This window comes from Electrophorus electricus, unplaced genomic scaffold (genome assembly GCF_041902795.1).
Source record: "Electrophorus electricus isolate QZ-2024a unplaced genomic scaffold, ASM4190279v1 Scaffold36, whole genome shotgun sequence".
Taxonomy (NCBI): domain Eukaryota; kingdom Metazoa; phylum Chordata; class Actinopteri; order Gymnotiformes; family Gymnotidae; genus Electrophorus; species Electrophorus electricus.
In genome coordinates this window covers 1153686-1225774 of record NW_027658649.1, presented here as the reverse complement: position 1 = coordinate 1225774, position 72089 = coordinate 1153686, and the positions used below count along the sequence as shown (strand labels likewise).

General features: G+C 40.2%; 1 non-coding gene and 3 pseudogenes across 1 annotated transcript; all 4 read right to left on the bottom strand.

Annotated features, from left to right (window-relative positions):
- Positions 1-24917: 24917 nt before the first annotated feature.
- Positions 24918-29685, bottom strand: LOC145655824 (voltage-dependent L-type calcium channel subunit alpha-1D-like; annotated as a pseudogene).
- Positions 29686-30269: 584 nt separating this feature from the next.
- LOC145655823 (voltage-dependent L-type calcium channel subunit alpha-1D-like) lies at positions 30270-34407 on the bottom strand (annotated as a pseudogene).
- Positions 34408-38123: 3716 nt separating this feature from the next.
- On the bottom strand, positions 38124-38761 carry LOC145655821 (polyadenylate-binding protein 1A pseudogene; annotated as a pseudogene).
- A 12932-nt stretch (positions 38762-51693) lies between these two features.
- Positions 51694-51767, bottom strand: trnai-aau (transfer RNA isoleucine (anticodon AAU)). Its single transcript has one exon. It is a non-coding gene; the product is annotated as a tRNA-Ile (tRNA).
- Positions 51768-72089: the final 20322 nt, after the last annotated feature.

Below are 72089 nucleotides of genomic sequence, written 5' to 3'. Positions count from 1 at the left end.
AGTTTCTTAGTCTACTGAGTTCTTACTGAGTATAACGCCAACTTTGATGCATTTGTTTTCTTTTTTCTTGCAGTGTTAGGAGGTCATAACTGCTGATCAGAACTTTGGACAAGAGGGCTTATCCTCATGGCTGACTGACTTTCATGTACAACAAACAATCTTTTCTTATTTATTTTTTTCCAGTTGTAACAAACCGTTCTGCTGTTTTTTAACTTCTGTCAAATTTTTAATGGTTGTATAGGACAATTACGATGGAAATTGAGGTGTACAAGCACCACCTTGAACAGACCTACGAGTTGTGCGTGCCTGTCAGACCGCTGAGCAGTATGACATCCAGCACCAGAACCGACAGCTGCGGGCCCTGCTTTTCAACCACCAGCTCAGATGCAGCCAAGATGCGGACAAAGCATTCATTAAGGTGAGTAATTATTGTCAATGGTTGTCTTAGAATGGTGCTAAAGTGCTTAAGATACTTTTTGGCGATTCCATAGCCAAGAATTCTCAAGGTCACAACTAGCTGCATTCCTGTTGGGTGTGAATGACAGTTGCTCCTTCCCGGTTGATACAAAGTCACGATAGAAAAAAAGGCATACACAGAACTGCAGTGAACACTGTCCTTCAAGTGCATACAGTGTTTGAGCCTGCAATCCAGTTCATTACCCTGTCCAACAGCCTCCCAGGTTCCCCTCCACATCTTCCTTGTCAGAGATGAAAATTGATATAAAAAAAATGGGGAACAGTTGAAATGACTGAGCCAATACACTGCACATTTCACCTTGAATACTTTTGGTTACTTTTTTGTTCCTGGCTACCTTGCTTTTTTAAGCATTGATTATATCAAACACTGATTTATCTAAGATGAGCAAAGACCTGTTCTCTCTTGCTGCATTTTGTTGGGTTTTTTGTTTTTTTTTCCAAATGAAGCTGTTGTTTTCATTTTTGGTGGGTTTCATACTATCCACACCAGCTTCCAGGTTTCTGTCCTTTTACATACCAAGCAATCAGCTTCCTTTCTCTTTGCTACAGAGCACCTCTTTTCTGTCCACACCTGCTTGGCTGGTAGCTCTCAGAAGCCTTACCTTCCTCACCTGTGCTTTTCTGGTTGCGATGGCCATATGTGGGTCTGGATGTGACTCTGGAGACACATCCTCTCTCCACAACAGCCCGCACACTCTCAGCGGGGGAATCATCCCATCCAAAGAAGCCCACCAAAGTGACACTGAAGCCAAAGCAAAGAGCATCACCAAAACTATGCAAATGTGGAATGACCTGGTGGGTCTTCTGCCAGAGAGAGGCAATAGAGAATATCAAGCTGATCTGGTAGTCTGGAAGCAACCACCAGATGGCTGTTGCTTCTGTTGGCCTTTTGACTTCCATCAACATCTACTCAGGCAGTAAAAAGAAATGGTGTACTGGGAGGTAGTAAATCTTGCTAATCAGTACTTGTTTTTGGCCTGTGAAAATACAAACAAACAATACACATATTCAAACACTTCTGAACTACAATTGCTTATCAGGATTTACACAGGCTTATGTTCTTAATAGCTCTTTGCTTACAACTTCATCAAAGCGGTTTTGTTCTACAGTATGTGCAAAGTCTACTTTCCCACACAGTTCACATCAGTCTTGGTTCGTCCTGCTGGTTCTTCATGTCTGTGAATGTGAAAAATCAAACTTTTTTGCTTGGCTTCAAGCAGTGATCTTTTGATTGCATCATTCATGATTCATTTAGGATTACAACCAAGTGGTTCAATATCCAGCCAGAGGTGTACTCAAGTGAGGTAATAAAATGAAATTATTAATGTAATAATATGATGGCAGGAATTGTAAAAGACCAAATTAGGCTTTTGAAGTAAGCAGGAAGTGAGAATGACCAAATATGGCCTCTGTGGCAAGTCCCGCATTGAGGCCAGGATACCACCTAAAGATACAATTTTAATAAAAAATGGTTTTGTAACTTGATGAAAATGTATAAAGATTGAACCCACCTGAGACTGTTAGACATTCTGTGGACAATACCTCGTCTGTATGCAACATTGAGCTCAGAATAAAGATGGCACCAGCTATTCTCTTCAATTAATTACTGCATCTATATCTTTATTTTCTATTTAAAGTGTACTTGAGAAAATGAATGGAATGTGGCAAAAATCTAGGAACCACACAAGAATGTCTGGAGATAAAAATTCAAGGCTGCATAGCCATACCTTAATGTGAGAGATCTTCCATTTCAGAGTCTGCTGTGTGAGAGTCCTGTGCCTTTTTTCTCTAGCTTGGAATAGGACTGTTGCTTCTGCTTCTTAAGGTTTTCAATCAACAAGGACGGTGGCTCCACCTGCAATGAACCATGAGCTTGTTATATTGAATTGCACAAGACAGTAAATTAACTCTTGTATTCATTCTGTATGAAGTGCGCCTCACTTGAGATGTCAGCCAAAGTTTAGCAGTAAATATGGTTATCTGCAGTTAAGTGTGTTGCTATTGATAGACGTCTTCAGCTAAAAATAAGTCTTCCTTGACCCTACTACACCAAGCCCAGATACAACACAGACATGCATGTGCTGTAGTTGGCTTCAAAACATTCAATGAACTTGTCAGCAACATGGTCCAGATTCCTGCAGCATGTGACATGCGTCTGCACGCATCCTGCCCCCACAGTCTCTGCCTGGCTCCCCCCACCCTCCTCCACCCCCAGTTTGCTCTCTCATCCTGCCCACCAGCAGCTAACGTCCGCCGCCGCAGCGCAGCACCTCCCACTGTATGCTGCATGCTCCTCTGTGTGCCTGTGGTAAAACCTCGCCAAGTTTAGTGTTCTAGCCACTGCACTCCCCTCCCCAACTCACACATCAATCTCAGAGGCAGATGGATTCCTGTCTCCCAGCCGCATCCCAACTTTTTGACCTGTACACATACTTGGATAAATGTTCTCTGTGAATACAAAACAGCAACATTTGTCTAGTGTACCGGAGACCTCTTGGAAGTTTTGTAGACAGATGAGGCCGGGCTGTGCTAGCTGAGAGAGACGATATTTGAGCTTGAATCTGACTAGCACATGCACAGAAGCATAGGGTATTATGAAGGCTCTGCATGATATCGTGACCCAAGGTTGAGCTTACAGTAGGTTGCCATATTGCCTCATATCAAGGGCAGTGTACGTTGGAAGACCATAGCAGAGACGTGTGACCGAACTATGTGCACGAGCGCATAACATGCCGCATTTCTTGTTTTCTCCCATTTTTGAGTGAAGCTAATTGATAGTGCCATCTGCCATCTCCTTTTAGAAAGCCAGTGCAGTGCCTTGGCTGTTGATGTGAGTTGTTTTGTCAAAGGAAAGAATTGAAAATGTGAGCGGTGATCTCCATGTAATACTTAGGCTTTAATGCCCTTTACCACTCATTCAGTGCTTGTCTGTGTTTATGTTTTCAGTGTTACAGTGTGATTTTATTTAGGTGAAATTTGTTTTCAGTCTATCTGCAGTAGTGCACTTAAAGGGCCAGGAAGGTTAGTGGAACACATTTGCTCTGCCTCTGACCTCACAATTCCACTGTAACAACAGTGTTCAATTCCGTCATTTAAAAAAAAACAAAACTTGGTTTGGTTTAAATTTGTTTAAAGATTTGTTTAAATTGTGTGTGCCAGTGTATGTGAGCGTGTTACAGTCTCTCTGACCCTCCACACCCATTAGTGCGTTCTTCCACTAGCTTCTCTCTCGTTCCTGCTTCAATATTCAAGGGAGGATTGAGATCCATTCAGGTAATTTTGCAGTCTTCAAAAAATGCATTGAAAGACATTCCAGTAGCTCAGTGGTGCACCTGCGCTCCACTCTGCTCCACAGTTCGGAGGATGCCAGCACCTATGTTTAGTCTTTTATGTTTAGTCTTTTTTAGTCTGTTTCTCTTTATTTCCTTTGGACTCCAGTGCTTTTTAATAATCTGTTTTGGACATGGTATGGCTGCTCCATTACCCAGGAGCCCATACAAAGGTTCATTTCTGCCTGCCTGCATAACTGCTGGAGGGAGGATTTTATGTCCAGAAAATGTTAAGATGGCAACAGCTTGGTGGGAGACAGTATGTGAGAATCACCTCTTAGGCTCATTTTACTGTTTCTCATGTAGAAGGAATTCCCTCACTATGTTCCCATTCTGAGCATCAAAGCCAACTGGGATGCGGTTTTGTCACATTCTGAATTCTAGCTCATGTCATATTTTGTCAGCATTGGCTTTGATAGACTCAGGTTATCGGTACAAATTTACATTCAAGATTAGTTGTCTTTTACATATATATCCCCTCTCCTGCAATCATGGCTAATTAGCTGCATCCGTCATTGTAATTGTTTAATTTTTCATGCTAGTTCATTCACCCTTGTATTAGTGCCATGCATGTGAAACAGACTCTTGAAAGATTTTTCTTTTTGTATCTTGCATGCCTAGCATAATAGGACATTCAAAATCCCTTGAAAATGTTAAACTTTTTTTTTTATGTATATATCTCCTCAAAATTCCCAGTACAACTGCTGTAGAGTCCACGACTCAACTCTTGACTAAAGTCTTCACTCCGAGCGTCTGAGCCGGCTGCTGCGGCATACGCCACGCTGCTCTGTGACCCTCACTCTCCACTCCTCTCCTCTCCCAGCTTTTCCAGATCCCTCAGATGCAGACAGCCCAGCCTGCCATTCCAAGTAACAGCGCTTCCTTTCGACCCGTGTCCAGCCAGCCCATCATGATGTTCCTGACACCCATGCCCTTCACCTCATCCCAGACCGGCCAGTACTACGTACTCCAGTACTACGTGCCTCAGGTACCCAGAGCAGAGAAAAGCGCCTGTGCAAATATGTACACAGTGTAGCAAATGGGTTGAAAATCTGTCTATAAACAGGTTGGCCAGCAATAAATAAACTGCTCCTAAAATGTGTAGATAAAAATATGTTTTATCTTGGAAGCAGAAATGAGAAGTTCTAGTTTAGTTTTTTTTCAGTGTAAAAACTAAATGTTTTTGTATTTTTTGTTTGTTTACCGCTTTGAATATCTCTTAGGAGTGTCCTATATGAATGGCCATGTCTGGTGCTAGGCCCTTTACCTCTGCTGTTCTGTTTCATTCTCAGTATCACCACAGTGGCCTTCCTTACGTGGGACATCCCCAGCAGTACTCCGTCCAGCCCACAGGACCCAGTACATTCTACCCTGGGCTCTTTCCTGCAGACTGCCCACTAGCATATGGTGAGTTTGGACTTCCCTTTCTCTACCCCCACCTGGGAAACCCACATGCGTGCTCTCACCGATAAAGAGACCTTTCTTCTGGGTATTCCCGCTGGCTGAAACTGGTTTTTCGTTTGCTCTCTAACTGAAACCAGTGCTTTTTTTTGGTCACCACTAGTGGCAGGGCCTTCATACTATCCTGGCCAGACCATATACACCAAATCTCCATCCATAATAGTGCATACAGCTCAGCAGCCTCCACCCACTAAGAGAGTAAAGAAAACAGTGAGTATTCCCCCTGCCTCAGAGGTGAAATTAATTTAATTGTGGATTGACTTAATAGATGCAAATAACTTGCTGTTCGCTAAGATCCGTATCCGAGACCCTAACCAGGATGGCAAGGATATCACAGAGGAGATCATGTCAGGAGTAGCCATTAGCCAGAACACAAGCCCACCAGTGGGACATCCCTGCACTACCCCTACTGCTCCACAGGTAAGCCATTCAGTCCCACAGCCCGAGCCCCTGATCGGCTGCAGGCCGCTGCTTCGCGTGATCCACTCCACAGGTCAAAGTACTCTCTCATCTAGTCCTCCCTCATAATAAGCTCTGAGCTGATTGTTTGGTTGTTTGGCTGGCTTTCATTGTCTTGTCCTATTAAAAGCATCATACAATCAGCAACAAAATCTGATGGTGTAGTTTGATTTCCGGCCATTCTCTCTTCCTTCTTCAGTGATTCGGTCACACCGTTGACCCTCCTCCGTCATATTTGACTGGTTGCAGTAGCTTGTGTGATTGTGGCTGTTCTGATTTAAGAAGGCTTCTCAGATGTGTTTTGATGTTCCGACTTGCCGTGCCTATTCTTTCGTCTGCCTCCATCTTAGTTCTCCCTCACAGCCACTCGAATCCTCCTGATCTTCCCTCGTGTTCCCTCTACACAGACAGCCCACGTAAAGGCCCTGTAAGAAGGATTCAGCCAAACCCTGAGCACCTCAGCTCCTCTGAGGAAAGGCCTCTCTGTAAAGGGAACACTCACTACTGCTCTGTTGCACTTACTTTGTGTCCTCTTTCCCTAAATGTTAACAGTGTTCCTCTTTCCTCTCTTTCTCTATTTCTCCTGCCCATTTATTTAAGCACCCCATGCTTGTCTGCTGTCTCTTGCTGTCTTTGTGTCTTCACCCCCCCCCCCCCCCCACCTCCACACACACACACATTTTGTGCCTTTGCGGCTGGATCTTTTGCCCTCTTGTGCTTTCTCATTTCATCTCTCTCTCTCTTTGCCTCTTTCTCTTCTCACTTCTCTAATTATGCTGTGCTGTGCTGTGCTGTGCTGTGCTCACCCCCCCACCCTCATTGCCATTCCCCTTCTTCTGCATGTGTGTGCAGTATCTCTCTCTCTCTTTCTCTCTCCCTCTCTCTCTCCATCTTTTCCGTCTTTTGCTAGTTTTTATGTCCACACCCTCATTATCCTCGCATTTTCTACCTCAAATCCCAGCAGCTGAACAGCCAGGTAGCAGAGCAGGGGAATGTCAATGTCGGCCTGGCCCTGGAGGCCCACTGTCCGGCGAAGGCTGCAAGTCCAGCAGCCGGAGAGGCGGTTGCCTCAGGCACGCTGACGCCCTCGTTGCCTTCCAGCACTGCTGCTCCTTCAGGCCTCACTCTCCCAGGCCAGGCTGTTATAGAGGCAGTCCAGGCCTGTGGAGCCTCCACTGGGGCAGAGCTGAAAGAGACTGGGAAGGAGCCAGAGGTCTTGCTGGAGGATAAAGTGGAGCCCATTTTACAGTCCAATCTTAGGCAAAGCTTGAGTCAAGGTAAATAACCACATGCATGACATGCTATGTTAGGACACTAAAAAGACACCAGACTGATTTGTTATGATTTACAGCTATTAGTTTATCCAACACCTGGAAGAAGCCAAAAGAGGACACTCCTGTGGGGCAGGCCCAGTGTCCTGACAGAGAGGTGATTCCTCTCTCCAGGTGCTCACTGTACCCCTCTCTGCATGCAGAGCCAGAGCTGAAGGATGGGAAGAGGCAGTATGATAGAGACTTCCTGTTGGCCTTCCAGTTCATGCCTGCGTGCATGCAGAAGCCAGAGGGGCTTCCTCCCATCTCTGATGTGGTACTGGACAAGGTAAGCCTGCTAAAACATTGGCCTTAGGGGACCTTTAAAACCATTCCATGGAGAGGGGCTGATGGACTTCGACTTGACTCTGTTGTTTTCTAGATCAAACAAAACAAGCTGCCCCTGCAGCAGGTGGGCCCTCGCATTATCGCCAGAGACCCAGGCTTCAACCCAGCCTCTGCAGACTTCAGCAGGGCAATTCCTGGAGGCAGGGGTGCACCGGTGGGTCTCTCCGCTCATCCCTTCTCTTCTGTCACAAATGAATGAGCGCCTGGTCATCTTATGTGACCGAGGTCTTTGTGACATTGTTACCGCCCATAATAAAGAGCACCCATTCGTTGCTTCAGCTGCTCAGTGTAGGCCCGAGACGGCTGCCTCCCCGCAAGATCATTACCAACGTGTCCGTGAATGACGAGGTGCAGCTGAAGAAGGCTGAGAATGCCTGGAAACCTGGCAGGAAAAGGGAGAACACCCAGAACCCCGAGACCCAGAAAACTCAGGTCAGCACCTCACTCCGCTGTGCCCTGTTTTCAGATTTCAGAGTCACAGCCTGTTATGGTGGTCTTGAAAGCTACTTAATTTTTTTTGCGATATGCTCTTCAAGAATTGGATATTTAAATTATAGAGTCGTTGTTTAATTGGGTGGGTGTGCGGGGAGTGTGCACGAATGTAGCTATGCAGGGGGACATTGGTTTCTAGTGTAAACAGGGGGTGTGATGATACTGAGGACCAGATCTTGTGTGCTTGTTGTTCCTTGTGTTGATTGTGGTGTTGATTTTGGTGAGAGAGTATTGTAGATATTGTAGTGTATTCTGTGGATGATCTTGTATATATTATAGGTTAACACCCAGTGGTTGTGTTCAAAATATTCTTGCAAATTTGTGTGCAATTCAGCATTTGGAGAGATTGACAGATCTTCATTGCATTGTCTGGTCGGTAGGGTTATTATTGGATCAGATTTGGTTATTATGTATATATTTTTTTTGTTTGTAGGAGTTATATATTGATTAAATCTAAAATTCTTGTAGCTGGTTCTAATGGGTTTTCTTTTAATTTGAATTTGGAGCACATGAGGGGTTTTAGTTGATAAGATTTGATAAACTGTTTGCTGCCAGTGCTACACTTCTCGGAAAGTGTGATTGATGTATGATGCCTTTATCGGTCTATATAGCAAAGTTGAGTGATTTTTGTTCATGAGGAAGTTCCAAATGGCAGAGTAAATATTTGGTGAAAGTGAGGAGTTAGTCATTATGTGGAAGAACTGCTGAATTTAACAAAAGATTGGGATCTTTGTAATGGAAAGCTTAGTCGGTAGTCTGTTTTCCTCTCCAGGAGCTTTTCCAGAAGGTGCGCAGTATCCTGAACAAACTGACACCGCAGATGTTTAACCAGCTGATGAAGCAGGTGATGGACCTCACCATCGACACAGAGGAGCGCCTCAAAGGCGTGGTTGATCTGGTTTTTGAAAAAGCCATCGATGAGCCCAGCTTCTCTATGGTCTATGGCAATATGTGCAGCTGCCTGGCTATGGTGAGTAACATGTTCCCATACATTACTGCTGAAGTTCCATACAAAGGCAAATGCCACACAGAAGTGAACTCCGTTTGAACCACTCTAAACTGACATGGAGCTTTAATCAGCTTCTATTTAGTAACAGAACTCTCAACACTGTCTTATACCCAAGTGTTTCTCCTACATGTCTTTCCTGTGTAGTTAAAAGTGCCCATGGCAGACAAGCCCACCAGCACTGTGGGTTTCCAAAAGCTGCTGCTGAACCGCTGTCAGAAGGAGTTTGAGAAGGACAAGGTCAACGATGATGTTTTGGGGAAGCTGCGGCACCAGCTGGAAGCGGCCACTTCAGTAAGCAGCACTCCTGTCTAGTTTACCCGACTCACCAACCCACAGATCAGGAGAAAAGGGACTGAAATCGGCAGCAGTGCTGGGAGGCGGCCTGGTCGTTATCGGGTCCAAACGCGCTGTTTCTTGCTTTTGTCTTTGTTCTGGTTACTCCTCGCAAGGCCAGCGAGCGGGAGAGGCTGGAGGAGGATCTGGAGGAGGCGAAGGACAAGGCCCACAGGAGGTCCATCGGTAACATCAAGTTCATCGGGGAGCTGTTCAAGCTGCACATGCTGTCAGAGGCCATCATGCACGACTGTGTGGTCAAGCTGTTCATGAACCACAGCGAGGAGAGCCTGGAGCGTCTGTGCCACCTCCTCACAGCCATCGGCAAAGACCTGGACTTGGAGAAGGCCAGGGTAAGCAGGCCGCGGGCCTGGTCTGGGTTGATTTAATATTCTCAGCAGATGCTCAGCACTTGCATCGGTTTATCTTTAATATGTCATGTAAAGGTTTACGGCGCATGTGTAGATGAGTGCTAGTGTGCAGTGCAGCGGCTGTGCGGATTTTGTCCAGATTTGGTCTGTGTTGCGTTTTTCACAACAAGTACTTTACACATCGAAACTGGATGAAGAAGTTTTGGATATTGTATATTGACTGTCAATTTTGTCTCTAGTAGGAATGGCAGTTGTGATGTTGACAGTTCAGTCACCAACTAGTGTGACAGTTATTTGTGTTCAAGTTTCCTGGTCTTTTTTATTGTATTTTTTTTTCTCCATGCACGTTTTTAACCAAAAAACAAGCATGTTGAAATGTTGTTTATAAAAGTTTATAAAAGCCTGCACTCTGACTACAGGGTAGCCAACTAATTAGGATCATCATCTATAGTGCGACTAGCATGCTGTGCTGATATCAGTGTATTATTAGGCCTTGGCAATGATTTTAAAAGTGTCCAAGTTCATGTTGTTTAGTGAAGTTGTTAGTGTGGTTGTTAGCTCTGCTCCTACTGCAGCTGACAAAATGAAAGGCTTTTATTCAGGACTGGTCAGCTGTTAGAAGGTTTTGCTCTCACAGCCTCCTCCACGTTTGCCACCTCCTGCTGCTGCACCCTGGATTCCCCAAAGCCAAGTGCAGCTGATGACAGCACAGCTACACCCACAGTGGCAGTGAACTGCTTTACAGCACTGACCAACGTGCAAGGCAGCAGGGTTTACATAAGAGTCATAAACGTCTTGTGACATGAGTTCAGCTGAGAGCACACCTGATCGAATCGAAAGGTGAAGAATATCTGAAATTTGTCGACGTTTCTCTTACACTCTCTCTCTCTCTCTCTCTCTCTCTCAGCCAAAAATGGATCATTACTTTAAATATATAGAAAAGACAGTGAAGGAGAGGAGGGGTTCCTCACGCATTCGGTTCCTGCTCCAGGACGTCATCGACCTGCGACTGGTTAGAGACTCTGCCTGTGTTTGTGTGTTTGTGTTTGCCATTCCAGCGCATGGTGATGCAAAAGTATGCATCTGCTGATTTTGCTTTTCTAGAATAACTGGGTGTCGCGGCGAGCTGACCACGGGCCCAAGACCATCGAGCAGATTCATAAGGAGGCCAAACTTGAGGAGCAGGAGGAGCAGAGGAAGGTGCACCAGCAGCTGCTGTCCAAGCACAACAAGAGGCAAAGGTGTGGCCCTCAATTCCGTGACAGCCTTTTTCACCTGGCTGTGTGAGGCCGAGGACAAGTCCAAGGACAATCGACAGGAGGATGGACACATTTGCCAATGTGTGCTAAAAGACAATACAAGAATTCAAAAAAATAATAAAACTGTGTGACAAAGAAACAAAAGTTCTGACTCTAATGTATTTTTGCTTTTTCCTTTATGAACTGCAGACAAAATTATATTTAACATTTGCAGATGTTCAAAAGAAAAGACAGAGGTGAATATAGAAATAATATTATTTATTTTTTATTTTATTCTTCCTTGGCTTCTCCTGAATTCAGATAGGCTCTGCCCATTAGATTTCACTTTTTTGTTTGTTTGTTTTTTTATTTTTTTGCTAATTTCAAACCAGTCCTAGGATTTTCACACAATCTGAGTGAAATTGGTGTCAAAATATTTGCAAGAGTCTGAATCTCAATAATTATTTAAACAAAAACCTGACATAAAAAATACAGCTGTCCTCTTCCAGTCTAATATTAGTAGTACAAATTAGTAGTACAAAGGTCAGGCTTTAACTTTAACTTTAACTAGCTGTCACTCCTGAACGACATGTTCAGATTTCATGAAATTTAAAAGACTTATACCAGTATTGACTTTGAGGTAGCTTACCAAATGTAGCAGTTTTGTCAATATGGGGCATTATAATATGCAAATAACTTTCTCAATGACTGCTCTTCTGATCAAGATGAAATTTTGCATACTGCTTCTGTAAGCAAGCTGAAGGATTCCTAAGGATGACTCAAACATTGGCTAATGTTTTTCAGGTAATGGGCTAATCATAGAACTGGCTTCAGTGGACTTCTATAACGTTGATTCTTGTAGAAATAACTTTAAATTTAAATATCCTACTACTTTTTATGTTGCTGATGAACTGTAACACACTAGTCGTAGGACCTTTCTCCAATCTTCCCAAATTTGGTATCATAATGTTGATGAGACTAAAACATGTTGATATTTGTATGGTATATGGCACTTACATACCTATCAATCCTTCCAAGGTGTACTGATTCATTCAAAACAGCTGAAAAAAAATTAAGACTTCTTTGAGTAATTCTTATGAAACTTGACATGAGTATTGATTTATGGACTTTGAGCTAGCATGGGAATTATAGGACATTTTTGCCAACAGAGCCCCTCTGACATATGAAAAGGTATTAAAAAAAAAAAAAATGAGTCAATCCCATTGTGTACCAATTGTGCATGAGAAATGCAGTTTATACAGTGCAATACTTTGTGACTATTTCATAAAAAAAGTTCAATACGTTTCGTAAACCTTTTTTTAGCCTGATTTTTGATACCTAAATTAGTTGGGCAAATGCACCTTTCAAACAAGTCAGTGACCTTTTGATCTGGAGATACCTTTTAAATATAAAAAATGCAGATCTTCTTGTAAATAATGATCAAAAATATGTGTATTTAACTATCAATCCCCAAGAGCAGGATTTTTATTAATAGGCTAAAACTTAGCCATAGAGTGTTAGATTATCACCAAACTTCAATGGTGTATATGAACATACTGTGAATGCAAGTACATTTGGGGTGAACTGACCTTCTGGGGAAACTATATTTCTTAGTCATGTCGAATCAGAAAAATAATATTTATATAAAGCAATTCAGCAGAGAAAATTGAGAGATTGGTTTCAAAATACAACATTCCTGGAAACAAAACCTCAAAACCAACCACAAAGGCTGGTGAACTTTATATGGGATGTCATCAGCAACCAAGTTGTGCAGATGTGATAAAATGATTGGACCCCTTAATTGCCACCTGCAGCTATAATAAATGTAATTCTAATGTATGTCATGAATTCCCTAGATGAAGGAAGTTAGACATTTCAATAGCAACACACCTCCCTTGATGAAATGACTGGGTACAGAAATTAGTTGACCAGAAAGGCCAGAAAAATAGCACAACCACAGCCTTCAAACCTGACAACAAACCTGCTTAATGCTGACAGTTTTTTTTTTTTTCAAATACAAAATACAGACTCACTCTCAATAAATAACCATTTGATGAACTAATGCAGAATATAAATTAAGACAGTGACACAAGCTTTACTTTAGTTACTAAGCATTTAGGTTTGGGTGTTTTTAGTACTTGGTGGGATGGTTACGAGAAAATATTGGCATATTAGATAAGCAGAAAAATACTATGGATGGGTTCAACACATGATGTGCGTACTCGTTTGACTTTGGATCTATTGGATCCCGCCAATAACTGTTGAAAAGAAAAATGACCACCTGAATGCTAAAACATATAATGGAAATAAATGTCTTATGCAATACGAGAATTATGGAAATCGGGTCAGCTTTGGAATAGAGAGGAGCGTTAGGCACATACTAATAATATTAATACATTTTCAGAGACACACAATATCCATCCTGCCAAGGACAGGCAGTGATCAGTGAACCAGGCAGCCAGTAAGAGAAATAAAATCACCAAGAAAGTCAGGCTTTTTGCTGTTTGTTTTCAAAACAATGTCCTTGACAGAACACAAGATATGACTGAATGAGCAAAGTTACATTTACATAGAGCCTTTCAAAGAACATACAATGTTTGAACTAATAACAGACACCTGTTCATTTCAACACAATGGGAGAAATTACTCTGCTCACAGAGCTTAGTAACGCGTTAGATCAAAATTCGCTGCTGCTCTTTAAAACACTGAGCGTTTTTCTTAAAACACATAAAAGGTGCAAGATCACGCGTTGTCGTGTGAGCACCTCAGTCGTAAAAAGGGCTGAGTTGTCATGAATACGTTATGATCAGGAGTAGTCGGCCGTACTGCTGCGACATCCGGTCAAATCAACCGTCCTCTAAGAATCAGCGCAGTACTAGTTTTGGTAATAGCAGCATCTATGGACATAAACGGCGGCGAAACGGATGGTTTCTTTCTCGTCAACTTTATAGTCCATCACACCTGCTCCTATAGATCGGGATAAAATCTCCATACCAAAACCTCTGTGCATTGGCATGATGAAAATTTAGAGCACGCAAATCCTTCACTTCTGAAACAGCAGAAATTATGTAATTTTACGCAGATTTAAAAAAACCCTCAACGTTAAAGACTGCTGTTGACGGAGTTTTAATGTAAATATAGTAGGTTGGGGAAGTGTAACGATGAGCAGTGTGTGGAAAAGAGTGAGATTTATTAGGGGCAAATCCAAAGTCCAGGGTCAAATTATTAACATGGAAAGTCCGAGAATTCATGATAAACTAAAGTAAAGAAAAGTGCACGAAGACAAACCAGGGATGCAGGCTATAACATTGGGGCGAGGATAAACATTCAGGCTTATATTCACATGCACGGAAGCCTCGATTAACAAACAGCAGCTGGACTTACAATAAATAGCAGGGCTTAAAAACATGGTCAAATGAGCATTAAACCAGACACAAGTGCAAATTATGAGGGGTGCAGAAAACGAAACGAAGGAATGGAACCACAACAAGGGAGTAAATGAAAATAAAGACACTAGACAGGGAAACCGTGGAGACATGAACGCTAGGAGGGTGGTCAGTGGTGACAGGAAGCTTGTTTCAGTCATGGATGTCTTTGGCAAAATGAATGCAACTAAAATGCTTTCCTCATGTGTCCTAATAACCAAATAATAACCAAGTTCTTCTTTATTTCTAAATAATATGCCTTTCGGAAATTGTATAACTGCTTGTGTTATATTACTTTCTTTTATTCAGAAACACAGGAGACTCAGGTGAAAAGTGTGATGGAAATTATACACTTATTATTATATCCTAAAACTTGTCTCACCTAATCGTAGTCATCAGTTTATTAGATAAATGCATACCTATTTTTATGTTTGTGTTTCACATGTTCCATTCCTTTTCTCTTCTTTGAAAGAAAAATTCCTTAACTTAATCAAAGACTAGGATTAAAAAAATAAAATAAAATAAAATCATAGACAGGTCAGCTGAGCCCACTCCCTTGTCGTAATGTCCCCATATTGACAGTTAAATACCACATATTAAATACAATAGAGACTGGAGTGTCTTGTTTTTCTCTGAACATTCCACAGTGCATCTAGAATTTTAATAGTTGTTTATTTCTGCTCAGTTTTTCTGCTCTTATTTTAATTTGTTTTTGTCTTAAGGAGAAAAAAAAGGCGACAAACGAGACCTGTGACCCCAGGGGGAAATCGTGGATCAGATGCCTCACACCAAGTCACTGTGTAAACAACACCAGGTTCATGTTTTAGTGTGAGGAATGAGTGCAGGAGTGTTTTGAAAGAGCAAATACAAACACTAACAAGAAGAGAACAAAGAAAACAGGAAGGAGAAGCTCCTTTCCTTTTTGAGTTACTTACTGAGATCATTCTCATAGCAAGTTCATTACACCTTGTGTACTTGTTGTAGTGCAGTTTGCTGTTTCTATATTGGCTGAGAGAAGGAGCAGACCTGTTCCATTTACATTTAAACAACAGAATCTTGTCAGTGGAGGATGTACTTTCTCAAACCTTTTTAACTGGTATCTCGCCTCTGTGTCTCTCTGTGTTCGCAGGACAGGGACCACTGCACGCCTCGCACCAGAACACCTTTCCAGTGATGACTCCCCTTGTGTGGAATTAGTTCACAGCTGTTTAGTCTTATACTTATCCACAACTAGGATTAGTCCATTTACTATTTCTTAGAAGTGGGGATCAAGAACATTGGAAGACGTGAGTAGTTTTTTGGAGAAATACAGATCAATACATAAAAACAGGCAAATGACCTGGTTATACTCAAATACATCCATAAACATATCAAACAAAGTAATGCTTAGGTATGAATTTTCTTGACTTCGTGACCTATTATGAAGCTTAACTTGTTATGAACTGACACGTGATAATGTTCACACATTTAGCTGCAATTCTTTGTTTAACTTCAGAGGGTTAAATGGAGCTCACCCAGATGATGGTGTTGACTGCTTCAAGGATTTTCACTAGAAGTTATATAACTGCAAGTTATATTACCGATGTCTAAGTGTATGCAGCGCAGAATTCTTTATTCGTAATGTAATACATGTCCTATTTCATTCTACAAGATAAACAGGTTGGAAAATATTTGTGTAAAATAGATTATGATTATTTTTGGAACATAAAGCCATGCAAACATTGTAAGTGGACATCAAGGAAAAATATAAAATAAAAGAATAGTATAGCATACAGTTACAGGGTATGCCTGTTTTCATTGATTACTAGGGAAGCTCTTTGTCTCCCTCTTGTGGCCATTGTTGTCTGAGCCAACAACCATATCAGCATAAGTGACATGAAGTTACAGAAATTAATTAAAACTAAAACGTATTTTTATAAACACGATTTGACAGTGTGTTTTACATATTCTGGTTGAATATGACATTTATGTGTACAAGATTATAAAAAACACAATCATACATTTACCTGATACTTATATCCAAAGTGACTTACGAGTGAGTATAACTTGAGCAATTGAGGGTTAAGGGCCTTGCTCAGAGAACCAACAGTGGCAACTTGGCAGCAGTAGGGCTGGAACCAGTAAGCTTCTGACTACAAGTCAAGTATTTTAACCAATGGGCTACCACTGATCACTGCTGCTGCTGCTGACCATAAATGTTAGAATTTACAATGTTGGATACTAAACTATTTAAAAAACATTTTGAAACATTTATTTATTTCATTTCCCCTAACCTTTGACAGCACGGCTAGTCCAGACCTCTGTATATGCATCTTCTTACCCCTTCTCTCTGCACAAAGAAAATAAAAGACATTAAGAAGAGACTAATTGCCCAAAGGATAAAAAAATTAAATGACATTTATAATGATAAAAGGAAAAAGTAAATAGATAACAGTAGATGTGTTAATATAAAATCAAAAGTCATCTAAACAGAACTCAATGCAATAAGTGTGTTTTGAGATGTTTTTGTTTTGTTGTTTGTTTGGGGTTTTTTTCCTTTCAAGTGCTAATGCCATCATGGGTTGCTAGACCTTGAAGACATTTAAAGAATAATAAAATAATCTTCAAATGTTTTTATAGTTATGAAGTTATAAAGCCTATAAAGGCGTTTGACCCTGATTTTGCTGTAAAAAACAGATGTGTTCACACTGCACAACTGCACTGCTTTATGTGATCTCCTGCTCACATCTGGCAGACACGCTTATCTATAGCAACTTACAGTTTCAACTATATTACAGAGCTAGGTCCATATAGCGGTAGGAGTTTGATTCAGTTCAGTTCAGCTCACTCAGGCTTTCATTTCTATTGTCTTGTCTTCAAGTTTTGTTTCATTGTCCCTAATAAGTCCAAATTGTGCTTGTCTACTCATGTCTCACTGTCCTCCTTTGCTTGATGTCACAACTTCATTGATACCTAAAGTGAATGTTGGAAATATCACATGTTCTTTGAGTAGGAATCAAATATCATTGCACTAATACACTGGACTGATAGTGGACTCTGATGAGGTACACCTACCCCTGATGTCGTGATGTTACTGAGCCTCATCCTGTCTCAGATGCCTTGGCTACTCCCATCATCCCCTGATGTCCCCTGTTGTAGCCCACACCACCTCCACCCCAACCAACTACTCTCTGTTGCCCTTAATGGACGTTCTCTTGCGACTTGGGTCTCGGACACATGCACACTATCGGGACAAGACTAGAACCTCCAGAAAGTTGGTCTAAACATTAAATGCTTATTTCATTTTTTAATTTATGTCTCTCTTTAAACAGCCAGAGGAGGATGGGGCCCCCTTTGAGTCTTGGTACCTCTCAAGGTTTCTTCCTCATGCTCTAGGGAGCTTTTCCTTGCCACTGTCACCCTTGGCTTGCTTACTGGGGGCTTGGACTTGGACATTTGAAAGCTGCTTTGTAACAACACCTGTTGTAAATAAAATAAAATAAAATAAAATTTTAAAAAGCACTTTATAAATAAATTTTGAGTATTTGATTTTTATATGTAATCTTAAAATTTATAAGATAACTAAAATTTGTTTTTTAATCATTACATTTTTTCACTTAAAACAAAAATAGAATTTGGAGAGTCCCAATAATCTAGAAAAATCAAATCTCATCATTACAGTGCCAACAACACATCAACATCACCAGACTTCAAAGCACTTGTCTAAGAGGAAGATTTGTATGCCTGTAATTCTGTTGTTGAAGAGCCTATAAAATCAAAATAGACTTTTAAATTTGAAATTTTAAACTCAAATAAATACAGCCTTATTTTACATGCCTAAACACACACACACACACACACACACACACACACACACACACACACACACAGTTACCTCACAGTGTAAATATTGTTGTTGGTGGAGAAAGTATCATAGATCCTCTTTGCTGACACATCAGTGATGTCATTGTGACTGAGGTTGAAATTAGATGGATTATAATTACCACATTGTTCAGGATTCCCAAACACACCTCCCTCTACTAAATCACCGTGTAGTAGTACAAACACCTGTAGATTTATATATCAATGAATTAAATTAATGAACGAATGAATGAATAAACGAATGACTGAATTAGCAAATGAATGAATAAGCAAAGCAATAAATAGTATATTTGTGTCAGTGGACCTGAGTCATTAATGGCCAGATAATTATGCATTTTGACATTTTAAACAAATTATCATTTCTTTCAGTTCTTGTACACATGACTTGTTATCTATCAGGCATGAAACTGTAAATCATAAAGAGTCTGTTATGCCTTATTTCTCTTTTTAATGAGAACATGTGTTTCTACAAGCAGTCTGGATATTCTGTAGACCACAGAGGTCCATCCTGTCAAGTACAGGAAGTGATCAGTGAACCAGGCAGCCAATGAGAGAGGTCGTCATTTCCAAATAAAATCACCAAGAAAATCAAGCTTTTTGCTGTTTGCTTTTGAAAAAAAAAAAAGTCATTGAAGGAACACAGGATATGACTGAATGAGCAAAGTTACATTTATATAGAGCCTTTCAAGGAACATACAATGCTTTACAATGAACACACACAGCTTCTATGTTCAGTCACATGCCAGATTTTGTGTTAAATTGTGAGAAAAAGAGTAAAATGTGTTATATCTATGTTAGTGTTCACTGTGGACTCAACAATCAAGACTCTCTACACATCCCTCCTCCTGCTTGTCCACTCACTCCAGGATGTGGGCTTTGTGCTGGTGTGGGAACAGCAGCTGCAGGCAGTGGTCAGTGAGCTGACAGTGGCTAAGGTCCAGTTCTGACAGCCCTTCAGAATGTTCCAGAAACAGCGCCAGTGACGTTACGGCAAAGTAGACGAGCTTCGACCAGCTCATGGGAGCACTACACATCCCCAACATTAAGCAGCAAAACCCCAGAGACCTTCTGCCTGTACTGGCCAGACCTGATACAAGGATAGGAATTTCAATTTATTCATATTGGATATAAGAATGATTAATGGCTGCTGAGCGAAGCACTTTCATTGAAAATTCATCCACCAATTTAAATTCTTTTTTTTCTTTTTTTTTTTTTTTTGTAACCAGAAACAGGGCACACCAGCCAGGAATACATTCCAGGTCTGTTTTAGAACACTGGCTGTGATTCATTACATTTTGGCAATTGTGAAAAGAAACTGGATGATACTTCTAAAAGTAATTGTGTTTGCAGTTTATTTGCACAGTTACATGAACAACACTGGTAGCATAGTCAACAGGCTTGATGGTTTTCCAGTGCACGACACTGTGATACCAGGGCTGGCCCAAGCCTGTGTGGGGCCCCATGCAGAAATCTGAGCTGCCCCTTCATAACATAGATAAAAAACAAATAGAAATAAATACAAGGCCTTAGCACGCACTCATTTTGCTTATACGCCGGGACAATTGTTCTGCTGTTATCCTACCTATTGAGCAGTCCTACCTAGATTTAATGCACTTATGTACATCACCCTTAGTCCAGGTTTCTGGTGTTTATTTTAGATGCATTTTTAGTTGTATATATTATAATTAGGCTACTGTGGACAATTGTATACCGTATAGCTACAGCACCTGTACTTCACACACATGAAGTAATCGGATCTAGAAAGTTGCCAACCCTATTAAAATATTAGGTTTATAGTATAATATTTGAATCAAACAGACAAAGCATTAATCACAATCATTTGCATGATGATTAAATCTTGAACCAAAAATGTATCAGAGAGCTGTAGTGTTTTTCACAGACACACACCCAATTAAACTGTGCTTGACCATTTCTTGCTCTCTATATCATTCTCTGCAGTTTACTGAGAAAGACCTGACACTGGGTAATGCCATTGTCTATTCGAAGGCCAAAACAACAACAATCTTGGTTATCAAAGATTCACTCCACCCTGACCACAGCCTCTTCTTTTAGAAGCTATGAAAAAACCACCATCGCAGCTTGTGAGCACAAATCTAGCCTCTTAAAAATACTCGCCTGGAATTAAACCTAGTAGAGTTCCACAACGAGGTGCAATTTGTAAAAGGACGTCTTTTTCTCTCAGAGTTAGAAATCTGCAGAAATAAATACATCAGTTAAATTTTTAAATATGTAGGTTAGAAATCCAAGTATAAAGAGCAGATATATTATCTGTGCTAATTAATGAATGTATTTAAAGTATACATTTAGTAGGCCTAAAAATAGAACTTGTATGTAAATCATATCTAAAAATTTTTATTTAGAGTAAATTACATGTGACATATTGAAGATTTTGATTTTTTTGGCCTGCTACCACCACACCGCCTCATCGGGAACTGTTACACTTTATTTTTTATTTATTTTTATTTATAACTTAAAAATAATCACCTGGAATGTAAACTTAGCCGAGGTCCACAACGAGGTGCAATTTGTAAAAGGACGTTTTTTTTCTCTCAGAGTTAGACATCTGGAGAAATAAATATATGAATTTATTACCCCCCATCAGTGGACCTTTAGAGCTTTATTATTAAAAATAAGACAGACAGATGAACAGAGAAACCCAAAATGTATATATAATATTTTTAAGTATTCGCCATCTGCACCATTACAGGAATGATGTGTGTGTGTGTGTGTGTGTGTGTGTGTGTGTGTGTGTGTGTGTGTGTGTGTGTGTGTGTGTGTGTGTGTGTGTGTATGTATGTATGTATGTATCTATGTATATGGTTATGTGTGAGTACATGTATGTTGGATTGTATATGTACACGTATTAGAGTGTGATATTTAGCGTTTATGGATTGGCTCTGTATGGATTTTATCAAAGGTGTCCACTCTAGATTATTGGTTCTGTTATTGATTAATTCTGAGAATTATTCTATTGATATATATACTATCAATAGATTTTTCTATTGGGTGACACTAATATTATTTTTTGTTTTCCAGTTCATGAGTATGTTTTTTTGTTTGTTGTTTTTTTTGCAAGAATATTTTTATTATATCAATATAATAATGTTATACATAGTATCCTGTCATATTGGTTGATGATATGTCTCCTAGGAGACATAAAGATGGTGTTGGATGGATATGGTTATTTAAAGCATGGGATATGTTGGTGATGCACTATATTGGACTGTTTGCACTTGTGTAGCATGTTGTCTGTTGCACTGTTGTTTTTATGTTGCACCATGGCCCTGGAGGAACGTTGTCTCGTTTTTGTTGTGTACTTGTATATATAGCTGAAATGACAATAAAACCACTTGAACTTGAACTCGAACTTGATGACGACTTGCCAAAATTGCTTGATAGGTGTGCTCTGCCACGTGACGTGAATGTAATCGTCAACTGTGATTTGAATAAAGTATGTACAGATTGCTGAGCTTGTGAAACCAATTTTAAACATCCAATGTGTAGTATAATGTACTCTGTATTATTTTGTACTGAATGCATTGTAGGTTAGTGTTGCAGTCATGTGGTAATTATTATTACACATTTTAATCCAAACTGCAGCGTCGGGGGCTAGTAATAAATGTTCCTCCTATTGTCTCGATGGGAGAGTAACTGTGAGATTTGATTTCACTATTATTTTGTATATCTTAGATAATAGGTTTTTTGTATTAAGAATGCTTGTTTATAAATTCTGATATGGATGTAGGTATCGGAATTGATTTTTGAACACATAGGTGATCTTAGCTGATGGTATTGTAGGAACTGGGGGCTTTCTATAGCATATTTTGGGGCTAGTTGTGGGCGTGACATGAAACAAGTCTTAGGATAAATATGTTTAAGGTTTGTAATGCCTTTTTCTATCCAAGATGTAAAGTTTAATATTTTTGTTCATGGTAAAGCCTGGATTGTTCCAAATTGGAGAATGAATAGTTCGTGTGAGTGTGGAGTTTGATATCTTGTGGAATTTCCACCAGACTGTTAGTGTCATGGCCACCTTCAAACTGTTGAAACATGGATATTTTTGAATATGAGTCTGGGCACATTTGAAACACCTGCCGCAAACATTACTGACATTATATCTTGTTTATGTGATTGGCTGTGCAAACAAGCTGGCCTGAGAGGTGTGTAGCGGGATATGACTCAGTGCATCTCTGGTGCAGCTTTTGATGAGTACAGTGTCATGAGTGTGTCTGTCCAGCAGCACAAAAAGGGGATACAGCTTCTTCTACTGGAGGTTTCCGATAAATATGTAGATATGTTAGTATGTAATAGAAAGACAGCTGTCCATCCTCATAGTCTAGGTACATGCCCACATTCCTGGGCAATTGTGTCAGGGGCAGAGGGGTCTCAGGCATGGTGCAGGTGTACGACTTCTGGTTGCTCCTCCAGAGCACCCAGAAACCCTCACAGTGGGTTTCTCAACTTGCTCAGACTCAAATCTCAATATCGGCATCCGAACCGTCTTAGAGAGGAACAAAAAACACAACTCATTTGATTAAATTGTTCCAGTATAAATATGGTTATCAAACATGCTTTTAAAAATACACTTCCATGGAGATGGTGCCCTACAGGGTAGTGTTGGAACAGTGTGTACAGGCTTAGTGTCATGTTGTGGCCCCGCCCCCTCCTCAAACATCTTGGTATGTGTGTGTTCGTCTGTGTTGCCACACCCTCTCGTGCCGTTCACCTGTTCTCTGTTATGTGTAATCGGCTTGGGTGTATATATGTCTCGTGTGTCATAGTACGTGTGTTGGTGTTTGAGATGTGCATAGTATTTGAGCTTTGTTGTATGTTTTGCATGTTTGTAAAAATAAAAGTGCGTTTCATCTTGCCTCGTCCCCGCATCCTGCTTATCCTCGCAACGTCACAAGTAGACCACTTTAGATGTAACTTAGAACCTCCAGTGACCTCTGTATGTGTTTCTTTAGTTGTATGAGCTCCACTGGAGGACTCTGAATAGTTGACAATGGAAGAGGGGTATATCAGATTCACCCCTTCTGCCTCGGTGTGACAGATTAACACACTGCATTAACGTTTAGAAATAAAAACATATGGTAAACACAGTCTAGAAAATATTACCTTGTAACAATTCATTCAGTATATGAACTGTTTTCTGTGTCCTTATGTCTATAAATTAAAAGTAATAAAACATTTAAATGATAAATAAATTACAATGAATGTATAAATGTTCACAAATAAGAAACTACATTGGTCTGCACTTTTCTCCACAGATTCAAGGAACTCATGAAAGTTGGAAGCTATAGAAACACATAATACAGAATTATAGACTGACTGATGTGTGAGCAGAAAGATCACTGTGATGTTCTCATATCTAAAGCACTCAAAGCATTGATGTTATGTAAATGAACTGTGATCTGATTGGTTTAAGGAAATAGATTCACCTACTTTGAAGTTCAAGTTTTTATCAAAAGGTTAGAACTGGTTGACTATACTTTGTCTGTCCTCCAACAGGAAATTTAAACATTTATATCCAAAGTATTACGCGATAGAAATCAATTCAAGACTACCCGTTATTGACCGCTAGAAGGGGGAAGATACGAAGAAATAAATGAGTCCAGCTCCTCCTGCCCGACTTTACGGTGAGACTCTGCTTTTACGTCATTAAAACGCTAAAGATAAAAGGCCGCCATATTTGTAGTTCCACAACGTGAAAAGGCGTCATTTTGTATGCCAAAGAATGAATAAACACCATGCCATGCCTTGAAGACGACGAAATTGCAATCTATTTAGCTAGCCATAAGAATAAGAATAGCTGCTTGATTTATATAATCACAAATATATTGTGTTATGCCTCTTTTCCCAGTTAACACTCTTTTTATTACCTCAAACTTATGCTTATTTTGCATCTCTTCTAGGTATTTTAGCAGTATTCTAGTTCAGTGGTATCTTTGTCTCTAACCTACTGTACTTGCTAGGATACAATAGATGACAAAGTATTTTTGTAAGTCACTCTGGATAAAAGCATCTGCTAAATGCCAAAAATGTAAATGTAAATGTAAATGTAAATGGAGGGTTGTATTAATACAGAATCCTGTTGTTGTGAAGCATAGTGTCATAGCATTTAAATTGATACTGTATGTATATCAACTTGGCAGCTCAGCTCAGCCAATCAGATTTTAAGGCCAGATCTCTCTATGGCTTTTTATACTTCCAGCCAGCTGCTTCAGCAGTGCGCAGTGCTGTTGCACAAAGTCCAGGGAAGCGTCTCCGTTGCAGAGGATGTCTGCTCAGTCAGCTGTAGCAGGCAGTCTTCACGCAGGAGCACTCAGAGGCCTGGATCAGCTTCTTTGAGACCGACATCCCGAACCATGGAAAACTGTCCTATGAATACGGTTATCGATTTCAGCAAGAGTGCTGAACATGTGGAGACTCACTCAACCAGCCAAAGAAAGCACAGTGGACTAGCTAAAAAAGTGCAGAATCTGGTTACTGAAAATGAGCGTGATTCCTGGACAGCTATTTCCCAAACCCAGAGATTCCCGATATGGCAATCAAGAAATTCAGCAATGACTACACCAAGAAGCCTTATGATGACGCCTGTTGAGGAAATCTGTTTGAATCTGGACACCCTATTTGCCACTCCACGAAGTTCCAAGTGTTCATTTTCAACTAGAAACAGCCCTACTTCTTTACTGATGTGTTTTGACCTACCTGGTGTGCCCATTTATGAGCTGGACCACACTTTGACTGTCCGGGACAAAGCTAGAAGTTGCTCGCCTGATCTTAAAATGGACACAAATCCACAAAGCCGCAAGTGTGCATCTGCGCCTTCGGCTGGACGCGGAGCTGCTCTCTTGCCCTCTGCTTTGGACTTTCTGCCACACGATGTTCCTCCTTCTGAGCCAGCCCAATCTCGGACCTTCCTGGATGAAGCTAACAGTACAGTAACAGAACAGTAACAGATGAAGCTCTTACTTGACCTGGATGAACTGAGTGTGAGGACGCCTGAGCCGTTCGACCTGGAAGAGCAGGACAGCTGTCGTGGCAGTGTAGCCTCCTGGCCTGCACATCCGTGGTCTGAAGACAGCCCTTGTGCAATGCTGAAAACCAGCCTTAACCTTGACTGAACATTTCAGTTAGCCTGATATCGCAATAATATCCCAATATCTTATGGTATTTCAATAAAAAGCATGAATAAAAATCACAGCAAGCCGTATAGTTACTGTAGGACATATACATACACAGGGGCAGCTGTTATAAATGGGCTAGTGGGGCTAAATCCTAATCATAATCATCAATACCATATTCTTACCATTCAAACCTTCTTATATGTAGTTAAGAAATGCATTGAAGCAGATTATTTTGGACTTCTGTGGACCCAAGAACAATAGCATCACTTAAAGGTCATAATAAAAATACAAATTGGCTAAGATGGACTGATTTGATCTAGCCACAAGCTGCAGATTCACACAGCCTATCTAGCAAGCACATTCTGACATATTACATACACTGAAATCAGTGAAATACTCCACTAATTAGATCTTCTTGGGCTAATTTTTTTAGGCCCACAATGTCAAGCTCCACCTTCTTGATATCTACATTTCAGTACTGTTTGAAAAGGACTGGCTATAAAAAGCAAATCACTGACTATAAAAATGTAGAAATGTAAGAAAACACATGGAGGGCTCATTAAGAGTGAGTACATTCATAACACGTGGTCAGTGTTTGTAGTCGTTTTTGTTTATCTAAATGTATCCTAGTCTGTTTATGCCTGGGAACAACCGCAAAGCATTAGTTATCTAGCTTTCATTGCTTAAAGCCAGAATGTTTATATTTTTCTTTGGTTGCCTGTTTGTTTTGTTTAGTTGATGATGTTAAAAACATCTCTGCCACATATTTGCCATATAAAAGATAAGAGAAATATATGTTTCAAATATGATGTGAGCATTCTACGACATTAAAAGTCGCATCCGTTTTTCTTTGTTTCAATAGGCCTTTATTCTAACAGTCATATATGCTAGCATAAATAAATAAAATGCTGAATTGCATAGATCATTGAGTTAAGGCTGCTGTCCTTCCTCTGAGTGTTGTGGAGCCTTTTGGAAGTGCCTCATTATTGCTGAAGAAACCCTTATCTCTACAATATAGCACATTTCCAAGCAGGAAATAAAATGTAGGAATATCAAATGTGCAATCATGAGGTTTATAATTTTTGGTTCCTATATAGATGCAAATGATTCTGAAGCCAAGCAGACGAAACGGTGCTTGTCCAGTTTCTCTGTTCACTCTGATTTCCAGACCTAAGAGGTTCAGTGTGAGAAAGGTAGATGTGTTCAACACTGCACTGAAACCTCAATGGTGGACATTTCCATCAGATACTCTTATATCAGCTTGTATTGAAACAAGCTGGTGATATGGAGCTGAAATGATAGCTCTTCATCATGAAAACAGAGGGACTGGGCTTGACAACATGACATGATTTATAGGGGGCGTCAGGGTGGGCATTGACCATATGCCTGTCACATTTGGTCCTTTATATTGATTGGTTGTCCTTCCTGCAGCAGTGGTCTTTGGGCCACCTCCCATCTCAACCCCCTCACAGGCTGATGCTTTTATCCAAAGCAACTTACAATTACAACCGAGTACAACTTGAGAAACTGAGGGTTAAGGGCCTTGCTCAGGGGTCCAACAGCTTGGCAGTGGTGGCACTTGAACCAGCAACCTTCTGATTATAAGTCAATTACCTTAACCCCTGAGCTCGGACAGTTCAAGAGGAAGGTCAGCTAGTTCACTATGTGACATTAAATCACTTCAGTGGTGTATAATTATGCTGGAGTGACTTCTCATCATGTTTATTGGCAGAGACATTGAATTTGACATTTTTGGAGTAGGTATTATAGTTAATGGACTGGAGTAAGTTCCATTACGTAAAATTGTATTTTGAATGAATGAATTGAACAAATGCAGTTTGTCGCATTTTTTACACTGAGGAAGTAATAAACTACTTCTGATTTCACACAAATACTTAGTTTTACCTGGATTATATTTTTTATGGGTGTAAAGCAAACTGTTTTGTATTTGGCATTCAACTCATTCAAACAAGTCTTCTGTTTTGTTTAGCTGTGTAACGTTGAGCGGTAAGGAGGCAGACACGTGCGGAGAAGAGCGAGATTTAATAGGGGCAAATACAAAATCAGTCGTTTAGGCAGTCCAGGGTCAAAGAGCCAACACAGAGAGCGAGGCGATACATGATTAAACAAAACAAACACACAAAGGCACGAAAGCAAACAGGGAAGCAGGCTATAACTAAGGCTAGGGAAAACTCAGAGCTAGGAAACACGGAGCACAAACCAACACAACCATACGAATAAACATGCAAACATTCAATGAACTAAACACATAGACCAATCAGTCAAAATTCAATAATTCAAATGAACAGCAAAATCTAAGGGAACAAGGCAGGGTTTAAATATATTCAACTTCACAAAACTAGAAACGAAGGACAGGTGTAAGCAATCAAACAAGGTGAGGACAAAATCAAACTATGGAACGGAACAGAGCTAAACACAAGACAGGGAAAACACGGAACACCGAAGATGAAAGGGACTGATCGTGACAAGTTGTTTATTTTAAGAGACTTTTCTTATTCTTTTTGTATATTTCCAATTGCTCTTTAATAAAGCAAAGTATTACTTATCTGAAAAATCAGTTAGTTGATGCCATAATCGAGAGAATACTCGATTACTAAAATATCCTATAGCTGCAGGCCTAGTGTGCATATATAAAATATGGCATTGAAATAAATGGAACCAATGCTAAAGTATGGCTCTGAAACAGAGAAGGTCTCTTCTGTGATAAGCTCTGGAAATAAACTGATGCATACCGACATTTGTAATGTAATGTAAACCTGACATTACAAATGTAAACCTGGAATTACCGTTACAGTATCTGAACCATAACTGCTGCTGATGCAACAAAATGGTCCAAAATTAATTATGGAAATAACAGAGCGCCCTTTAACTTCATCACCACAATGGCTGACACATGGCAGTTTCATAGAGGAAGCCTCTTTCTGTCCTCTGCATTCTTATGAATGACACTAATATAGTACACACAAATATTTGCCAAGCAAAAAGACACTTAGAATGATACTATCAGCAAATCAAAGATGGCCCAGAAGCTCCAGGTGACCATGAGTTGATACTGTACCTTGCTGCTGGCAGGAGTCCACAGACAGCAATGAATGCATCTGTGTTTTGTCTGCTGCAGGTAAGTAGGTCAAGAATGGCTCACCTAGTGTGTGTGTGTGTGTGTGTGTGTGTGTGTGTCTGTGTCTGTGTCTGTCTGAGTGCATGAGCGTGTGCAGTACCTTGCAGGCCACACGGTGGGGACAGAGCATCCCAAAGCCCAGAGGAAGCTGGATAGTCCTAAGCAGGGCCACCACGTCCAAGTGCTTTGTGAAACCCTGTGAAGAATGCTGGAGTGAGAAAAGTGGACGATGAAGAGAGACGGCAAAGCGAGACATGGAGGTGGAGCTTACTTATGTAGGTGGGGCTTACTTATGGAGGTGTATCTTACTTATGGAGGTGGGGCTTACTTATGGAGGTGGGCCTTACATGGCTTCGGGATCATACTCTGACCAGATCCTTTTGAACTCATCCAAGTGATGCAATCCCAGAATCGACCAATCATGTGTCAAGTAGTCAAAATTGTCCACGATGACAGCAACAATGAGATTGATAATCTGGGAAAGGTGATAAATGGACACAGCAAATAAAGAGGAATGTAAGCATCTGAATTAAATTCACATGAAAGTAAAAGAATTGTGCATTACCAAGAAAGCACAGAGCATGAAGAAGCTGATGAAATAGATGATGGCAAAGTTGCTGCCGCAGGTGAATTCCTTGCCGGGCTCGTAGTCCGACTCTGGATCACAGCGTTTCCCTGGCAATCTGGCCAACATAATCTCCTGCCAAGCCTCGCCCGTGGCACACCTATGTACGCACACACACACAAACATGAGCACACACGCACACAGGTGGGGATGAGACTCATCCAACCTGAGTGCAGTTTTGTCTACGCTCCCGCGGGCTGTGAGGTCCACAATGACTCCACTGCTGTGCCTCCTGCTGGCTCCTCTGCTCCAATGTCTGCTAGGGAGAAAGACAGTCAGGCAAGCACCATGTCCCTGAGATGCCTGCACAGCAGTGGGTTCATATTCGGTGCTCTTCAAATGACGTGTATTTGTATGTTCACACTCATCAGAATCTGTATTCCCTCCCCCACCCACCTGCATGCCAATCACAGCATAGATGAAGAAGATCATGGCGATGAGCAGCGCTACATAAGGGAGGGCCTTTGGGACAAACAGAAGAAAACAGAAGAAAAAAATCTCATTTGAATTCTCAGCTTTTGTGTGTTCAGGTAGAGAGAAGAAACTGAGGGGTTTTTTGTTGTTGTTGCAGTGACCATTGACCTAAAGAGATTTCACAAAGGTCCAGAGGCGTGTGCGGATGCCCTCCCCCTTGCTGAGCATCTTAACCAGTCTCATCACACGAAACAGACAGAAGAAAGCGATATACACCCGAGAACTGTCTTCAGAGCTCTGTGGAAAAGGAAGTAAGAGAGGCAGAGGCTATATAAAGAATTTCTATGAGTAAGATTATCTGATTGCTGTGCCTAATGTCTAGTAGATCTCCAAGTTTATAAACTTGCAATAATATCACCTTCTGGACAGTCTTAAAAATTCAATTGCAGTGATGATTATGACAAGTATATAGTTGTAAATAATTTTTGCTGATTACTGATTATAAATAATGATTCTAATGAAATAATAATCTAAAATACTAATGAGAATATTTCTGAGAAATCATACGATACTGTATGGCAGGTATGCCACTGCCATAGTTTCCCCACCCTGACATCATGGTTGCCGTGGTGCTAGTGCCATGTGGATTTGTTGTTCTTTTTTGTTTCCACCCTGTAATATGCTTTGTTCTAACTGTTCTTAACACCTGTTTTGAGTTTTCCCCTAAGTAACCTGTCCTGCTGTGGTGCTTGTTCCTCTACTTCTAGTCATGTTTTCTGGTTTTATGTCTCAGTCTCAATGTTACAGCCAATACATTTTCTATACTTCTATATTGATAGTAACAGTATGAAAGCAGACTGGACACTCACAATGAACTCTGTAACCACAATTTCCACCACACTCCCCACCACAATGAGAGCATTGAAGAAATTCCAGGCATCCATGAAATAATGCTGGGGACAAGACAAATGGCCAAATAACTAGCTTCAGTTACAGCATGACATAGCATGAATAGTGGAGGAGTGTGATGATGACAAAACCCACGAAGATGTTCCTCATGAAGAAGGCAATGATGATGATATAGACGATGAAGAAGATGGATATCTCCACGCGGTAGTTGTAGAATGAGCCATGGTTCTCCCCGTTGGCATCGATGGCCTTGTAAAGGAGTCTGAGGGAAATCATGAAACAGAAGAGAACAAGTGTAACCCAGGGGAGGAAATATGTGCTTAGTTGACCTTTGCCCTTTGACATGGGATCACATCATTGTGGAGACTTACGTGGGTCAAGCCTCAAAGGTGGAGACAGTGAAGAGGGCCATCATGCCCATCAGCACGTTATCAAAGTTAAACTCGCTGTTGAGCCAGAAGTGCTGGCGCATGATCGGGTGAGTCACATCACCATCTTTATATACCACAAATGTGCCTCTGCATTACATGCAAACACACGCACACACACACACACACACACACACACACACACACACACACACACACACACACACACACACTATGAGAACAACACAGAATCAATGAATCATTGCCATTTGATAACACACAGACACCTTCCCTAAGTAGTGCTTACTTGCACTGCTTCAGTGTGTGTTTTGCCTCATCTGTGCGGCAATAAAATTTGCCCTGCGATACAAAATGTAACATTTACTCTCAACAGCACCCACAAGAGCACCTACTTTGTCAAAAGTGAGACAAGTCATAAGTGCAATTCATGTATTGCTGGTGTCATTACGAAGTAAGGGAGGTGCAGGGGGTGGTACGTGTGCACGGGGAGCAGAGAGCACCTTAAAGAGCTGGACGCCAACGCAGGCGAACATGAACTGAAGCAGAGCGGTGGCAATCATGATGTTCCCGATGGTCCTGATAGCCACGAACACACACTGCACCATGTTCTGGTCAGACGGGCAGAGAGGCAGTTATCAGGGATGGCAGGAGAGAGGCGTGTGGCACGCATGGGCACAGGCACAACGGGCAGTACCTTGAGTCCCTTTGCTCTGTTGATGGCTCGGACAGGCCTGAACACTCGTAGCACTCTCAGGATCTAGTAAAATGTTGTGATCTATATTGTCAAATGCTGCACGCAGTTCAAGCATTATAAGCACAGAGACCTAACCAAGGTCAGAAGCCAACAACAGGTCATTAACTACTTTATTTAGTTCTGTTTCTGTACTGTGATTAAGCCTAAACCCTGACTGAAAAACTTCATGTATCTGGTACTGATTCAGATATGAGCTTAGCTGCTGAGCTACAGCTTTTTCTAGGATCTTGGAAATAAATGTAAGCTTTGAGATCAGCCTGTAGTTTGACAGCTGACATGGGTCGACGTTAGATTTATTGATAAGTGGTCTGATTACTGGTAATTTGAATGGTTTAGGGATGTAGCCAAGGTTCAAGGAGGAGTTTATTAAATTTAGAAAAGGTTCAATTACTTCAGGTAGGATTTCCTTAAGAAAGTGTGCAGGCAGTGAATCTAGTAAGCATGTGGAGGATTTTGAGCGCAAGATCAAAGATGTAATTTCTGTAATTTTCTAGGTGTAAAGGATTCTAGAGTCACAACTAATAAGGCGATTTTTTAAATTGCTGTGATTCATTACATTTTGGCACTCATAAAATGTAACTGGATCCAAGTTCTAAAAGAAATTGTGTTTGCAATTTATTTGTACAGTTACTTGAAAAACCCTGGTAGCGCAGTTAACAGGTTTGATGATTTTCCTGTGCACAAAACTGTGATGCCAGGGCTGTCCCAAGTCTTTATGAAGCCCTAAGCAAAAATCTGAGTCGCCATTGCAATAGCATAGGACATAGATGTCAAACTCAGGGCCGCAAGCCAAATCTCGCCCACAGTGTAATTATATTTGGCCTGCGAGAAAATACTATATGTCTACTAGAGCTGGCCCACCGGTAGACAGTGAATTCACCGCTAATACTACAAATCCCAGAATGCTCTGCTGGTGCATTGGCGTGTCAATCAGGACCCACAAACGCCCCCTCCTCTGTTGACATTCATTAGCAACCTCATGCCACCAGCTGCACAACTTGCAGCTTCAGGGTCAGGGCCATGTCATCACAGACATGTATGTTGCAGTGAGGGCTTTTAAAACAAAATTGTGCCTGTGGCCAATTTTATGGCCAAACCATAAAAATGCAGAGCTCTACTGCCATGTTCCCAAGTGCACAGTTTGCTGAAAAACTCAAGTTACTCAGTGCCGAGTGACCTGGCAATTTGCTGACTTTGATGCCCAGAAATGTAGGTTTTAACTGCTTAGTAATCCTTTTGCAGTTGATATGGAAAGCCCACCAACTAACCTCCAAATGGAGCTGCTTGAACTCCAGTATAGTGACACGCTGAAGTCAAAGTATGACGCTGTGGGCGCTGCACAGTTTCCACATTACATCCATGACACAATGCCCCAGCTGCTCCAATGCTCTCTATGTTAGGCAGCACATATCTGTGTGAGCAACTATTCTCCTTGATGAAGATGAGAAAAACATCACACAGGAGTCGTCTCACTGATGAACACCTTCACTCAATCCTGAGGATTTTCTCAGCTCAGAGCCTGACCCCAAACATTGATGAGCTAGCATCCAAGAAGAGATGTCAGGTATCTGGCTTGGACCAGTGTGCATCAGAGTAGATCAGAGAGTAGCAAACTGAGCTTGAATGAATGTTTTCTTTATGCACTTTTCCTCGCTACTCCAAAGCATGGACTTGAATGGGTGGATTTTCATTGAAGGAAATTATTATTATTATTATTATTATTATTATTATTATTATTATTGTTAGCCTGTGAAAAAAAAGGTTACCATTGAAATTTAACTCATAAGGCTACAAATAAAGAAAGAGGCATAAGATTTTTAAAAACATTTATTTAAAAAATGAATGCCACAGATGTCTTTGATTTGACATTTGATTTCACGTGTGTCTATAGTATTAAACTTTGCTTGTTCCAGATTCAATGTTTAAGCAAAACATTGTCCAAGTTTTTAATTTTTGCCCACTGTGTATTTGAGTTTGACTCCCCTGGCATAGGACAATAAATAAATAAATACAATGACAATGTTCCCCAACTCTGATGATTTTTTATTTATTTTTTTCAACAGGACAATGCTCCATGTCACACAGCCAGGTCAATCAAAGTGTGGATGAGGGACCACCAGACCCTTTCATAGCCAGCCCAATCTCCAGACCTGAGCCCCAATGAAAACCTTTGCAATGTAATCAAGAGGAAGATGGATGGTCACAAGCCATCAAACAAAGCCGAGCTCCTGGAATTTCTGTGCCAGGAGTGGCATAAAATTACCCAACAGCAATGTGAAAGACTGGTGGAAAGCATACCAAGATGCATGACAGCTGTGATTAAAAATCAGGGTTATTCCACCAAATATTGATTCTTGACTCATCCAAAGTAGAAATATTAGTACCGTGTTGTTTGTAAATGCTTGTTTTCTTTGCATTATTTGTGGTCTGAAATTTCTGTAACTGTTTTGTTATTTTGACCATTAGTCATTTTCATAAAGAACATGCTCTAAAATACAATATTTTTATCTGGAATTTGGAAGACATGTTGCCAGTAGTTTATGGGATAAAACAAAACTACTCAGCCTGGTCAAACTCATACACATCAATTGTAAAACTAGAGAAACTGATCATTTTGTAGTGGTCTCTCATTTTTTTCCAGAGCTGTAAATACATTTAAGTGCTCTGGGGAGCCAATTGGTGGCCACTTGGAGACCTAAGCAGGCGTTCATTTCGCTTATATGGCGGGACAAGTGTTCTGTTGTTATCCAACCTATCGCAGTCCTACAAAGAGTTAATGCACTTATGATTTCTGATGTTTATTTTAGATGCATTTTGGGTTGTACATGTAACCGGGTGATTATCGGTTGTGCCTACACAAAGCTGGTGGAACAAATAGGTCGTGGTACCTTTAAAACCACCAGGTGGTGCCATCGCGATAACAAGCGGGATTAACATGTTTATCAATAAACGAACAAGGAACATTTTGCTCCTGTGAGTTGCCTTTTTGTGAGTTTTAAGAAAAAGGTGAAAAAACCTTGGATTATTCCCTTACCAACACAGTAAAGATTTAAGATTTGTTTTAGCCGTCTAACAAAAGGGTTGTTGAATGATTTTGTGGGTGTGTGCGTGCATGAGTTGTAAGATAAAGGTTGGAGTTTTCCATCAGTGTTGCAGGTTCACCTTCCATGAACCTTTCTATCTGTTTAGGACCAACCGGAAGGCAGTTGTTTTGGGACTTTATTTTAGTTTAGTTTGTTGACGCTTCTGTAATAAGGGACATAGAAAATAATTGTATACGGTCAGTGGAAAAGTGAATATGTTCTTTTCTGTTTAGTTAGTTTGTGTAGCTACTGTGAGTGAGCGCAGATAAGTTCCAGTGTTTAGCCTACGTGTGTTGTGGAGTTTAGCACATGTTAACAAAGTAAGTACAGGCACAACAGGTCAGCGATCATTTTAGAAGATGCTTTCTAATTGTAATCCTTCACACTACAGTGTGGAAGCATAGTTTGTTTTTTTGTTTTTTTTTTAAATTTCCAAACAGCCACTGACATATTATGTGTACACTAGCTTGTGTGTACTACAGGAAGTTTAAAAAAGAGAAATACATATATTTTCAATTGATGTGCCTGGTTTCCTCTTACTCTCATGTATGTATAGGAAAGGAATGTCCCATTGGGTCTCAAATATTCACAGGCCATAAAACTTGCTACCAGGAGTGGAGTATTCCAAGTAGCTAAGAGGAACTAAAGGGTTTTTTTTTTATGTGCAAGTATAGAGTGAAGTACCTAATGCGGTAGTGCTGAAGAGCAGGTTGGCATTTAGTGGGAGACCGAGTGGTGTTCTGGTGTCTGGTTACAACTGTTTTGATACCACGTCAGAGCTACAGAGATCATCGTTGTGACGCAACAGGACAACGACAGGAACTTTAGGCCAGAGGGACTGTGCCAGCCAACTCATCATCAACTCCTATCCTTCACCAAGCTCGTAGTAGGGACTGTAAAGACTGAAGTTTGTACAGTATCACAGTCAGGTGAACAAGAATCACAGTTGCAAGAACAAATTAGGGAGTTGCATACTAAACATGAGGAAGCTATGGCTACGATAGATTTTATGTTTATGTTCCCATGGAGAAGCATATTCCCCCATTTTGTGGCGAGCTTGAGAAAGATGGTAGGCCTGTCGATGATTTCACTGAAGATGTCGACCAGATGATAGGAATCAGTCTGACCATGACCAGTATGATTTTATGTCCCTGCTAAGAGGTCTGGCTCTAGAAGAGGCATGTATGTGCAGCAGTGCTGACCTTGATAATGCTTGTGACTAGTTAACCTACCTCAGAGAAGCATTTTCAGACAATCACAGTGTACCCCAACTGTTGCATTGTTTTTACAGCTGTAAACAGCAGGAGGGTGAAGACATAAGAGAATTTTCACATGCCTTGGCGCAAGCCCTTAGCTTGCTACTGAAGTGGTGTCGTAGTTGATGAGAGATTGGCACTAAGGGATCAGTTCATAGAGGGAGTCAGATTCTTCTCTTAGGAGAGAGCTTTGCAGATATGTGCAAAACAACCCAGAATCCTCTGTGATGGAGGTGCGGGAGGAGGCTTATTTGTGGTTTCTAGAGGAGTCCTTAGTTAAAGCCAAAGCTGTAAAGTTGAGAGGTGGTAGTAGTACTAGTCGAGCACAGTGTGCAGCTCATAAAGTGCAAGAACTAATGTCAGTCACTCTGGAGGACGTCCTTAAAGTGATAGCAGAGCCGTGCCATAGTTGAATTAACTAAAGCAGCTAAAGACCTCACAGTACAGAAAAGTAGTACTGCTAGCAGACCGAATTCACAGCCAAAGTATCCGTTGGATGTGCAACCAGTCTGTTTCAAATGTGAGGTTCCAAGGCATATTGCAAAGAACTGCCCACAGAAGTGAAGCATAAGAAATGCAAACCCAGTGTTCTCTAGCTCCCAGGGAAACGAGACCCCCCAGTTGTTGTTCCCCCAGATTGCCTGACTCACCCCATTTACTCAGCTAGTACACAACCCTCCTGTGATCAATTATTGCAGTGTGTTATTGGAACATGTCCTCTAGTAGAGCTCAAGATTTGCAATGTTGTTACTCCTTACCTGTTGGAGAATAATAATCAAGTGAGTACTCTTACGGAGCAATTTTTCTGAATGCATTTATATGGGGAAGATGAGGATATGTTGCCCACTATAGGTTGTGTTAAATTGACAGCCACTAATGGGCTCAATACACCATACCCTGGGTATCTCGAGCTGGAGGTTGAGGCAATGGGCCTAAAAATTCTATTTGTAATCCTTTACACTACAGTGTTGGCGGCATTTGTATTCTGTATAGCTACAGCACCTCTACTTAACACTCATGTTGTAATCTGATCTAGAAAGTTGCCAGCCCTTTTAAAATATTAGGTTTATAGTATAATAGTTGAATTAAACAGACACAGCTTTAATCGCAATTATTTTCATGACGATTAATCTTAAACCAAAAAATGAGCTCACTGAGAGCTGTAGTTCTTTTTACAGACACACCCAGTAAAACTGCTTGATCAATTCTTGATAGCCACTGACCTATAGGATCAATAGACTAGTACAACCAAATAACCTTTAATGTGTTGCTTTACTGCAATGCATTTTAGAATTGAGATGTTAGTGTGTTCTGTTCTTGAAAAGGTTACAAAAGCAGCTGGATAAAGCTTTGATTGACATGCTAGTCATGGACTAGAATCTAATATGGTTATAATAAATTAATTCAGGACAAGTGCAGCATAATACATTTTTTAAATTAACATTAGTATAAAAATGTGGGTTCTTTGTTTTATTCTTAGACATATGATGGTGCCTCAATAATGCTTAACATTAACCTGCAATAAAGAACAGGACCAGCTATTCTCTTGTACTAATTCTGAAGTTTGCATCTTTATTTTATATTTGAATGTTTAACAGCTGACTGGGGATTTAGGAACAACACCCTCCCAGGGCAAGGCCTTCACCAAAGGCATGACCATGGCCAGTGACTTGGGCAGGTCGGCGGTGTTCTACACGACGCTTGGGGCAGACACTTGGGACTGAGCGGTCTGCATGTGGACGAGTCTAAGTCCTGCACAGTCACGCAGGTGATGACGTTTGCCTATTGGCTCACGCCGCAGCTGGAAGGTGGGGCTAAGGAAGGGGAGGAAGGATTAAACCACAAGATGAGCAACAGCAGGGAAACTGTTAGGAAGGATTTCATAATGGATTTAAAAAGACTTGAGTTGCAGTGGAGCAGCAGGTGGAACAGCAGGGGTGTGAGAGGTCACGGCAAGGGCACCTGGTGGGCGGGACCTAGGCATCGGTGTCGTCCTCGTCCTCTTGAGTCGCTGGGGATGGTGATGTTGCTGACAGCCAGGCCGGGCGTGAGATGATGATCGGCTGTGACAGGTCGCCGATGCCTTGCATGGCGGAGGAAACAGGCCTGGGACAAAGGGGCACGTCAACACTCAACACACACCGCACACTCGAGTGAACACACAGCCTATCACCAAATTGTGATGCCAAAGAGCCATCCAGCACTTGTTAGAACAGTTGTACCCACTATGCAGACCGACATACTAGACCAGTAGGTCTCAGTTCCAGTTCTAGGGTTTCCTTGCGTTGTATTAGTGTGGGGTTTTAGCCTTAATGCTAACCATGTCGTCCATGTCCTCTCTAAGGTTCTTGATGTACGCACTGGGGAACTCCTTGGCCCTGGCTCCCATCTCAGCCTCACACTCCTTGCGAGACCTGAAGCAGCCAATGAACACTTTGCGGTCATTGAGCATCATGCCATTAAGTTTCTCAATGGCTCTCTCCGAAGCCTCGCCGCTCTCAAAGTGTACAAAGCCGTAGCCCTTAGAGCCGTTCTCATCACAAATCACCTTGCAGGAAAGGAATGGCAAAGTTGCAGAATGTGTCATAAAGGGCTCCGCAGTCAATAGACTTGTCCAGGTTTTTGAGGAAGATGTTGCCAATTCTGCTCTTCCTCAGAAAGGGGTCTTTCTGGGACCACATAATGCGCATAGGCCTGCCTTTGATGACGTTAAAGTTCATCATATCCAAAGCACGCTCAGCATGGCTGCTGAAGGTTCACATATGCATATCCAGGTGAGCAACTGGTCATCATGTCCCCACACACTCGGATGGAGACAATTAGACCAGCAGGGCTCAGTTTCTCGAATAGCATGGCCTCCGTAACGTCTGAATGAAGATCACCTACGTACAACAAGGCCATCGGAGCACTTGGAGCACTCGGATTCATCTTTGTGAGGGACGTCGTTGAACCTTTCTGGAAATCGTAGGTGAAAGTAGTAAATGAACAAAATAAAATATTAAACGACTTAACCAAATAATCTAAATACACAAATTATACAACAGTTTTCCAAAAAGCAACAACAATTCAACAGAGCCAGGGAAGTGTCGATTGACCAAAGCGATCAAAGGAACACTTTAGCTTTAGAATTCAGATGACAGATGACAACTTAGTTGTTACGTAAGAGTTATTTTATGTAAATGTTTATTTTTTAATATTATCCAAATGCCATTTATTTATTTATTTTTATCGTTAATGATTAATTATTCAATTATTTAAACTGATAGCCTTAATAACATGAATGAGAGGCTTGTTTCTCTACTAGCCTATTAACTGTACTAGACTTTAACAATGCCTTACATTTCAAAATATTACCCAGTTAAAGTATTTTCCAAAAATCGTCCATATGCTGGTCACACTGGATCATTTACCACATGGCTCAAAATAAATTCTTTTACATTGATAAGCACAGCAACATTCATGGCAACAAAAATCTATCACATTAAAGATAGTTAATGGGATTAAATCAGTTTGCCTTGAAGAAGGCATTTGTTCTTTGACGTTAAAAATACTCGCCTGGAATTAAACCTAGTAGAGTTCCACAACGAGGTGCAATTTGTAAAAGGACGTCTTTTTCTCTCAGAGTAAGAAATCTGCAGAAATAAATACATCAGTTAAATTTTTAAATATATAGGTTAAAAATCCAAGTATAAAGAGCAGATATATTATCTGTGCTAATTAATGAATGTATTTAAAGTATACATTTAGTAGGCCTAAAAATATAACTGGTATGTAAATCATATCTAAATATATTTATTTAGAGTAAATTACATGCGACATATTGAAGATTTTGATTTTTTTGGCCCGCTACCACCATACCGCCTCATCGGGAACTGTTACACTTTATTTTTTATTTTTTTTTATTTATATCTTAAAAATAATCACCTGGAATGTAAACCTAGCCGAGGTCCACAACGAGGTGCAATTTGTAAAAGGACGTTTTTTTTTTCTCTCAGAGTTAGAAATCTGGAGAAATAAATATTTTAATTTATTACCCCCCCATCAGAGGACCTTTAGAGCTTTATTATTAAAAATAAGACAGACAGATGAACAGACAAACGCAAAATGTATATATAATATTTTTAAGTATTCGCCATCTGCACCATTACAGGAATAGTGTGTGTGTGTGTGTGTGTGTGTGTGTGTGTGTGTGTGTGTGTGTGTGTGTGTGTGTGTGTGTGTGTGTGTGTGTGTGTGTGTGAGTGTGAATGTGAATGTATGTATATGGTTATGTGCGAGTACATGTATGTTGGATTGTATATGTACACGTATTAGAGTGTGATATTTAGCGTTTATGGATTGGCTCTGTATGGATTTTATCAAAGGTGTCCAGTCTAGATTATTGGTTCTGTTATTGATTAATTCTGAGAATTATTCTATTGATATATAGTCTATTAATAGATTTTTCTATTGGGTGACACTAACATTATTTTTTGTTTTCCAGTTCATGAGTATGTTTTTTTGTTTGTTGTTTTTTTGCAATAATATTTTTATTATATCAATATAATAATGTTATACATAGTATCCTGTCCTATTGGTTGATGATCTGTCTCCTAGGAGACATAAAGATGGTGTTGGATGGATATGGTTATTTAAAGCATGGGATATGTTGGTGATGACAACTTGCCAAAATTGCTTGATAGATGTGCTCTGCCGAGTGGTATGAATGTAATCGTCAGATGTGTTTTGAGTAAAGTATGTACAGATTGCTGAGCTTGTGAAACCAATTTTAAACATCCAATGTGTAGTATAATGTACTCTGTATTATTTTGTACTGAATGCATTGTAGGTTAGTGTTCCTGTCATGTGGTAATGATTATTACACATTTTAATCCAAACTGCGGCATCGGGGGCTGGTAATAAATCTTCCTCCCATTGTCTCGATGGGAGAGTAACTGTGATATTTGATTTCACTATTATTTTGTATATCTTGGATAATAGGTTTTTTGTATTAGGAATGTTTATAAATTCTGATATGGATGTAGGTATCGGAATTGATTTTTGAACACATAGGTGATCTTAGCTGATGGTATTGTAGGAATTGGGGGCTTTCTATACCATATTTTGGGGCTAGTTGTGGGCATGACATGAAAGAAGTCTTATGATAAATATGTTTAAGGTGTGTAATGCCTTTTTCTATCCAAGATGTAAAGTTTAATATTTTTGTTCATGGTAAATTCTGGATTTTTCCAAATGGGAGAATGACTAGTTTGTGTGAGTGTGGAGTTTGATATCTTGTGGAATTTCCACCAGACTGTTAGTGTCATGGCCACCTTCAAACTGTTGAAACATGGATATTTTTGAATATGAGTCTGGGCACATTTGAAACACCTGCCGCAAACATTACTGACATTATATCTTGTTTATGTGATTGGCTGTGTTTCTCTAGCCACAAGTACTTTTTGATTTATTTATTTTTTAATTTGGTAATTTTATATATAACAGCAACAAATGACATCTTAAGTTTTATGACAAAATGTGCAAACAAGCTGGCCTGAGAGGTGTGTAGCGGGATATGACTCAGTGCATCTCTGGTGCTGCTTTTGATGAGTACAGTGTCATGAGTGTGTCTGTCCAGCAGTGCAAAGAGGAGATACAGCTTCTTCTCCCAGAGGTTTCCGATAAATATGTAGATATGTTAGTATGTAATAGAAAGACAGCTGCCCATCCTCATAGTCTAGGTACATGCCCACATTCCTGGGCAATTGTGTCAGGGGCAGAGGGGTCTCAGGCTTGGTGCAGGTGTACAACTTCTGGATGCTCCTCCAGAGCACCCAGAAACCCTCACAGTGGGTTTCTCAACTTGCTCAGACTCAAATCTGAATATCGGCGTCCGAAAGGTCTTAGAGAGGAACAAAAAACACAACTCATTTGATTAAATTGTTCCAGTATAAATATGGTTATCAAACATGCTTTTAAAAATACACTTCCATGGAGATGGTGCCCTACAGGGTAGTGTTGGAACAGTGTGTACAGGCTTAGTGTCATGTTGTGGCCCCGCCCCCTCCTCAAACATCTTGGTGTGTGTGTGTTCGTCTGTGTTGCCACACCCTCTCGTGTCGTTCACCTGTTCTCTGTTATGTGTAATCGGCTTGGGTGTATATATGTCTCGTGTGTCATAGTACGTGTGTTGGTGTTTGAGATGTGCATAGTGTTTGAGCTTTGTTGTATGTTTTGCATGTTTGCAAAAATAAAAGTGCGTTTCATCGTGCCTCGTCCCCGCATCCTGCTTATCCTCGCAACGTCACAACTAGACCACTTTAGATGTAACTTAGAACCTCCAGTGACCTCTGTATGTGTTTCTTTAGTTGTATGAGCTCCACTGGAGGACTCTGAATAGTTGACAATGGAAGAGGGGTATATCAGATTCACCCCTTCTGCCTCGGTGTGACAGATTAACACACTGCATTAACATTTAGAAATAAAAACATATGGTAAACACAGTCTAGAAAATATTACCATGTAACAATTCATTCAGTATATGAACTGTTTTCTGTGTCCTTATGTCTATAAATTAAAAGTAATAAAACATTTAAATGATAAATAAATTACATAAAATGTATAAATGTTCACAAATAAGAAACTACATTGGTCTGCAATTTTCTCCACAGATTCAAGGAACTCATGAAAGTTGGAAGCTATAGAAACATAATACAGAATTATAGACTGACTGATGTGTGAGCAGAAAGATCACTGTGATGTTCTCATATCTAAAGCACTCAAAGCATTGATGTTATGTAAATGAACTTTGATCTGATTGGTTTAAGGAAATAGATTCACCTACTTTGAAGTTCAAGTTTTTATCAAAAGGTTAGAACTGGTTGACTATACTTTGTCTGTTCTGCAACAGGAAATTTAAACATTTATATCCAAAGTATTACACGATAGAAATCAATTCAAGACTAACCGTTATTGACCGCTAGATGGCGGAAGATACGAAGAAATAAATGAGTCCAGATCCTCCTGCCCGACTTTACGGTGAGACTCTGCTTTTACGTCATTAAAACGCTAAAGAAAAAAGGCCGCCATATTTGTAGTTCCACAACGTGAAAAGGCGTCATTTTGTATGCCAACGAATGAATAAACACCATGCCATGCCTTGAAGACGACGAAATTGCAATCTATTTAGCTAGCCATAAGAATAAGAATAGCTGTTTGATTTACATACTCACAAATATATTGCATGTACATACATCTACATTTCAGTCGATCAAAATGTTTCACGTACTTAGAACCGCAACTTTATGTTACAGTGGTCATATCAGAGATATAATATAAAATATAAAACGCAATAGGTGTCGTGTTCTGTAATAGAACATTTTAACATTTATATCCATATTACACTGCAGAAATCAATTCAAGACTGTAGAGTCGTCGTACCAAATGACGTAAACTCAATATAAACCGCTGACTTAATTTAATGAACAGTATTAAGATAATGAGTGAGTACAGCGAGTCTCATCTTACTGATGCCTGTTCTAACTGAACATAGGCAGACTCCTGCATGCTGACTGGTCTAGTCACCAAACACCTGCAGCTATGGCAGCTCGTAGCAGGCAAACAGGACAGTCATTTATTCAAATGATTTACACTGACAACAGTTCTGGAATGTTACCCCTGCTGACATCAGAATTAATAAGATTCAAGTTCAGCAAATGTTAGCGCATTTGACAATGGGACAGAGACGGAGCAGGACGAAAATCCACCCTCTGCCGACTGAACAAGAGCAGCAGAGGATGAGCAATGACTGGCCCATTAGACCAATCTTGAAGCGTGTGGAATTCTGTATAGAAAGTGCGTTATAAGTATAAAGTGTTACAGTAAGTGTTTTGGCCCCTGACTGCCATTAGGACAAGCCAAGACAACCGCTCACTACGTTAGCTTATCTACTTGTTAAATCAGCCTGAAATTAAGATACAGATAAAAGTGTTGATTTTTATACTAACATTTTAACAACTTGAGCCAAAGTATTCAGAATGTAAATGTTTGGTCTAGCAGGTATGGCCCACAACTGATGCAGAGAGTGCATGACATGGCAGAGGGGATTCATGTTGGCAAAATGCCCTCCTACGAATTAGTCTCAAATACTGAAGCAAAAAAGAGGCCGAATTCACCTGATGGAAGTAAGTCTAAAAGGGCTTCTTGATGATGTTACCCTGGTGACTTGCATACTTTCCAGATGCTCAACAACCATTAAAAGTAGTGCATTGCTAAAAACTACTACTTGTTGTGCTGGAGGTGTTGAAAATATGGTTTCCTTGTCATTGTCAGTTTGATTTTATAAGGTTCTACCTGGGTATCGATAGGAGCTGAAACTGTGCATTTGTTGCCCCTCTGAGGAGATGAGCCAATGAGGAAGATGCCCGTGTTCAAATTTGGCTCTAGACCACGCTTTGAGCCGGTGCACTTTGTCAACGGTTGAAGTTGCAGCAGCATTGGCGGAGTGGGACGCAATGGTGAGAAGGAGAACGAGAAGGATCTCAGGAGTGAGAAGCTGAACAGCGGCAAGCAGCGAGAGGCTGGAGACAAAGCCTCTCCTCTCCCTTCTCTGACACAAACACAGTCACGTGTTATATACTCACATAATCCAAAATCCAGCATCTTTTATTTGCTGTTAGCTGGCAAAGAGTAATCAGTATAGTCAGATTCCTTTAATGTAAACACTTGGGAAAATTCCTGCTATGAGATCACTTTGGACACAGGGAAGATCTGATATTAAATATTATGACAGGGTGAGGTCATGACTGCTTAAAAAAGTTTATAATGAAGGTCATGAAAGGTCAGTTTTGACTAATTACAAAAAACAGCATGTAAACATTAGAATGGGAAATTCAAGTGGTCTGAGCGAAGCGAACTGCGAACGAGGCATAGACCAGACTAGCCAGGACCAATATTTTGAAAGGGATCAGAGGAGGATGACATCAAGAATAATTCTGATGATCAAGTGGCGCACGGTCAAGCAAATTGCAGCCAGATACAATGCTGTTGCTCCAACTAACATGTCTGAATGCACAGGTCATCGTCCCTTAGCACATTTGGATGACCTGTTCAGATGACCTGTTCGAGTGTCATTGCTGTCTGAGGCAAACAGAACGGCAAGGCTCCAGTGGGCAGAAGAGCAGAAAACTAAACAGTGGAACATCATCTTGTCAGATGTATCCAAAATTCTGTTGCACTATGATGATGGGAGGGTAAGAATTTGGCATAAGCAGCATGAAATAACGAGTCCTTCCTGTCAGGTGTCAGCAGTTCAAGCTGGTAGAGGTGGCATAAAGGTGTGAGGAATGTTTTCTTGGCACACCATGGGTCCTCTGAAATCAGTAGACATTTGAACAGAAGGGCTTACCTATGTACTGCGACCGAGTGCATCCCTTCATGCAGCTGCTTAAACTATGGCAGAAGGACACTTTCAACAAGACAAGAAACCCTGCCACAAGGGTTGTATAATCACGGATTTGTTCCAGTATTAAGACAGCAAATTTTCAATGTTTCCCTGACCTTCACAATCCCCAGATCTTAATCCTATAGAACATCCCTGGGTAAAAGGCCATAAAGAGAGTTATTTATCTTTCTCTTTGTCCTACAAAAAAATGAAGTTTGCCAGAGTCAGGGCTTTTCTTTGTATTTTCTTTGTATTTTCTTTGTATTTTTCTTTGTATTTCAAAGCGGCTGTAAGAGTATAACAGGCAGTTTAGAACATGTCAGTCCCTCCATGTAATTTGAGAGAAAATATCCTATGAAGATTGGACCAATATTCCTGCAGGGTATTTTCAGCATATAGTGGAAACTATGCCAGAAAGAATTGCTGCAGTTCTGGAGGCCAAAGAAGGTCCAACATGCTATTAAATGGGTGTACTTAAGCCAGATACACTGTGTCCTATAATGGGATGTTGCTAGAATGTATGTGGATGTTGTTGGAATGGCCGCAGAGTTGCGGCAGCAGTACAGGTAGTCTGTAATCCTTTCCCCCATCCGAGTGAGTTTGCCCTATTACACGGGGTCGAGTTATGATGTGAATGTTTAATTACACAGGATGGATTGTGGGCGACGGAACCGAACAGCCTTCAGGATTCAAATAGAGAAAGGTGAAACTTCTCCAGCCTTTGAGTTAATCACAGGACTATCGCATAGCAATTAGGGATAACAGAACAGCTTTCGGGGGGTTTGGGTGGGGTGCCTTATCCGCCCCTTTAACAGAGTGGTCACAATTCAAATTTCCCTTCTTCCATTGTTTACAAGGCATTATACATGTGGTTTATTTATAGTGCACGGAGTAATATGCAGCGAGTCTGGTCTGTCTGCTTTGGAAGAGAAACATTTGGCCAAAAGAGCAAGACACAGCCAGGAGGATGATTGGTAAGAGCACATCATAATATGCACCTTAAAGCTGTGCTCTACAGCTAGGTCCTGTTCCATGACTGCATATATAAATTTACTACTGACATTGCCATTTATATCTGGCCATTTACAGTGCACTCTTGCTCAATGCAGCACTTGAAGCTGATTTTCCATTGTGTAGTTATTATGTTCAAGAGATGTTTGACCCGGTCAGGGTGACACACTTTAGTGAGGGCAGCAGTATCCTAGAGGACACTACAGACAGTGACGGAGACATCTCAGAGCGCGAGGTGAGAGGTTGAGTTTTTTGTTACTCTCTCTACGACATACTTTTCATGCCAGGTACTATTGTCCAGTTCAGCCCAATTTAATTTACTGCCTTGTATTATCATATATAAATTGCTGAACATCTTATCACTCAGTTTCAAACATCCCCTCAGCTGTTTTAAGCCATTTCGGTTATTCAGAAGTACTGCTAAATGGATGTGGTGGGAAAATGAGAGCACATCAAACACAGACAGCTTTATGCATTGAGTAGTAAAGAGTAAAAGTTTATTGAGTTTGTAAAGGGAAAGAAATGTGAGTTCCACCTTCCAACTATAACTTTTCTAGGATACGTGATCAGCCATGGTGAAATCACTACGGATGATAAGAAGATCAAAGCCATCTTCCAGTGGCCCATTACTATTATAATTAAAAAACTCCAGAGATTCTTGGGATTTGCAAACTTTTACCGATGCTTCATATGGAATTTTAGCAGCATTGCAGCTCCTCTCACAGCCCTCCTGAAAGGAGCAATGACCAAGTTACTTTGGAATCAGGAGGCTGATCAAGCATTCAGGAAACTGAAAGAAGCTTTTACCACGACTAGCATACGTCGACATCCTGATCCTTCCATTCCATTTGTCGTGGAAGCTGATGCTGCTAACATCGGGGTAGGAGCTGTACTTTCACAACGATACGACAAGTCCAAGTTACAATAGATGATTAAATAGACAAGTGTATATAAAATAGATGATGGAATAAACAAGCCATACAAGACACAGTCATCCCAATGGAATGTCTGTCGGGAAAACATTACCTACCTTGTGCTGTGACCATCTGTTGAAGTGGGCTCATTCTTCGCTGGTTCAGGGCTATGACAAGCGATATTTATAAGTATGTTTCTTCATGTTCAATTTGCAGTCAAAGCAAGATGCCTAAGACCCTACCCACAGGAAAGCTCATGCTTCTTCCCGTACCAGAAAGTCCTTGGTCTCACATCACCTTAGATTGCGTTACTGACCTCTCTGTCCTCACTGTAGTTGATGGATTCTCCAGGGGTGTGTGGTTCATTGTGTTTCCGAGTATGCCTACAGCCTGCCAAACTGTGGAAGCCTTGTTTAACCAGGTGTTCCGTATATTTGGCATCCCAGAGGACATAATATCATATTGGGGACATCAATTCACATCTCGAGTTTGGGCTTCCTATATTGAACACATCGGGGTAGCTATTAGTTTTACATCCACAGTCAAATGGCCAATTCCTACATTGTTTTTATATGAACAATCCATCAGACCGGTCCAAGTTCCTCTTATTGGCAGAAATGGCCCAAAATTCACTTACTAGTTCATCCACTGGCTTGACTCCTTTTTATTGTATTTTAGGTTATCAGCCTCAAATGTCCCATGGACTTCCATATCAGCTGGTTTCCCCGCTGTGGATGAGTGGATGCAGCGGAGCGAAAGGGTATGGGAGGAAACAGATCAGTGTATTGTATGAGTTCTCTGAACGTATAAGGAAATTGCGGACAGGCACAGAGGGGAGAACCCGATATACCAACCTGGTGACAGAGTGTGGCTCTCTACACAGGACTACCGCAAGCCGGGGTCATGTCGCAGGTTAGGTCCCAAGTATATCGGTCCATATGAAATTACCAAGCACATTAATGAAGTCACATATCAACTCAACTTACCTGCTCACTTTTGTGTTTTGAGGTCATTTCATGTGTCCCTTCTTAAGCCTGTTGTTCCTGTTGTGGCCTTTGGATGAGATCACCCCTGAGGTCACTCCTGTATTAAGTATGTTGGTTGCTGTCATTAGAGTGTATTGTTTCTGAAGGTTTTTTTGCATTATGCAATGCCTCTTCGCAGAGTGTGATTTTCAAGAACTTTAGTAAGCAGATGACTTATTTGCATCACCTTTTTTGGTAGGACAAAGCCCATCCATGAGCCAAAGGAAGCTGAGGTAGGCCCCATTCCATGAAAACACAGGGAGTGTGTGAACCAGGATACCAACACAAGCATACATGCAAGCTGACACCTACCCTCCCCTTGTCCAGTGGTTTGGCCAGTAGACAACTAATGAAAAACATTTCAAAAGCGTTTATACAGAAGCCAATGTTCAAATGGCTCTCTGTGCAGTGAGGAAACATATCATAAGGAAGTGCAAATTCCACTAAAGTTTAAGTAGGATCACTGAATTCAAAGTCTAGAGCACTATTACACTATGACTTCTAACAATAGCGTAAAAACAGTAATGTCATTCGTTTTTAGGAAAGGAATGTAAAAGTTTATGAAATATTCTTAAAAAGAGGACAGTTTGATGAGGAGCTTGGTCTTGCACAGCTACCAAAACCCAGGACTGAACTAGGAGTCTTTTGATATTCAATCTAACACTCACCCAGCTGAGCTATTTCAGCTAGTGACTAAATACTTTTGCCTGGTTTCGATCAAAATGTTACCAATGAATGTAGCTCATGTTCATGTCAGAGGAAACTGTCACCTTTATCCCTGGTGAGCTAGTGGCTAGGATTCTCTTTCAAACTTAATTTTTATGTGGAATAAAAAGAAATATGAATACCTCTCTTTATGACCTCCTAATGCTCATGGATACCAAGTCCAGTATGCATACAAACATCGTCAGTATACTAGGAATACAGAGTTTGAAAAATGTTTGTCAGAAGCATCTGAGCTTTATTGCTGGTGGGTGAGTGGCTAGGATTCAACACTTTCACCACTGCGACTTGGGCTTGATTCCTGGTCAGGGGAAGCTCTTTTTGCTCACTTAAAAAAGAAGCTTGTATGTGAAAAAACAAACTTCCTTTGAGTCAGATTTTAACTGACAGACTAAGGATAACAGTTTTAAATTCTACAGTCCTCCACTCTACCAACTAAGCTATTGAAGGCAACAGACATGTAATCCCATAAGTCCAAACACCAGTATGTTGGCAAGAAACACGGCCAGTTATGGATGTTTGAATTGTTAAGTTCATTTGACACAAAGAAGAAACATTGCATTGTACGAGTTGGAGATGTTCAACAGATATCTCTTGATTACATTTGGATGCATACTGGACTTTGTGTACAATCAATAACTACTGGTACTAACTCAAAGTATGTTTCCCCCTTCAGTTTTATTTTATGCCAGAATAAAGACTTTCTGTCTTTAGAATTCTACATGACTCAAACTGAGATGCAGCAGATCACTTAGCTAGAACAAAGGGTCTTGTACTACAATAATGACTTTTGCTTTATTGCCCATAAGGTCCACCTCTTTTTTCTTTAACGCTCAGATCATCCCGTAGATGTTAGAATTATTCTAATGAAATTATAATTAACATTTTAAAAAATTCCTTAACATCACTCTTAAAATAACTTTTACCTTACAAATGATTTCTTTACCAGCAAATTTGAGTTGGTATGAATTCATCTATTAATTTTTCGTTATTATTTCATTAAATACATGCCCCCCCCCCCCCCCCGCCCCCTAAAAAAAGAATAACAGTCCAAATGAAAGGTCTAAATGAATCTTTGCAGTAACAACAGTCTTTTATGCTCTTCCAACCACCCCACCTCCCCCCAGTGGACACACCATGCTCCAGTACATGATTCTGGAGTGCTGTGCTATCTGTGCTCCCCACTAACTCTTCCTACCTGCTGGGGTTTCTCCTTCCTGGACCTGCCTTAAAATGCTTAAAATGACAGCACCTTGCCCTCCATTTACCTGCAACATTCTGCACTGTCACAAACAATATTTATGTGCAGATTAGCAGATGAACCTCACCTGGATGATCCACATTTCATTTCTTTGTACTGTTATAATAATGAGTTACTGTATTTCTACCCAGGTGTTCTATCCAGGTGAACTGTGCTCTGTTTCTATCTCCTATGATGTCTTTGTGTAGGAATGCTGTAGTGTATCTTTCATGCTTACAATTTGTCAGCCATCCTCTACCCAACTCATCTTTGCCCAGGTTTATCCAGGGTTAACCGAAGGAGGATGAGTTCCCTTTTGGATTGGATTATAAAGTGAATTTCATTGGTGAGTACTATATTTTTTGGTATAATCTAATCTTTACAAAGCAGTGACCAGAAAGGAAGAGCTGGATGAGGCTTTGGTCCCCATGATAGTTAGAGACACACAGCCATTTAGCATAGTTGAGGATAAAAGCTTCAGGGACTTGGTAGCAAAATTGGATTCAACTTATATTCTCCTAACTAGGAAGGTATGTGTGGTGACATGGATACATTATGAGAGTAGTATTAAAAATATATATAATTATTTTCTTCCTTCCCTTTAGACTGTAAAGGCCATGGTTGAGGCCAAATGTCAATAAGAGAAAGAGAAGGCCAAAGCTGAGGTCCAGAAAATTCCTGCAATGAGTTTGTCAGCAGATATGTGGACATCTCTTAATGTGGATGCCTTCTTGGCTGTGACCTGCCATTTTATAGATGACAACACATTTCTGAAGTCTACACTACTTGGTGTTGTGAAATTCCTGCAGGCGCATACGGCTGAAAATTTGGCCTGTGTGAAATCCTCTCTTATGGAAGAATGGGGAATAAAATAAAGTCACATGTCTGGTTACTGATGGCACATCTAATATGATTGCCTGTGGAAATAGCTGAAGCTGCCTCATGCGCTTCAAAAAAAAAGAAACTGAGGTTGAAACAAGGTGTTGGAGCGATTAGTAGAACTCAGGGAGCCTGTGGGGGCAGATTTGGCGGGTTTACAAACTGATATTCCTGCGCTGATCTCTGATGTATACAGTAATGTATGTGGGTGACGGTCTATACTATATTCTTTTCACAAGGCAACTGTGGAGCTGTCAGACCTCAGTGGCAGGCATAATCATATCCCAACACATTTCAGACTAAACGATTTGAACTCCCTGGCACTTCCAGACACCTAACTGGCTATAATTTGATGGGGAGGATGCAGGTTGTCTGCATGCCTCTGGAATGGCTTCTTTGACCTATTCACACAGCGATCGAGAGCCTTACACTAATGCCAGAGTCCCTCTGATTTCATACTTTTCTCTGCATTGTCCAAGATTTGTAAACAAGCACAAATCCAGGGGTAAAGTTTTGTAATCAAGAACACACTCTCATGTACTTGGAACATGTCTTAGCAGATTGTGATTTACAAGCAATGTTATAAGCAACACAAGTTCAAACAGGTGGTTTGTTGACAAGGGGTCATTCATCAAACAAAACCCACATGGCCCATATGGGGATCGAACCCATGACCTTGGCGTTATTAGCACCACGCTCTGACCAACTGAGCTAATCGGCCTTTCTCTGTTCATTTCGCAGTTTTTGGTGGAGCACTGAAGGGAACCTTTCCATGAAATTGTAGACTTGGTGTCAACGAGATTACGGCCACTTTTTCGACCGAGCATAGGTGAAAGTTGACACTTATTGTTCCCTCTGACAAATGGTTATTCTGCAGCCAACTTTTGAATTAAACTTCAAAAGCAAATGTGGAGAAGCTTTTGTTAAAGAGCAAATCAGTGCAGTTGTACACAGTGACGAAATCATCAATTGCAAAGTCCACTGAGCTTTATTGCTGCGAGTTACATAGTGCTGTCTATTACACCATGAAATCTGCCATAACAACAAAAATGTAATGTCTGATTCTGTGAGCCAAGGAATATAAACCTTTTAGGGACATATTTAAAATATCAGATTTTCTGCCTGAGCACAGAGTAGGCATTTTTTTCTAGCTTTAACCATACGTCCTCTTTCTTTGGAAATCTGTGTCATTGCTGCATGAATAAGCAAAAAGATTTTGAGCAATTTTTTGTCTGGGTCTAAGGGGCAATTTATTCAAACCAAAAGATGCTATTTTAGCTAGTTTGTCAAATGAACATGTCAAACCTACAGAGACAATGTGTCTAGCTACAGAGCTCTGCAAGGTTTAATTCTTGGAAGTATTTGAAGCCATAGAAAGTTATTCTGTAAGCATTGCTTAACTCAATAAAAAGAGACAGTTAGAGCCAATGGCTGCCAGATCTAACATAGCTCACATTTTATAGTGTTTGCATAGCATATCAGAATCTGCAAGAACTATTCCTGTCATTTCAGGAATAAGCTTTTTTGACTTCACAGCTAGATGAAATATTTAGGGTGGATGCAGGATTTGGTATGATCTCCTAGAGAATTGCCATTCCACTGTGTCTTCAGCTTTTGTCCGATCTGCAAACAAGTCCCACTCTAGGAGAACTAGGTCAAGTGGTAGAGTGCTCTTTTAGTATGTGAGTGTTAGTGGGATTGATGCTCACATTCTCAAGTCTAGAATTTGTAGTTTTTTTCTATGATGAAATCCTTTCTGATAGCAAATGTTTTCGGGACCTGCTAATACGCTTATGCCATGCACACATTACGTGACTTTTGAAGTTTTCAAATTGATGTATGGCTCACACTGCACAACTGTATGTCTTGGAATCTGGAAAGCTTAATTTGTGGTATCTCAGTGGCAGACATAATCAGTGATAAACCACTGATATGTCAACTGGTCTTAACACAGACAGATTTAACTTACTCTGTTGAGACTGTGTCTAACTTAAACCTTTCCTTCAAATAGAAGAGATCCTTGTTGCAGAGGTAATGTTTTTACCTTTATATGGTTTTCCCACTCATAGTCATGCAACACACAAATGCAAACCTCTCACAGACTGTCTCACACACATCCAGTTATTCATCTGAACACATGATGTTTCTGTCTCTGTACCGCTATTAGTTATGCAATGGTTCCTCAATACTAGCACTAACTGAACAGGGTTCTGTATAAATATGATCTTTATAACAGCTGCCATAACAGCAAAAATGTAATGTCTGATTCTGTGAGCCAAGGAATTATTATTGATATTGTGAATATTTAATAACCTCCAATGCCAGCAAATTAAATTTAACAATATTGTGAAAATTGTAAAAGATACTTTATTCATGTCCTCATTGCTAAAGATTGTATCGCTTTATCACAGCGATACGCTAGTTAGCTAGCTAACAGTTGAGGTCAGCGAGTGTCAAACTCGGGGCTATAAACCATTCCTTGTGGAACCATTTCATTGTTCAGCTTTCAACTTTGATCGTTTAGGTGCTGGTAGTTTGTTAGCTAGCTAACTGTTCAGCAATAGAAAACCTACTTTTGTATGATTTAGAGACCCAAATTCACAAACCTGTGGGTTTTCAAATGTATCGTTCTCTCTAAATAAGCAAAATGAGTTAAGCCATTACTACAGCTATCGGACTGTTTGAACTACAATATTCGACTGTTCATTTATTGTTAATTAGATTAAATTAACTTTCATAAACATTCTGTATTAATAGAATGTAGTTTGTAATGACTGATTAACTGTGTATATTCAACATGAAGCTATTCATATAACGTTTCAAGTTTGGTTTATTTGTAACATACATTTATTTGCCACTTTCATTTTTAGGCTGTAAAATGAAAGCTCCTTGCTCACAATCATTGCTATAGTTTGATCAAATTCAGTTATATATATAAACTCCCTATTCAATGGGAAGAAACCAGTTCATGTCATTGTGAATTGCTGGTTCTGTAATCAAAACACTGAGGTTCCATATGAGAACAGAAACTGCTGAGACTGTCCATTCTGTGTGCAGTACAATGGCTTCTAAGAGGTATTGCTGTATTTGAGACATGGTGAGGACATATTTTAGTGAAAGTCTTCCAATGATGCACCCTTACCTGAACCATTTTATGCTGTTGCTGCTGTTAAAAAATGCAGAATGGTGATTATAACGAACCGATCCTTGCACAATATATGGAGCACCTCAACCATGGGGTATCAGCTGGTGTCCCTGTGCTTGATGCATCCAAGACTCAACCAGACACTGAAGATCAAGCAGCTGGCTTCCTTCACTCCCAGAGAGGAAGTAGGTTTTCCATTTGAACTGTTGCCTTCTTAGTTAAGACGTATGCATTGTTGATTGCAGTGCCAGAGCTGTGAAACTGTGCAAGGTAATGCATGTCCAGTGCTGGACTTGGGCAAAGATTGTGAGTGGGTCTTCAAGGGCAAACAGGATCTGATGGCCCACATGTAGTTTGATATTATTCCTAAATAACTAAGTTTACATGGCTATTTGAAAGAAGCTGATCATGTAAGCAGCAAAGACAGAATATCATTCTCTGACTAAGGATTTAGTTGACTCATGTTTAACCCAACTAAACTGTGGTCCTGGCTGATTTTAGTTGGACTATTGAGCCACTGACTCATGCACAGAGTTTTCTGAGTATTTTGCAGTTTCTTACTGTACTGAGTTCTTACTGAGTATAACGTCAACTTTGATACATTTGTTTTCTTTTCACCGAACAAAGCCTTCAACTTTGACTGTGGTGACATGAAATCCAGATGTGCAGAGTGTTTTTTCAGTAATGCATCTTTTGCCCGTGCATTTTGATTGCAGTGTTAGGAGGTCATAACTGCTGATCAGAACTTTGGACAAGAGGGCTTATCCTCATGGCTCTCTGACTTTCATGTACAACAACAAACAATATTTTCTTATTTATTTTTTTCCAGTTGTAACAAACCGTTCTGCTGTTTTTTAACTTCTGTCAAATTTTTAATGGTTGTACAGGACAATTACGATGGAAATTGAGGTGTACAAGTGCCACCTTGAACAGACCTACGAGTTGTGCGGGCCTGTCAGACAGCTAAGCAGTATGACATCCAGCACCAGAACCGACAGCTGCGGGCCCTGCTTTTCAACCACCAGCTCAGATGCAGCCAAGATGCAGACAAAGAATTCATTAAGGTGAGTAATTATTGTCAATGGTTGTCTTAGAATGGTGCTAAAGTGCTTAAGATAGTTTTTGGCGATTCTATAGCCAAGAATTCTCAAGATCACATCTAGCTGCATTCCTGTTGGGTGTGAATGACAGTTGCTCCTTCCCAGTTGATACAAAGTGACGATAGAAAAAAAGGCGTACACGGAACTGGTAGTGAACACTGTCCTTCAAGTGCATATAAGTGCATACAGTGTTTGAGCCTGCAATCCAGTTCATTACCCTGTCCAACAGGCTCCCAGGTTCCCCTCCACATCTTCCTTGTCAGAGATAAAAATTGATATAAAAAAATGGATACTTGAATACTTTTGGTTACTTTTTTGTTCCTGGCTACCATGCTTTTTAAAGCATTGATTATTTCAAACATTGATTTATCTAAGATAAGCAAAGACCTGTTCTCTCTTGCTGCATTTTGTGGGTTTTTTGGGGTTTTTTTGTTTTGTTTTCTTTCCAAATGAAGCTGTTGTTTTCATTTTTGGTGGGTTTCATACTATCCACACCAGCTTCCAGGTTTCTCTCCTTTTACATACCAAGCAATCAGCTTCCTTTCTCTTTGCTACAGAGCACCTCTTTTCTGTCCACACCTGCTTGGCTGGTAGCTCTCAGAAGCCTTGCCTTCCTCACCTGTGCTTTTCTGGTTGCGCTGGCCATATGTGGGTCTGGATGTGACTCTGGAGACACATCCTCTCTCCACAACAGCCCGCACACTCTCAGCGGGGGAATCATCCCACCCAAAGAAGCCCACCAAAGTGACACTGAAGCCAAAGCAAAGAGCATCACCAAAACTGCAAATGTGGAATGACCTGGTGGGTATTCTGCCAGAGAGAGGCAATAGAGAATATCAAGCTGATCTGGTAGTCTGGAAGCAACCACCAGATGGCTGTTGCTTCTGTTGCCCTTTTGACTTCCATCAACATCTACTCAGGCAGTAAAAAGAAATGGTGTACTGGGAGGTAGTAAATCTTGCTAATCAGTACTTGTTTTTGGCCTGTGAAAATACAAACAAACAATACACATATTCAAACACTTCTGAACTACAATTGCTTATCAGGATTTACACAGGCTTATGTTCTTAATAGCTCTTTGCTTACAACTTCATCAAAGCGGTTTTGTTCTACAGTATGTGAAAAGTCTACTTTCCCACACAGTTCACATGAGTCTTGATTCGTCCTGCTGGTTCTTCATGTCTGTGAATGTGAAAAATCTAACTTTTTTGCTTGGCTTCAAGCAGTGATCCTTTGATTGTATCATTCATGATTCATTTAGGATTACAACCAAGTGGTTCAATATCCAGCTAGAGGTGTACTCAAGTGAGGTAATAAAATGAAATTATTGATGTAATAATATGATGGCAGGAATTGTAAAAGACCAAATTAGGCTTCAGAAGTAAGCAGGAAGTGAGAATGACCAAATATGGCCTCTGTGGCAAGTCCAGGATTGAGGCCAGGATACCACCTAAAGGTACAATTAAAAAAAAAAATGGTTTTGTAACTTGATGAAAATGTATAAATATTGAACCCACCTGAGACTGTTAGACATTCTGTGGTCAATACCTCGTCTGTATGCAACATTGAGCTCAGAATAAAGATGGCACCGGCTATTCCCTTCAATTAATTACTTTATTTTCTATTTAAAGTGTACTTGAGAAAAGGACTGGAATGTGGGAAAAATCTAGGAACCACACAAGAATGTCTGGAGATAAAAATTCAAGGCTGCATAGCCATATCTTAATGTGAGAGATCCTCCATTTCAGAGTCTGCTGTGTGAGAGTCCTGTGCCTTTTTTCTCTAGCTTGGAATAGGACTGTTGCTTCTGCTTCTTAAGGTTTTCAATCAACAAGGACGGTGGCTCCACCTGCAATGAACCATGAGCTTGTTATATTGAACTGCACAAGACAGTAAATTAACTCTTGTATTCATTCTGTATGAAGTGCGCCTCACTTGAGATGTCAGCCAAAGTTTAGCAGTAAATATGGTTATCTGCAGTTAAGTGTGTTGCTATTGATAGACATCTTCAGCTAAAAATAAGTCTTCCTTGACCCTAATCCACCAAGCCCAGATACAACACAGACATGCATGTGCTGTAGTTGGCTTCAAAACATTCAATGAACTTGTCAGCAACATGGTCCAGATTCCTGCAGCATGTGACATGCGTCTGCACGCATCCTGCCCCCACAGTCTCTGCCTGGCTCCCCCCACCCTCCTCCACCCCCAGTTTGCTCTCTCATCCTGCCCACCAGCAGCTAATGTCCGCTGCCGCAGCGCAGCACCTCCCACTGTATGCTGCATGCTCCTCTGTGTGCCTGTGGTAAAACCTCACCAAGTTTAGTGTTCTAGCCACTGCACTCCCCTCCCCAACTCACACATCAATCTCAGAGGCAGATGGATTCCTGTCTCCCAGCCGCATCCCAACTTTTTGACCTGTACACATACTTGGATAAATGTTCTCTGTGAATACAAAACAGCAACATTTACAGATGAGGCCGGGCTGTGCTAGCTGAGAGAGACGATATTTGAGCTTGAATCTGACTAGCACATGCACAGAAGCATAGGGTATTATGAAGACTCTGCATGATATCATGACCCAAGGTTGAGCTTACAGTAGGTTGCCATATTGCCTCATATCAAGGGCAGTGTACGTTGGAAGACCATAGCAGAGACGTGTGACCGAACTATGTGCACGAGCGCATAACATGCCACATTCCTTGTTTTCTCCCATTTTTGAGTGAAGCTAATTGATAGTGCCATCTGCCATCTCCTTTTAGAAAGGCAGTGCAGTGCCTTGGCTGTTGATGTGAGTTGTTTTGTCAAAGGAAAGAATTGAAAATGTGAGCGGTGATCTCCATGTAATACTTAGGCTTTAATGCCCTTTACCACTCATTCAGTGCTTGTCTGTGTTTATGTTTTCAGTGTTACAGTGTGATTTTATTTAGGTGAAATTTGTTTTCAGTCTATCTGCAGTAGTGCACTTAAAGGGCCAGGAAGGTTAGTGGAACACATTTGCTCTGCCTCTGACCTCACAATTCCACTGTAACAACAGTGTTCAATTCCGTCATTTAAAAAAAACAAACAAACTTGTTTTGGTTTAAATTTGTTTAAAGATTTGTTTAAATTGTGTGTGCCAGTGTATGTGAGCGTGTTACAGTCTCTCTGACCCTCCACACCCATTAGTGCGTTCTTCCACTAGCTTCTCTCTCGTTCCTGCTTCAATATTCAAGGGAGGATTGAGATCCATTCAGGTAATTTTGCAGTCTTCAAAAAATGCATTGAAAGACATTCCAGTAGCTCAGTGGTGCACCTGCGCTCCACTCTGCTCCCCAGTTCGGAGGATGCCAGCACCTATGTTTAGTCTTTTATGTTTAGTCTATTTTAGTCTGTTTCTCTTTATTTTCTTTGGACTCCAGTGCTTTTTAATAATCTGTTTTGGACATGGTATGGCTGCTCCATTACCCAGGAGCCCATACAAAGGTTCATTTCTGCCTGCCTGCATAACTGCTGGAGGGAGGATTTTATGTCCAGAAAATGTTAAGATGGCAACAGCTCGGTGGGAGACAGTATGTGAGAATCACCTCTTAGGCTCATTTTACTGTTTCTCATGTAGAAGGAATTCCCTCACTATGTTCCCATTCTGAGCATCAAAGCCAACTGGGATGGGGGTTTTGTCACATTCTGAATTCTAGCTCATGTCATATTTTGTCAGCAGTGGCATTGATAGACTCAGGTTCTCAGTACAAATTTACATTCAAGATAAGTTGTCTTTTACATATATATCCCCTCTCCTGCAATCATGGCTAATTAGCTGCATCCGTCATTGTAATTGTTTAATTTTTCATGCTAGTTCATTCACCCTTGTATTAGTGCCATGCATGTGAAACAGACTCTTGAAAGGTTTTCTTTTTGTATCTTGCATGCCTAGCATAATAGGACATTCAAAATCCCTTAAATTTTAAACTTTTTTTTTTTATGTATATATCTCCTCAACATTCCCAGTACAACTGCTGTAGAGTCCACGACTCAACTCTTGACTAAAGTCTTCACTCCGAGCGTCTGAGCCGGCTGCTGCGGCATACGCCACGCTGCTCTGTGACCCTCACTCTCCACTCCTCTCCTCTCCCAGCTTTTCCAGATCCCTCAGATGCAGACAGCCCAGCCTGCCGTTCCAATTAACAGCGCTTCCTTTCGACCCGTGTCCGGCCAGCCCATCATGATGTTCCTGACGCCCATGCCCTTCACCTCATCCCAGACCGCACAGTACTACGTACTCCAGTACTACGTGCCTCAGGTACCCAGAGCAGAGAAAAGCGCCTGTGCAAATATGTACACAGTGTAGCAAATGGGTTGAAAATCTGTCTATAAACAGGTTGGCCAGCAATAAATAAACTGCTCCTAAAATGTGTAGATAAAAATATGTTTTATCTTGGAAGCAGAAATGAGAAGTTCTAGTTTAGTTTTTTTTCAGTGTAAAAACTAAATGTTTTTGTATTTTTTGTTTGTTTACTGCTTTGAATATCTCTTTTAGGAGTGTCCTATATGAATGGCCATGTCTGGTGCTAGGCCCTTTACCTCTGCTGTTCTGTTTCATTCTCAGTATCACCACAGTGGCCTTCCTTACGTGGGACATCCCCAGCAGTACTCCGTCCAGCCCACAGGACCCAGTACATTCTACCCTGGGCTCTTTCCTGCAGACTGCCCACTAGCATATGGTGAGTTTGGACTTCGCTTTCTCTACCCCCACCTGGGAAACCTACATGCGTGCTCTCACTGATAAAGAGACCTTTCTTCTGGGTATTCCTGCTGGCTGAAACTGGTTTTTCTTTTGCTCTCTAACTGAAACCAGTGCTTTTTTTTGGTCACCACTAGTGGCAGGGCCTTCATACTATCCTGGCCAGATCATATACACCAAATCTCCATCCATAATAGTGCATACAGCTCAGCAGCCTCCACCCACTAAGAGGGTAAAGAAAACAGTGAGTATTCCCCATGCCTCAGAGGTGAAATTAATTTAATTGTGGATTGACTAGATGCAAATAACTTGCTGTTCGCTAAGATCCGTATCCGAGACCCTAACCAGGATGGCAAGGATATCACAGAGGAGATCATGTCAGGAGTAGGCATTAGCCAGAACACAAGCCCACCAGTGGGACGTCCCTGCACTACCCCTACTGCTCCACAGGTAAGCCATTCAGTCCCACAGCCCGAGCCCCTGATCGGCTGCAGGCTGCTGCTTCGCGTCATCCACTCCACAGGTCAAAGTTCTCTCTCATCTAGTCCTCCCTCATAATAAGCTCTGAGCTGATTGTTTGGTTGTTTGGCTGGCTTTCATTGTCTTGTCCTATTAAAAGCATACATTTAGCATATGCAATCTTTGTCAGTTACAGGAAAAAAAAATACTGTTGGTGGGTTTTTTGTTTGTTTGTTTTACATTCTCCTTACTATAGAATTAACAGTCGACTGTTCGGTGACTTTGCATGCTGAGTTGTAACACTGATTATTAGTATAATTGTGGCAAGAATCAAAATCAACACTAGCTAAAATGACTGAATGCATTGGAATTTATTATTCCAATAGCACAATTTGAATGGGTCTACGGTACCTTAGTGTGTCAGGTCCTGTTATTTCTGTTGAACATTTGATGTTTGGGGGCACATTTTTACATCATTAGGCCTGCAGGCTATGTGATAACGGCTATGCGATAAAAATTGTATTTGTTTCCTTTCCAGTCCAATACAAATTATAAATTACAAATGTATCAAAATGTAATTAAAGTCATATTTCAATTAAATGTATTTAAATACTGTTCAACAATATTTCTACTCATATCTACAGGTGGAACCTAAAGATATGAATGTCAATGAGAGGGATAAGTGTATTGAGGACCTGGAAGCCGTGTTTGCTAAAGTGAGAAAGTCTGCAGTGGAGCAGAGCAATCCTAACGCTTGTTTTCCATAAATTCTCACAATGCTATGAACTATGCATTTCAAGTAGATGTAATTAAATATTGCTTAACACTGTTTCTCTTCATAGTTGGAGGTGAAACTGATTTCTATTATAAAGATGGAATATGGTTCCTGTGAACATGATATGGGCCAACTGATTGAGGAGATGGAATCCACAGTTGCTAGAGTGAGAAAGTCTGCAATGGAGCAGAGCAATCCTAACACTTGTTTTCCATAAATACTAACAATGCAATTAAATATGCATTTCAAGTAGATGTAATTAAATATTGCTCAACACGGTATTTGTGTCTGCAGGCGGCCAAACTGTTAGGATTAGAAGCCGTACTTGCTCGGGAGGATATGGCTGCATAACCACTGATGACAGCAATAAAGAGCATTAAAAATACTCTGACATTTTTCAGTCTAATCCCTGCCTATGTTGTCTGCAACACAGTCAATTATACCATGGATAGTAATTATATCTTATTTTTTTTTGTCTCACAAACATTCTGAATGTAACATTTCCTACAGCTTTAAAAATACAATCACCATACTTGGCACCCACACTATTTTTTCCCTTCATGTCCACTTACATCTATGTAACTTAACAATCACAATTCATTTTTAGACAACCAATTTCCAACCTCTATATATATATCGCTCGGAATTCAACAGACACCTGACTCAAGTATTTTTATTTAAATTTCCTCCATGTTGTTTATAATAGGCCTACAGTAAGAAATCCTTTTAAAGGTGATCGCCATTTCTACCACTGTATACTGTTGAAGCATACAAGTTTTTATTCATTGAGAGATATGTCATTTATGGGGATTAGGTACAGCGTGTTTTGTTCAGGACATTCACGACGATATATGTTCTAAATGGGATTGTAAAATAACTAGCTAGCTAGCCATGTATTTAGACAGAACCTGAATTGTGTTACATGGGGATTTTTATCCTATGTTTTTAAGGCTGCATTATGTACAGCCTAGCATAAATAAATACGCAAGAATGCAGAGCACAAATAGTCCATAGTTTATTTTCCCTTCTATATAAGCCCGCAGGTTCATAGGTGACTAGCTTTTATAATGTCATGTGTAATTTGAGCATAATGGTGGAAACTTCAAAGAACAATATGGAAAAAAAGGAGGGTTGTTTACATAATTGCCCTTGAAAAAGTTTATAAGAATTAAACTCTTGTGTACCCCTCAGACATTCTCCAGAGGGTCCCTCAAAAGCATGTTTATATTTAAGTTGCAATAAAGGACAGGACCAGCTATTCTCTTCAACTAATTCTGATATCAAGTGGAAACAAGTTGTCAGGTTCTGGTCCGCACCGAACCAGGAACGCAGACACAGACACGTACACACATATCCGCACAAATCACCTACCACGACCACTGCTCGGTTCACAATCACACACTTATCAACCATCACGATCACCTGCTTCTAATTAACTCTCTCCCTATTTAAACCCCTCATGTACCATCCTCCAGTGTTTCCCATTTAGCATACTGTGGACTAAAGCTGAGCCTGTCTTCATGAGCTTCCCCACATCTGTGTTTTTAAAACTTTTTGGCAGTGCTTTGTGTGACTAATATCCTGCCTTTTTATCCCTCACCCATGTCTTGCTCAGGTGTCAATATGTCACATAACTAAATTAGTGTTCTATTATTTTCTTAGTTTGTACAAGAAGTACAAATATGTAGCTATCTAACATTTATAATGTGTATTGTATCTTATTTTGTTAACATTAAAATGTAAAACCAAGTGAAAACATTTAAATGTAAAAACAGGTTTGACACTGCTTTGGATCTAGTGAAAATACTAGAAGCTGTCAAAACCATGACCTGAGCAGTTTGCATTTAACACATAGAGAGAGAGACAGAGACGATGTACGACAACAACCAAAGGTATTCAGATCTTAAGGGAATCCTTTCACTTAGTCTTCAATTATGCACTCCATAGATGTCATGAGGGACAGCCTCACAAGAAAGGAGGCCTGGTGCATGGCATGCAGTGGTGCCTATCATGCGAACACAGAGAGAGACAGAGACAAGGTAGCAGACAACAACCAAACGTGTTCAACTGCTGTCAGGTCTTTCTCAGTAAACTTCAGAGAATGAAGTACAGGGCAAGCACTTGAACATGCGCATGTTCTTCCCTGGATACAGACACTTTGCCTCAAAGACAGTTGCCTCACAGGTTTGTTCCAAAATGACTTCCCTTGTCCCTTATTCCCTTATGCAACAGGAATTGAAAAGAAAGGTGTGAGCAAGTATACCCTCCACTGACAAGCTCCTGTTGTTTAAGTGTGAATGGATTCTGTGACTTGAACAAGTCTGCTCCTTCTCTCATCCAATATAGAAACTGCTCACCGAACTACAATAAGTGAACAAGGTGTAATGAACTTGCTGTGAGAATGATCTCAGTAATTAACTCAAAAATGATAGGCTCAGAAGTGTTGATTTTTTTTAAAGTCGGAAGGATTTTGATATTTCAACCTTGCCAGGAGAACTAGCTAGCCTAACCTGGGGGAAACGGATGTGAAATGTCAGTTTAATCGGCAAGGCTCAAGGCAACAGGGTCCTGTCCCTTGACTTAGGTTGATCTAGAGGTATTTCAAGAAACTTCTCAAGCACACTTTAGTGGCAAAAAACAATATTTTCACTTGAACAGGGACCTCTGATTAAAAGTCTGATGCTCTACTGACTGAGCTATTCAGGATAGAAGCAAAGCTTCCTAGCTACTTCAGGAAGGATTCAGGACACGAAAAATAAGTCTCAAGCTTTGATATGGTGTCTGTGTGCCAGTCTTCTCAAGCGACACAAAGGCCCAAATGGTCTGGTTTGGTCATCCTCCCCAATCCAGGACATCGTAACTGACATGACATGTTAAGAGCTTTCCAACAGTGAACTCCTTCAGTGAACGGGGAATGATGACACATCTGTCAGCTAACTCCTTTGGCAGTGTAGTGTTAAAGCATGCTAAGTATCATGTGAGATCCAGTCAGTTTGCATATAATGAATGTTCTTCCTCCTCTTAAAACTCTTTAGCTCTGATGGCAACATCCTATTACAAAGGCCCACTTTGTCTGGTGGTCTGCCTGATCAGGACAAGTGGGAGATGCTAAAACATTTCTAAAATATCACATTGGCAGCAGGCTGTTGTGTTACATTTGCGATCCAGCCATATATATATATATATATATATATATATATATATATATATATATATATATAAATGTGTGTGTGTGTGTGTGTGTGTGTGTGTGTGTGTGTGTGTGTGTGTGTGTGTATAATGGAATGCCATCCCCACCCTCTTGAAACTCTGAAGTTATCATGCCAACAGCACCTAACCCCTTTATTTCTGCCTGAAGATTTGTCCCTGTGTGTACAAGAAATGCCAATAATGGCTCTTTCCATGTTTTAGTGACACTAGCATTCCCACTTTTCTTGAGTGATTCCAGAGGGTAAAAAAATTCCTGACTCTTAAAAACTTCATCTTTTTTGTAAAACAAAAAGAAAGATGAATAACTCGTTTAATGGCCCGTTTCCTCTCATGCATACCCAGTCCAGTATGCATCCAAATGTCATCAGTATAGTAGGACTGCAGACTTTGAAAAATGTTTGTGTCAGGAGAAACATGCAGCTTTGTTCCTGGTGGTCTTGTGGCTAGGATTCAGCGGTCTGACCGCTGCGGCTGATTCGATTCCAGGTCCTGGAAAGTCCTCTTCTTTCGCTCATGTAAAATTGAAGATTTTAGGTGAAAACACAAACTTCCTTCGAGCCGCATTTGAACGGGCAGACCAAGGATTACAGTCTTAACTTCTGCAGTTCTCTGCTGTACCAAATGAGCTATCAGAGGTAACATGAAAGTACTTCCATGGGTCCAAACACCAGTATTTTTTGGATGTTTCAATATTTAAGTTCATTTGACACAAAGAAGAAACATCACATTGTACAAGTTGGAGATGTTCAGCTACCAACAGATATCTCTTTTGATGACATTTCGATACATACTGGACTTTGTGTACATGAATGGAGAAAAGCTATAACTGTTCAGAATAACATTCAGTGCTTTTGGAAGAAATGTCTACAGTGTTGTCATGTAAAGAGAGAAATGAAAGGCTGAAATATCAGAAACATTACAAGTGCAATATACATGTATGCAAAGAAAATTGAGTTCATGTGAACCGCATTAAGATGTCAATCTGCCTGTGGAACATAACACCTCTTAAGAGGCTCGATTTTTGCTCTCAAGCTGCGATGGTTTTGTCATGTTGTCTAAGAGAAGAGGCTTTGGTCGGTGGAGTGAGTCTTTGATAACTAAGATTGTAACTAAGATTGAAACTGCTCACCGCACTACAACGAGTACACAAGGTGTAATGAACTTGCTATGAGAATGATCTCAGTAAGTAACTCAAAAAGGATAGGCTCATCATGATGCATTAGCTAACAGTCAGCACTCATACACAAGTGTGAATGTTCAACATTCATTCAAGAACCTCGAGGTCACAGTCTGAAGTGTGTACAAAAGGAATCTAAAGTAAAGGTGTGAGCAAGTACATCCTCCACTGATAAGAGATGTAAATTAAGACTCGAATTGTAACATTAGAAAAAAGATGTACAGTTCTAACAATTTATTTAAAATGCCACACCTTAAACATGTAAAGTTATTGTTATTTACAATAAATGTATTATAATGCAAAAATAATTAAAAAATATTATTACAATGACATGTCATGAACTATTACACAATTATTTAACAAGGGACAGACTAAATGACTAAATTTAAAATTAAGAAAAGCTTAAACAAATTTTAAACAATACAGAAACTCTACATATAGAATATAAAAAGTTAATAACAACAATCACAATAATAATAATAATCACAATAATAATAATAATCACAACAACAATAATATAGATATTGATAGAACAAGAATAATAAGAATAATAGTAAAAATACAAACAAGGATGACAATAACAATCACAATAATAATAATAAAGTCAGTATCTTCGCCTTTTCTTCTTAGGCTGTTCAGGCATGGGTTCTTCACTTATGTCCACTTCAAAGTGCGGCACGAAGCTGTTGAAAACTGGAGTGGAGAAGCTTTCAGTCACGTGGAACTGTCCATCAGGCTTCACTTCCTCGTGCAGAGTCGGACAGTGGAGCGCCTCCCACAGGCGCTGCTTGATCCTGCGGCCCAGTTCCAGGCTGTAGGGCTTGGCCTGACCGGAGGAACTTCTGAGCATAGGCTCCACCACAGAGTTGTAAATTTTCTGGTACTCCTGCTCTCTGTGACCGTGGATCAGCAGGGGTTCGTCCTTGCTTAGCTGCCCACTGTTGCAGTCAGACACAAGCGTCTCAGAGACAGGCTTAGGGCCCACCCTCATCTGAGGAGTTTTCATGGACTTGGAGGTGCAGCTGTAAGTGTGGTCCAGTCTGGAGCTAAGCACCTGTACTGAGAACTCTGTGCCTACATTCTCAGTACCTTTACATGTTGATGCTAAAACTCCCCCCACCAAGTAATCCCTCAGTCGCTCTGAAGGTATTATGTCCCTTCGGAGGCCATATGGACCTGTAGAGGTACGTTTCCTATTGTTCTGAGACAACAGATTAAACATCACTTCTTAGGCTCATGAACCAAAGAACATTTTACAATTTTTTCATGCTGTCACACTTTAAATCATTAACCTACATCAAAAGTTCTGTATCCTAAGAAAAACATTACCATTTCTGAAGATGGTTTTAGAAGAATGTTTTTGTAGCAAAGTTCTGAAACCACGATTGATATCTTGTTGAAAATTGCCTGATGTTTTGTTTACAGTTGGTTACTGTTACCAATATTCTGCTGAATGCTGGTAAACATTCTAGAATAGCATTAAACCAATCATAAGGCCCTGCAGAATGAGTCAAAATTTCAAACGTATACATAGCTACAATATGTCCTGGAAATAAAACACTGGCAAATTGAATGTTTATCTTATTTAAATGTACACAAAACCAGTTTCCACTGGACTGATTAAAGCATCAATATACAGATAGATCATTTCACTTTACCTTTAGAGTTATCCCAGTAGTAACCTGTTGGCACGTCACGGCCCCGCCCCCTCCTCATGTTTTCGTGTGTGTTCGTCTCTGTGGCCACGCCCTCTCGTGTCGTTCACCTGTTCTGTGTTAGGTGTAATCATCTTGTGTGTATATATGTCTCCTGTGTTGTAGTGCGTGTTGTTGGTGTTTGAGTTGCGAGGTTGTCGTATGTGTTGCGTGTTAGTAAGAGAAATAAAACTGTTTCATCGTGCCTCGTCCCATCTTAAATAATCATTTAAGAGGATTCGAAAGCCTGCTAGATAGTAGACTAAACCACAGGATATTACTAGCCTAATATTAACACACACAGTTAACATAAAAAATGAATATTGATCGTATACAGCTTTTATATATATATATATATATATATATGTATATATATATAATTTTTATTTCATTTTATTTTTTAATGTTTAGTCGTTGGTCATGCTAAACATTGTGTGAAACTTTGTGCACTTTCACTTGCTACTTACAATTGGTCACTTGCTGACACCAGACACGCGCAGAGCAACATAAATGTAGCCAATCAGCGTCCTGAATCTGAAGCCTAATGGCGCTTCATTGATCCACCCAAGAGAACTTTGGTGAACTGCCCTTTACTGTGGAGCTTCCTGAGGTGGGCGCGTAGATAGCTAGTCAAGTTGTGTACTGTGTATTTTGTGTTAGTTTTTCATTTATAGTACCAATGAATTAGTTAAGATAGTGACTAATAGATAGTGCTAGTTAACGTTTAGCTAACGTTAACTTAGTTCTCTAGCTAACCTGGTGGTTTAGATTAGTGGTTCTAGTGAATTGAAGTGGCGAGCGTTCGCTAATTGTTAGCTCGCTATCTTGTTTAGCTAGTAGCTTGTGAACGTTAGCTAGCTAGCTAACCAGCTGTGTGTTTTAGTGGCGGTTCTGGCGAACTGGCTAGATAATAAAAGGCCATTGCATTAACTTTTAAAATGCAAGCCATCTTTTGCAGTAAACAAAAGATTCAAATATTTTTCTAATTATGCATACTGTCCCTTCTATCAGAACAAATTAGAGCTGCAACTAGAGATAATTGTCTTTTATTATTCTGTTGATTTTTAATGCAAATTAAATAATGATTGGCTCTTTCACAGACCCCTAGTAGTATGTGTTAGGTTGTATTGGAATGATTGCAGAAAATGACAACAGTCATACGCAGTACATTTTTTTAGCAGCCTCCACTGGTTAGTGCATCTTCTTTCTTTCACTAATAAAAATAAATATAAGAGAAATAAATACATTTACATGGTTCATCAATATCCTTTTACAATATTCTTTTACTGTATGAAAGACTTCACCAGACCTTGCAGGGGCAGTACGCTTGTACAGAGAAAGTACTCCACACTCATGCATCAGGGAAATCACTGCATTTGCATGTTGAGACCAAGAAATGGTTCTGGTCAGTTTTTATAAAGCAGACACCATAGATGGGTAAGTTCTCAGCAAAGCAGACTTAAAGGTTGCAGTGCTTTGTAGCTTTCATTTGTATTTAAATATATTAAATGCAGTCTGTCATGAAGTTAGAAGAACAGATATAAACTCACTTTTAGGCAGATGTTTTTCTGTTGCTGATTACTGTATCTTCCTATGTTTTCCTTCATAAAAACAGATGAGATCATCAAAAAATCAGCAACTTGAATGTCGGTTGTTGCAATATGTGCATTAAAATATCCTTACAAATGTAAAGGGGGGGGGGGGGGGGGTATCTTCTTTTTCCTGAAGATCTGTGTAAGTGATTGCACTGCTTCTTTGGATTTATTTTTGTTTTAGGCACAGGAAGTTTACTAACCACAACATGAACTGTGCTTTTCCTTTTCTCATCTCCACTAGTCATAATGAAGCAGGTGTACTAGCATGTAATTTTTAAGTTTTTTATTTAAATTTAAATGAATCCTTTAAGTTCTCCTTAGTATTATTAGATTTTACATCTATGTCATGACATCCAGCCTAGTGAGAATTGCAAGGGACCCAAGAGATGGCCAATGTGCTGTTTCATTGTTGTAGTCTTAATAAAGTCTTGGTCTATGTTTTCCTTTATTCAGGTTCTACATAGAAGCACCAGGCACTTCACTATAAAGAAGCATCAGACCAACTACAAGAATCACTGTGCGTAATATAGCACTGTTCCTCAGCTCTAGATTTGAATTAGATAATGCTAAATCTTATTCTTTTTGTCTAGTGATATTATTTACAGGGCACCGATCTCCAAATTTATAATGTACAATTTTCATACATATGGAACATTGTAACTTTGTCTGCCCATTCTCCCTCATTCATCGTTGAGGGATATGGCTTGGCATGTAGATTCTCTTTGTATTTTTATTTTTTTTAACTGAAGTGCAAAGTCATGTAAGAACATCAGCCTACTATCTAATGTAATCTCAATATTATGGTTTCAAGATACAGTCTGAAGTATTCTTATTGAGGTACAGCACTGGTAGTATTATACCCCTAATGAGCGGGTTTAAAAACAAAAATGATGACCACTGCTGGTAGAGGAACAGATATCTGAACTCTTCTAATTTAAGAATATATATTTTTGAAGTTGCTCTTTTAAATTCAGCTAAAACAGGGTACAGTTGTTTGCAAGTGTTTAGTGGCTAGGCAGTGGCTTAAAAAATTTCAGACATGTCTCAGTTTTTCTTCATTTCAAAAAGCACGCTATCATTAAGATGCCTCTTTAGTCTGTGCACCTCAACCTCACTGTTTCCTTCCCTTTATAGGCTTATAGACTACCACACCACTGTGGAACTCACAATAACTCAGGGGACTTTTAACGGTGCGACTTCCTCTTTACATTTTACACAATCAATATTCTTATGTGTTTCACTACTTTGGCACAGGTGTCTGTTTTTGAATGGTGAGTATTGTGTGAGTAATGGTGAGTATTTTTGAATTGTGTGTTTTTGTTCTGCATTTTGTTCATCAGGATGTGCAGTTCTTAAACATTCTGTTGAATATCTGGAATGTTCGTAACTACATTATGACCCATTGCATGTAAATATGCAGTCTTAAGACACTGACAAAGTGCTGTTGTAGTAGCAGAGTTGCAAAATGTACCTACAATCTAAGCTCCTGCTGGATTTAATTTCAGCCCTAACCAAATAGGTAGTCTAGTTCTACTGGGGTCCTTTAATGTTAAACTCTCAGCACTTTTGTTATAAACATGTCTAGCATACATATAACTGGCAGTTCATAATGGACTAGACAATGACATTGTATTGGTGTTTTAGCTTTATGCTCTTTAACATTAGAATATAGATGAAACGGTAAATACCAGGTCAAGTATAGAATGTCAGTCTTAATTGGAGTGTATATAGAACTCTCGCTATACTGGGTAAGCCATATAGTCATCAGTCCATTTGTTTAAAATGTTCTTTGATGTGAAGCTCATATTATTTTGCCCCCACTTACGCAGAACTTGATTGTGAAAATGTGCATTGGAAGAATACAACAGGGGAACTCTCAGTTGTACTTCACATGACTGACACTGTGTAGACTTTAACTAATGTACAGTTGTGTAGATTTAGAGTTGTGTACAATTAGAGCAAGTGACCTAAGCAACATGTATTGCATACACAGTTTGCCTTAACAAACCTATCACTTCATCATGGTCAGAATATTTGTTATAGATACATGTAATGCTTCAGCATTGCTACTAGTTCTAATACACTCAAACTAGTGCACCAGAGTGGGTGATGGTAATGGTACTGTTAGAAGCAAACCTATATGACGGGGGTTGGGCTTCCACACACTGTCCCTTTCTCCCAATTCACAGAGCAGAAATGAGTCCTTTTCAGCCTGTTTTTTTTTTTTTTTACACAACCAATTTCCAACCTCTATATATATATCACTTGGAATTCAACAGGCACCTGTTGCTACTGCACCTTTAAGACGGATGTAAGATAAATGAGCTCCTTTATGATTGGCTGCCCTGTATTGTGCTTCATTCAAAAGGTACTCAGAGCTGAAATGCCTGAGAAAGGCAATTTAAGTGGGTGTGCTAAACCTCTATAGGCTGAATAGGCAGAGATAGGTCAGTAAAGTGTTCTTGTGACATTAGAAATACAAATTTCAATATGGGGGCATTTTTGCAGCTAACTAAAACACTGATATAGTTAAGAATTTTAACATTTAAAATATATATATTAAAAGGAGAATGTTACTTATTTCACTGACTGTAAAACAGTGCATATTGTGTTAAATGGGATTTCCATCCCATGTTAAGGCATGTTATAAAATATAAAATATGCAAGAATGCAGAGCATGAATAGGTCAGTCTTCCATTCTGTATCACATACCTATCCTTGATAACACCGTGGTAACTGGAAAAAAAACAACCCTTTTTACTCAGTTGTCACTACTTCCAATAGACTTCACGCTAATCTCATAGAAGTCCACCCCTTTCCGTGTCCTCCGGAAACTGCACTTCCGTTGTGTTGTGACAGGATTTGTTCCTGAAGTTGTATGCATTTTCTGAATTTGCACCGCATTTCTAAAGTGTGTTACCACTTTGATGAATATGCTTTGTGTATTTGCAGCACGATGGGTTTTCCAGGACACCGTAATTTATGCATGTTTAATTCCATCTTTTATTCACGTACTAAGCCCAACTCTATAGACTAATATTTATAAAACTGAGATAACCATAGAAACGTCTTCATCTGTGCTTGATACTTTCACGGAAAAACGGAACTGCTGCTTGTCAAGCTTGTTTCATCAGGTTTTATATCATCTGTAGTCATAACACTGGGTTTCTC